Source organism: Molossus molossus, unplaced genomic scaffold, assembly GCF_014108415.1.
Source record: "Molossus molossus isolate mMolMol1 unplaced genomic scaffold, mMolMol1.p scaffold_m16_p_10, whole genome shotgun sequence".
Taxonomy (NCBI): Eukaryota; Metazoa; Chordata; class Mammalia; order Chiroptera; family Molossidae; genus Molossus; species Molossus molossus.
In genome coordinates, this window is record NW_023425345.1 from 40,025,479 (window position 1) to 40,097,567 (window position 72,089).

The window sequence follows — 72,089 nt, forward strand, 5'->3', positions numbered from 1 at the left end:
GCCAAACCAGCCAGGGGAGAGTATTCCAATTTACTGAGGTTATTTTGATCTCTATCTTGTTGATTAAATTGATTACAAAACAGGTTCAGCTAGAGGACACACAGTGACTTTCCCAATTATCAATTATGGAGCTATAAACAAGTCAGCACAATAATTTACCAATCATCAATTATGGGGTTATAACCATGTCAGCACACCCTGACCAAGGATCGAACTCTCAACCTTGGTGTATCAGGATGACCCTCTAACTAACTGAGCTACCTGGCCAAGGCCAGATTATACAAACTTGATCTTGACCAAAGTATGAAGCCATAAGGCCGTCAAATTTGCTCCTCATTTTTCTTTATTGTATAAGACATTGTCAATGTAAGAAACATTCAAACCAGTGAAGAATTTTTATGAGTTTATTTGAGCCAAAACTGTCAACAATTTCTGGGAAAGAAAACCAAGGAATTGGGATAATGCTCCAGAGAATGGCAGTGTTGCACCTTATTTTATACATTGCAATCCAAAGAGAAGATATAAGTGGGTTAAATGAAATCTATTGGTGATAGATTAGGGAGGCAGGAGAAAGCAAAACCAGGAAATCTCTGGGATTGGATAAAAAGTAAAATGATAGACACATGCTTCTTTTACATAGGTGGGCACAGGATAGCTAACAGTCAACAATGAACATGATAATAATAACAATGAAGAAACTGATGGTCTGTGCCATGGTGTATTGGTTGTGCCCTGAGGGGTCTGTAAAAGGGGAAGTTACCCTGACATTTCAAAGGTATGTTATTATAGATGCAAAAAGACAATAGGCTCAATTAAGTGAAAACTGACCTTTGTCAGGAAAGATAACTGCCTAAAATATGACTATCTGCCATAAACTGCTTTTAGTTGAAAAGTTTTAATTTCAGGCCATCCTTTGTAGTTAATTTAGATCTTTGAGTTTGCAAGGCCAGCATGCAGGCCTTCCCTGAGCTGGTCAGGTTAGCATGTGGCCCCTTTCGTCCACAACATTCTGAAGGGGTATTGTCCAATGAGAGGGGTGTGTTTAGGAAGGAGCAGTGAATGAAAGGGAAGAGGATCTAGGGAAGGTATAGAAGAGGATGAGCAGAACAAGGGGGAGGAGGAAGTTGAGTACAGGGGCCCAGGAGTAAAGCCAATCCAAGGTTGGATCAGGAGAGGGAGAAGAAATTTTAAGGTTGGCCCTGGCCGGTTTGGCTCAGCAGTTAGAGCGTCGGCCTGCGGTCCAGAGAGACCCGGGTTTGGTTCCTGCTAAGGGTGTGTACCTCGGTTGCAGTTTGTCCCCGGCCCTGGTTGGTTGTGCAGGTGGCAGCCACTTGATGTGTCCCTTTCACGTCGATGTTTCTCTCTGTCTTCCTCTGTCTCCCTCCTACTGTATCTGAACAAAAAATGTCCTCGGGTAAGGATCAATAAATAAATCCTCCACATTTTTGTTAGCCTTTCCCAAGGTAGCAATTTTAGAATTTTCCATTTAGAGGGCCCTTCATGCCCACTTAAAAATGCTGACTATTGAATATTTGGAGCCTTTCAACCATTTGAGCCTCAGGAGCCAAAAAATGTATTATCTCATTCATATTCCAAATTCTCCAGAATCGTCACTGAAGTTCTAATGTGCCATTGGTAAGATCCTTCCCGAGCCTCCAATGTTTAGTGCTATTTGTCCCCACAATGTTGAGCCATATTCAAATGTAAGAACAAACAAGAAATAAGTAGGCCAGGAAAGCATCTTGGGACTATAAGCCCAGCTCATCTGTGAGAATCCTAAGTAATGAAAACAAATCAAGAGGCTTATACCATGGACAATAAAAAAGAGTAAAGGTTTAGGTGGCATTTTGTCAGCGGCGCTGGGGATCGGCAAGATTAGGTTCTTGCCTCTCAGAGGAAAGAACTCAACACGAAAGACAGAGAGCAGCAGTAAGTGGCAAAGTTTTATTATACATGAAAGTACATACATTTGAGGGAGGCTCAGATGGGCAGTTCGAGTGCCCTGAATGGGTCTAGCTCCTGGCTCTTTATCTCATTCTTGCCCCTCCCATGTTCTAATTCTTTTGTACCATTTGTCCTTTAGCTGGTGGGCTTCCTAGAATTTTCTTTTCCTGCTTGGCTGGTGATCTTCCTAGAATTTTGTTTGCCTGCTTAGCTGGTGGGTTTCCTAGAATTTTGTTTGCCTACAGGTGTTCTTGTAAAATTTGCCCTTTTACCCTGGCCAGTGTGGCTCAGTTGAGCATTGTCCCATGCACCAGAAGGTCTCCGGTTCGATTCCTGGTCAGGGCACCAAACAAATAGAAAACAGATTGCCCTTTTAGTGCTGTGAGTCGTTTTAACTGCATTTCTTTCTCCCTGTTATTGTCTAACTGTGATGATTGTTTTTAACTCCCTACTACCCCCCTGTTTTATTCCATTCCTCTTGCTCTTGTCCTGCTCTTGTCTATCTAACTACCTACTCTAACAGTTTCAACATGAAAAACAGATCAGGAATAGAGCTTACCCAGCCAGCCTGTCCCTGTAATTTGAGGGGATATGTCAAGGGGTCTTGGGAATGTTCTCTTCTTGATGTGGCTGGGGTTGGGCAGCAGAGGGTTCAGCACTGATTCAAACTGAGGCACCACAATTTTAGAAAATGGTCCAGAACACTGTTAGCGTAAACCTTTATTCAAGAATGCTGGGTATGTGCTCGCTTCGGCAGCACATATACTAAAATTGGAACGATACCAAGAAGATTAGCATGGCCCCTGCGCAAGGATGACACGCAAATTTGTGAAGCGTTCCATATTAAAAAAAAAAAAAAAGAATGCTGGGTATGAGAAGGCTTCAGGTGAACAGTCTAACCTGTGAGAGGATGGCATCTTAGCAGGAGCAGTCAGTTGAGGTTTGGCTAATTTGCAGAATGGTTGGTCAAAGATGGATCCTTGGAAAAGAGAGGAGTCATTCTTGTGGATTAGCCATGGTTTAGTGGAGAGGAATGGGGGCACGATAGGTAGGGACTAGGCTGATGTGCCAGGAGGGGTAAGAAGGAACACCTGTGGGGACAAGGACTTGGGAGACCACTGTGGGAAACTCTGTCTTTCAGTGTCTCTCACAACATTATCACCTGGGATATCACCACTGAGAATGAACCTAACACAACTGGGCCAAAGTATAGTCTTCACTGGTTCAGACTGACAAACCTCAGAATAGAGGGGCAGGGGGGTGGATGAAATGAACCAAAGAACTTATATGCATGCATACATAAGTAGTGGACATAGACAACAATGCTAGGGAGTGGGGGACAGGATGGGGAGAAGGAGGGGGGAGGAGAAACATCTGTAACAAAAATAAATAAATAAAAATTGGAGAAAAACAAAAACAAAGTATAGTCTTCACAAACCATTTCCCTGCAGTGGTAGCACTTATTCCCCCTTGACCATAAATCTGAACTGAGTAGTAGATTCAACAGAGAATAAATAGATTAGCTAGTAAATTTTTACATTTACACTCCTGCTCTAAAACTCAAAGCTCCGCCCAGAGCCGTTCCTTTCCAAAGGCCACTGAGTTGTCAGCCGCAGTCAGTCACCTGACTGCTAAGCCCAACTCTTGAAGGTCATAAAGGGATGAAATCACGTTGACTGATACACTCAGAAATTCTAAATTGCTACAAATTCTACATAAGCATTACAGCTGAGGAAGGAAGTCGGTGTGGGAGTCAGAAGGTGGGCAGTGGCCTATCAGAGGACGGCGTTCTCATCCTGGTTTTATCCCTAGCTGGCTGAGTAACTTCATGAAAATCACTTCTCCACTATCAAGAAGGAAAGAGCCCAACACCCAGAACAGGCCAGCCTCACACACACACACACACACACACACAACCCTCAAAGCTTTAAGCACCTGAATTGCTGGGCTATTTTCCTTTCTCATGGCTGAACCCTGTGGCCAAAGCTAAGCATTTTTGTTCTTTGTTTTCCAAATTGGCTTCAAATTTTGTTTTCATCAATTGACCAGATCCTTTTCCTGTTCAATAAACACAACAATGAGATGACGTTGATTGAGTTGATACGCATTGTTAATGATGGGGAACTATTAACCTTCTGGTTGTTAATGAAAGGAACTACTCTGGCAATACTTGTTATGTTGAAGTTCCAGTTCAACCCAGCAATCTACCTCTTGGGAATCCTTTCAATACTTATGCAGTGGCTAAAATTGAAAACAAAGTGAATTTCAGTAGGATGAGGATGAATTTTAAGTAATTATTAAAAATGACTGAGAGCTGTTAGCATAACCTGGAGAGATTACTATGGCCTGTTGAATAAAGCAAGAACAGAGGCATATGTACTATATGCTATTTAATAAAATGGTGACTAAAATACCTCTATATTTATTAATATATGATTAAATGAGCATGGAGAAAATTACCGGAGTATACATGGACTAGTATATTGCTGGCTTAACCTTACACCAGTTCCAGATTTCTTGTTTGTTATATAGTAAGTCTTGAAATTAGGTTGGGAAAGTCCTTCAACTGTTCTTCAGGATTATTTTTGCTGTTGTGGGTGTTACTGTTACCCGACAGGGGACCTGGCCGGAGTGGGTCTGTCTAGGGCAGGCCCAGTAGTGTGTGGATTCTTGACATCATGAAGGAAAAATTTCACTATACGAGTCCAGGTGACTATGAGGGTACGTTTATTAAAACTTGGGACAATGAAACAATGAAGGGCTTAGCATAGGAGCAGCAACAGGAAAGCCTAGGTTGGGCTGCTTCAGCTCACTGGGAAGTCAGAGAAAAGGGGCCCTGGGGACAGGCTCAGGGGGTCAGCCCAGGAGGAGCTGCCACAGCCTATTGCTTCCCTGGCTGCAAGTCTCATGGGTCCCTTGGAATTTAGGAGATGCTTGCCTGTGGGGGAAGAAGAGGGGGAAGAGAAAGTTTCCTGTGTGCTCCTGGGAGGGAGAGTGTGCTGGGACCTTTGGTTTGAGGGGTTTTAAAGGCGGGAGTTTAGGGGAGGCCTTAGGGGAGGATCTCAATAGAATATTCATCAGTTTTATTTTGATGTGCCAAAATGAGATTTATTCCCTTAACTTCATCTGTCTTTGAATGTGGTTGGCAAATGGCACTAATTGGACTTCTGTTATCTATCTCCCTGAGTAGGGTGATTTAAGCTATTTACCCTGTGGTTGGGGAGAAGTGTAAACCATTTACCATTAAAAATTTTTTTCTTTATTGATTTTATTTCTATTTATTTTTTAATTAATTTATTTATTTTTGTTACAGATGTGTCTCCTTTCCCCCCCCACTGATTCTCCCCTCCCCCTCCCTCCCCGCCCTGTCCCCAGCTTTGTTGTCCATGTCCACTGTTCATGCATACATGCATATAAGTTCTGTGGTTTATCTCTCCCCCACCAGCCCCTCTTCTGGGGATTGTCAGTCTGTACCCCACTTCCATATCTTTGGGACTACCCCATTCCTCAGACTGTTATGTTCATTATATTCCACAAATAAGTGAGATCAAATGATACTTGTCTTTCTCTGTTTGGCTTATTTCGCTTTTCTTGTTTTTTTTTTTTTATCCTCACGGAGGACATTTTTCCATTTTTTGTTCAGATAGAGTGGGAGGGAGAGAGAGAGAGAGAAACATTGACGTGAAAGCGACACACCGAGTGGTTGCCACCCACACGACCCAACCAGGGCTGGGGACAAACTGCAACCAAGGTACGTGCCCTTAGCAGGAACCGAACCCGGGTCTCTCCGGACCGCAGGCCGACGCTCTAACCGCTGAGCCAAACCGGCCAGGGCTTGTTTCGCTTTTCTTTATTGATTTAGAAAGAGAGAAAAGGAGAGGGAGAGAGAGATAGAAACATTGATTGGCCGATTCCTGTATGTCCCCCACTGGGGATCGGGCCCACAACCTGGGCATGTGCCCTGACCAGGAATCAAACCAGCAACCTCTTGGTGCATGGGTAAGTGTTCAACCACTGAGCCACACCGGCCAAGCCCACTTACCTTTTGTTTTTAAGTTTTATTTATTGCCCTGGCCTGTGTGCTGATTGGTTGGAGTGTTATTCCTGCACCAAAATGTGGCAGGTTCAATTTCCAGTCAGGGCATATACCCATGTTTCAGGTTCCATCTCCTCAGGGCATGTGTGGTGTGGGGGACACAATCAATCTATGTTTCTCTCTCTCTTTCCCTTCCTCTCTCTAAAATCAATTTAAAATTTTTTTTAATTTGTTGATTTTTAGAGACAGAGGAAAGGGGGGGAGAGAGAGAGAGAGAGAGAGAGAGAGAGAGAGAAACACATTGATTTGTCGTTCCATTTATTTATGCATTCATTGGTTGATTCTTGTATGTGCCCTGAACAGGATCACACCCCAAACCTTGCCCTGACTGGTGTGGCTAAGTGGTCAGAGCATCAGCCACACACCAAAGGGTTGTGGGTTTGATTCTCAGTCAAGGGCACGTACCTGGGTTGCAGGTTCAGTCCCCAGCCCCAGTCAGGTGTGTGCAGGAGGCAACCAATCAATGTGTCTCTCACATCGATGTTTCTCTCTCTCTCCCCCCTCCACCTCCCTCCCTTCCACTCTCTGTAAAAACCAATGCCAAAGATATCCTTGAGTGAGGATTTTTAAAAAGCCAAACACCCCAAACCTTGGTGTATGAGGACAGGGTGCTCTAACCAACTGAGTGACCCTACCAGGGCTAAACCGTTTACTCTTTTTTTTTTTATCCTCACCCGAGGACATTTTTTCCATTTTTTGTTCAGATAGAGTGGGGGGGGGGGGGAGAGAGAGAAAGAGAGAGAGAGAGAGATCAATGTGAAAGGGACACATTGAGTGGCTGCCACCCACATGACCAACCAGGGCTGGGGACAAACTGCAACCAAGGTACGTGCCCTTAGCGGGAACCGAACCCGGGTCTTTCTGGATCGCAGGCCAACACTCCAACCGCTGAGCCAAACTGGCCAGGGCTAAACCGTTTACTCTTAAGTACTCTTGGTTTAGGGAAGATAGGATTTTGTGATTTACTAGATAGCTGTAAACTGCTTGGCGAATTTACTCTCTCAGTTTCCCTATTCTCCTTGTCCTGGCTTACTAGCCTCTTTCATTGCCAAACCCAATTTCTTGTGCCTGATGCTTCAAAAGGTCAAAACTCAAAATATCACCCTGGCCTGTCCGGCTCAGCAGTTGGAGCGTCGGCCTCTGGACCAGAGAGTCTCGGGTTCGGTTCCCACTAAGGGCATGTACCTCGATTGCAGTTTGTCCCCAGTTCTGGTTGGGGTCGTGTGGGTGGCAACCAATAGATGTGTCTGTCTCACATCGATGTTTCTCTCTCTCTCTTCCTCCCTCTCTCCCTCCCGCTCTATCTGAAGATAAATGCAAAAATGTCCTCGGGTAAGGATTAAAAACAAAAACAAAAAACCCACTACATTCCTATATACTAACAATAAAACTTCAGGAAAAAAAACTCAAAATGTCAGAGTTTGGAGTAAGGAAAAGATTTACTGATTGATAAGGCACCATCTGAGAAGATGGGAGACCTACTGGTGCCTCAAATCCATCGTGCTCACTAGACTAGGTTATGGGTTTTTACGGGGTCGGGGGAACAGATATGCAAACTGCTGGTGGGGCACATTTTAATCAGAGGAACTTGGAATTTGGCCATTTATGATAAGGGGCATCAGCACAGGATCTTCCTAGACAATAGACCCCTTCATTTTTGAAAGGGTTCCAGTGTTAAACTTACCAGGTATGTACTGTTTCTTTGGTTTTGTGGAGGGGGAAGGGAAGAGGAGCAAGACTTTGGTGCTGGGTGTAGCTGAAGACCCAAGTTCTCTCCTCTGCATATGGTCTGGCTGTATGACATGCTGTTTTGTTCTGCTGTCTCTGAAAAGCAACTCAATATCTTGTTAAACAGAATACAACCATTTTGAGCTGGTTCTGCAGTTACTTTGGTACTTTGTATTTCCAGGCTCAGGTCTCCAATTATCCCCTTCTAGACAAATCCAAAGGGTGTTTTCCAGTTTACTCTTACTTCATCTTTAACAATGAGACAGTATAGGGGTAACATCTGGACTCCATCTTGACTGAAAGAACTCCATCTTAGAGGTTTGACTATGACTTCTTGTTTTCATTAAAATTCCATAGTTAAAATGAACCTAACCACATTCTTAAAGAAAAGAATGTATGATGATAACATCTTTCTTAACATCATGTTCTGCAAAATAGTTGTTTTGTCAATTAAAAGGTAACAAGAATGTTTGCACAAGCATTATTTTACAGGCCCTTTGGGTGGTCCACTGGAAAACATCTTGTGACTACCCTGGGATCAACCATTGCCAGATGATGATCATGGGACAACTGACCTCATCCTCATTTCCAAGCCCTACACCCTCCTGGGCCCCTATATAAGCCATTCACAAAAACCCTTTGGGAATCTCGACCTCTCTTTTCTGGTCGATTCCCTTGTATGCAAGCTCTTTTCAATAAACTCTGTCTACTTGATTTTGTATTGAGTTCAGTGCTCATTTCTATGACATTGAAACTCAAAAACCTGGCATTTTGGGTCTAGTAACAACAGGGCTGAACATTTTTTATTCATATGATTTGTTCTCTTTCCTTGCCTTCTGTCTTTCTAGTTATTTCCTTGTCTCTTTAAGTCTTATCCTCCCTTGCCATTAATGATTGGAGTTTTTAAAGACTTGGTCCTGTGTCTCTTTTCTCATTCTACACTTTACATTAATAATATTTTCATGTCCAGCTGGTGTTGTTCAGTGGATTGAGCATCATCACATGGACTGAAAGGTTTTGGTTCCATTTCTGGTCAGGGCACATGCCCAGGTTTGGGCTCAATCCCCAGTAGGGGGCGTGCAGGAGGCAGACAATCAATGTGTTTCTCTCACATCAGTATTTCTCTCTCTCTCTCTCTAAAAAAAAAAAAATCAATAAAAACATATTTTTTAAAAAAAGGAAACAAACAAACAAAAGACTTGGAAAGGACCTTTGAACTTCTCCCCTTTCCTGCCCAAGAGATTCAGATAGAAAAACCCGCTTCAGAAAGGAAACCTCAGCCTCGTTTGAATATAAGGGCTTTAGGAAGGGCCTTTTAGCTAGGTACTGCCTGTGTTCTGCTGTTTCTGCCTTGCCTACCAAGCATTTGCTGCCATGAGTGTTCTGCTCTTCCTCTACCTGTAAATTGTCCATATTTTACTTCTGAAATCTAAAACCTCTTACCCCCACTTTTCTCCTTTGTCCAAAATATTATAAATATCTAATGTTGCCTCATTGTTTTTGGAATTTTCATGCTTAAGTGAATTCCCCATGCACATGTATTAAAATTTTGATGTTCTCCTGTGTAATTTGTCTCTGTTAATTTGACTATTAGCACAGCTAGGAAAGCTTAGAATGTGGAAGGAAAAGTATTATTATGACATAATAAATTACCATGAACTGAGCTGCTTACACAACATACACGTATTATCTTGGCAGAGTTCACTTCCAAGCTCATTCAGGTTGTTGGCAGAATTCATTTCCTTCTCATGCTTTCCACGTTCAGGCCAGCACCACTGCGTTGAGTCCTTTTCATGCTTTCAATCTCAGACTTACCTCCCTACCACATCTCTCTGGCCTCCTTTTCTATCTTCCTCTTTTGTTTTTAAGGGCTTGTTCGATTACATTGGTCTGGGACCACCAAGGCTAATCTGCCTATTTTAAGGTCTTGTTCGATTACATTGGTCTGGGACCACCAGGCTAATCTGCCTATTTTAAGGTCAGCTGATTAGTGATCTTAGTTATATCTGCAAATGTTCCTTTTACATGTAAGTAACATAACCATGGAGTAACACCAGGAGATGAAGGTCACAGGAGCCAAAATTCTGCTTACCACATCCATGGACAGAATTCGGGAATACAGTGAACTTGGGTGGCAAAACAATTAACCCTATTTTCACTAACATTTTACTAAAATTTACTATTTTAAAAATTGTTTGTTTATTTGTTTATTTAGAGAGGGTAAGGGAGAGAAAGAAAGAGAGAGCGAGCGAGAGAGAGACATTGATTTGTTGTTTCACTTATTTATGCATTCATTGGTTGATTCTTGTACATGCCCTGGTTTGATTGAACCCGCAAACCTGGTACGTCAGGACGTTCCAACCAACCTTGATCTACCTGGCCAGGGTAAAATGTACTATTTCCTTCAGTTATGAGTATTGGCAACAAAGCCATACAAATATACCAGTATTGATGGTAAATTTTCACCATAATAATCACAGGTATTCTTATATTATTATACTTAATGCAGATAAGCTTGAAATATTTATGTCCATCAATTTCAAAATCACAGTTGTTAGATGTGCTACTAGATCTAATTTTGGTTTGTTTAATTAAAAATTTTTCATTTTTCAATTACAGTTGACATTCAATATTATTTTATATTAGTTTCAAGTGTACAGTGTAGTGGTTAGAGAATCATGTAATTTACAGTGTGATCCCCTTATAATTCAAGTACCCACCTAGCACCATACATAGTTATTACAATATTATTCACTATACTCCTATGCAGTACTTTACATCTTCATGACTATTTTATAACCATCATTTTTTTGTTTTTTTTTTAAACTTTTCACTTTGCTAGATTGATTTTTTATCTTTATTGTACTAGACCTTATTTTTGTGTTATTACAGAAATAGATTTAGCCCGGCTGGTGTGGCTCAGTGGTTGAGTATCGACCCATGCACCAAGAGGTCGCTGGTTCAATTCCAGGTTGGGGCACATGCCCAGGTTGTGGGCCAAATCGCCAGTGGGGGGCATGCAGAAGGCGGCCAATCAATGTTCTTTCTCATTGATGTTTCTCTCTCTCCCTCTCCATTCCTCTCTCTCTCTCAAATCAATAAAGAAAAAAAAATTTTTTTAAATAAAATAATAGATTTATTGTCCAGCCGGTGTGGCTCAGTGGATTGAGCGTCGACCCATGAACTGAGGGGTCCTAGTTTGATTCCTGGTCAGGGCACATGCCCAGGTTTCGGGCTCCATCCCCAGTAGGGGGCATGCAGGAAGCAACTGATTGCTGTTTCTCTCGCACATCGATGTTTCTCTCTCTCCCTTCTCTCTCTTTAAAAAATCAATAAATCATATTTTAAAAAAGAAATAGATTTATTAAAAAATTTTTGATAACTTTCACTTTGAATTAACTTTCTTTGAAAATCTTATGCATTTTATTTAATTAATTAATTTATTTATTTTTATCCTCACCCGAGGACATTTTTCCATTTTTTGTTCAGGTAGAGTGGGAGGGAGAGAGAGGAAGAGAGAGCGAAATATCGATGTGAAAGGGACACACTGAGTGGTTGCCACCCACATGACCCAACCAGGGCCGGGACCAAACTGCAACCAGGGCATGTGCCCTTAGCGGGAATCGAACCTGGGTCTTTCTGGACCACAGGCTGACACGCTAACCGCTGAACCAAACTGGTCAGGGCCAAAAATTATTCTAAGAAGGCATCTATTGGCTCCACCAAACTGCCAAAGAGATTTGTGGCATAAAATAAGAAAAGAATTATCTCAGGAACTATATTTCTTTCTGTGGTTCAAAATAGGTTACGCCATTACTACATTCCACTCCAAGCAAATGAAGACAGATAAAAGAATTTCAGGGTGAGGCATTCCCTTAGGCAGAGGTTGCATACAATATTTCTGCTCATATGTCATTTTGAGAACTGAAGCTTGCAACGTATTAGCTGCAAGGGAGGCTTGGGGAATGTATTCTCCAGGTAAGCCACCTTGTATCCAGCTAAATATTACTAACAGGAAGGAGAAACAGAATACAGGAGATAACCAAGAAAAGAAAAAGAAAACCAATGACCTGATTTACAACTTAAATGAATAACAGGCATCTTTTATAAACCAACATAATTATGTTAACCTAAAAATAAAAGGCCAAAGTGGGAGGCAACAAGCATTTAATTGAATCCAACAGTAGCTGTTTGGAAACCATTGATTCAGGCACAAACCCAAATAGTCTAATGACTAGGGAGTGAAGGAAAGGAGTATTTATGAGAAAAAGAAGGGGAACAATTACATGAATAGAAGAAATTTCTATAGGTGTAGGTAGGCTAACCTAGTGATGCTAAGGCTAAAGAATGTGTTTAATTTTGAGTCTGGTTGTCATGTCCACTTTCCTGTTACCTTTGCAAACAATTGTTTGGACTACAGTGCTGCTTTAGATCCAATCCAAAGGTTATTTATTTTCATTTATTATTTTGTTAATTCTCACTTGAGGATATTTTTCCATTGATTTTTAGAGAGAGTGGAAGGGAGGGAGAAAGGGGATGAGAGAGAGAGAGAGAGAGAGAGAGAGAGAGAGAGAGAGATGGAGAGAAACATCGATGTGAGAGAGACATCAATTGGTTGCCTCTTGCAAGACCCCAACTGGGGCTGGGGATTGAACCTGCAACCCAAGTATGTGCCCTTGCCCAGGAATCGAACCCTTCAGTCTGAGGGCTGATGCTTTAACTGCTGAGCCAAACCAGCCAGGGCCCAAAGGTTATTTTGCCCACTTTTAACATTCCAAAGGAAGAAGACATGCAAAACAGTTCCTCTGGGATGGCAGCTCTGACTCCATTTTGAAGTATCTGCAGTTTTATTATTTTTCAAATTTTTTATTATAGATATACTAATGATGTGATTCACTTTTCTAAACATGTTTTATAAGTTTCAAGTTAACAAGCTTTGAACTAAGTATTATGCTCTTGAAAGACTGAGATAGCACCTAAAGTTGTAATTTGATCTAAGCTCTTTCCTTTTTTTCCTTTAAATCCTCATCCGAGGATATTTTTCTATCTATCCTCAGATAGAGTGGGAGGGAGAGAAAGAGAGAGAGAGAAAAACATTGATGCGAGAGAGACACATTGACAGGCTGCCTCCTGCACGATCCCGACAAGGATTGGAGATGAACCGCAACTGAAGCACATGCCCTTGACCAGAATCAAACCCGAGACTCCTCAGTCCAGAGGCCAACGCTCCAACCACTGAGCCAAACTGGCCTGGGCAAAAGTCTTTCCTTTTGATTGTTGGGAAGCACAAGGAGAGGATCTATAATTTCAATCAGGGACATAGCACAGAGTCATCTAATCTTTTAGGGGAATCTTTCCCCAGCCTGACCAGATGGATAACAAGGTTCATTGTTTGACATACTGAGTTGTAAATATCAGAAAGAGAAGGCAATATAAAGCCCAGCCCTTGATTAAGCTTTGGTTCAGGTCCGGAATAGTGTGTCTTCCCTTTGCAATCCTGGTAATTCAGGGCTGCTATATTGATGGATTTGTTGACACAAGAATGTCCAAACCTGTAGAGGATTTTTTTTTTTCTTTATTGATTTAAGAGAGAGGGAGGGAGGGAGGGATAGTAACACCAATGAGAGAGAACATCGACTGGCCGCACTCTGTATGCCGCTCCCCTGGGGATTTGGCCCACAACCTGGGCATGTGCTCTGACCAGGAATCGAACTGGCGACCTCTTGGTGTATGGGTTGATGCTCAACCACTGAGCCACACCGGCCAGGCCTGTAGAGAATTTTTGTAAGAACTTATTTGAGCCAAACAAATTGAGAAGGCAAGCTTGATACAGACGATCCCCTTATCTCACAGTACAGAGACCCCTGCCCCTGCCGGACACAGACGATCCCCTTATCTTAAGCTAGGCCCCTGAGCTAAGATTACTAAGCGACTCCATTCTTATCTAGGTCCCTTGGCTAAGGCGACTAAGCGACTCCATTTTTATCGTCAGTGGACCTTCCTCAGTATTTTTCGAATAATAGGTTGATTACCCCTTGAAGTAAAGGAACTTTGCCTAAGGTTATGGTTGACCTATGTAAAGGGATGTATCTTGCATAAACTCACCCTGACAGTTTCTGAGTATCAGGAACTGAAAATCATGAGCTCAGTGACTAATGCTTATCTTGGCTTCTGTAATAACCGCTTTTGCAACCACTATTGCACCAGTTCCCTGAGGGGGAGCCAAAAGGGAACGTGGCTTCTGTCTTTAAAAGCAGACTAGAACAAACAATCTGGGCTGCTGATTTGGGTAATGTCTGCCCCTGAAGCCCGCTGGTGAATAAAGCGCTTCTTTTATTCACTTTGTTTTTTTTGTGGTACGTGCCCCTAGCGGGAACCGAACCTGGGACTTTCTGGTCCGAAGGCTGATGCTCAACCGCTGAGCCAAATATGCCAGGGCAGCGCTTCTTTTATTTACAATTTGGTTGTGCATTTCTGATTGTCTTGCTGGCTCGTCAAAACAATCTCACAGTACAGAGACCCCCTGCCCCTGCTGGACACAAACGATTCCCTTATCTCACAGTGCAGAGACCCCAGTGACATGCCAGGAAGCAAGACCTCAATGCTCCAGAGAATGACAGTTTTGCAGTTCTTTTTATATGTTTGGAATTAAGTAGGGAATGTAAATAACATTATATGAAGGTGGAGAAAGTAAGGCAGGAAATCTCTGTGATTGGGTTACAGGATAGTTTACTAGATTCTGTGTTCCCTTAAGGATGGTTACTCTAAGCCTTAGAGTCTAAGGTCTGGAAAAGATTACTTTTGGCATTTCAAAGGTGTGTTAACCTACATGCATAAAAACAATGGATAGGGATTGCTTATGTTGTGGTGCCACAGAGTCAAAGAAAGACCACTAGAAAATTGAAGTCCAAATAAGAGCCGTTTATTAGCCGGCTGGCATCTGATTCCGAACACCCCTGTGACAGTCTTCGGAGATCAGCCTAGATATGCTATATTACATGCCTTTTATACCTTACAGCAAAAGTTTAATAATACAAGAAAATAGGATCTTCTTGATATAATGGCCAGGGCTACAACAATGCTGTATAGAATTAGTTTGCCTTTCAGGTACCAGGCCCACCCAGGAACATCCAGGCCCACCCAGGCCCACCCAGTCTGTTACCTCAGGTATTTCAAGATACATTAGGTCACAGTTAGCCCCGAGCTGCACAAACACAATGCAAGCCTAATTCCTTGAGATTGGGGGGGAGGTCGAGTCTCTGACTCAAGACCTCCAGGCTCCGTGGACTCTATCAGACACGTAGTCGGCTCCCAACAGTTTCTTGGTTCAGGAAATATTCCAATTTATTGAGGTTATTTTTATCTCTATGCTGTTCATTAAATTCTTTACAAAACAGGTTCAGCTAGAGGGCACATAGTGATGTAAGAACGAGGTGGAACGAGACGGTGCAGGGTCTCCAGAAGTGCAGGTTTATTGGGGATTAGCCTGCCGGACTACCTCTAAGGAGAGAGTAGCAACCGGCTTGTACAGACTAAGGATTTTTAAATTTAGGGCTGGGGGCGTGGTCATTCAGCCGAGGAGACGTGGTCGTCTTTGATTGGTTGGGCCTGTGGTCTCCCGAGTTCTTGATTAGTTGGAAGCTGTGGTCTTCTGAAACTTGTTTCAGTGACCGTTTGCAATTTGGGGTGGGTTAGGATGGTTCCATCATTCTGTTCCACCTGACTGGAGTGAGGGTTTTGGTTTCTTGGAATGAGAGGCTTAGGGCAAGTTTAACCGATAAGAGTGATGAGTTTTGGTTTCTTGGAATAAGAGGCTTAGGGCAGTAATATGGAAGTTAAGAGCTAACAAGTGACTTTTCCAATCATCAATTATGAAGCTATAAAGTCAGCACAATAATTTACCAATCATCAATTATGGGGTTATGAACATGTCAGCACACTTAAGGCAAAGATAAACCTTTTATAGACCTGGGGGGGGGGGGCGGCGGTGACTATCCACCTTGACCTTCCCTGTTAGGAATTTATGATCAGATCACCCTTTGAGGTTACTTTCAATCACTGATTTTGTCAGATTTATTACATAGCTCCCTTTCCATTGCACAAATGTCAGTTGTATGTTAGGATTAGTGAAAAGATCATACACTTTTATAAAATCAGACAAGCTTTACATATCTAAAGAAGACAGAAGGAAGCACAAATACAGGAAAGGATAAAAGGCAGAGAGATCAGCAACTTTATCCCAAACAGACTTTAAGTTTCCTAGGCATTAAATCTTGTAGGGCATTATACCTTCCTGAAGCTGTAAAGGAGTGGGGTTTCTATTAGACTTTCTGGCAATAAAACTTCCTCTTACTTGGTTTCATTTCTGCTTGCTGACTCCTATGGCTTAGGTTCTGTAAAAACTCTTATATGAGCCCTGGCCGGTTTCACAGGCATCGGCCTGTGGTCCAGAGAGACCAGAGTTCGGTTCCTGCTAAGGGCATGTACCTCGGTTGAAGTTTGTCCCTGGCCCTGGTTGGGTTGTCCCGGAGGCAGCCACTCAATGTGACCCTTTCACATTGATGCTTCTCTCTCTCTCTCTTTCTCTCCCTCTCTTCCTCTCTCTCTCTCCCTCACACTCTATCTGAACAAAAAATGGAAAAATGTCCTCAGATGAGGGTTAAAAAAAAAGAAAAAAAACCCTCCTATATGAGCCAAGTGCACTAGCCCATGTTCTAGGATCTGCTCTAGGTTGTGTATTAATTTATGTAGCTATCTCAACAATACTATTAAGTAAGTATTGGTGTTATACTTGTTTTACAGATGGAAAAACTGCAGACAGGTTAAATGATTTTCCCAGGGTTGTATGTCTAGTGAGTGGCAGAGCCAAGAATGGAATCTCAAGGGCAAAGGAATATCCTGCTCTCTATATTGGATGAACCTCTGCCCTTTCTCATTCTTAGTCATACAGGATTCCGTTGTTTACTTCCTTCTATAAAAACCCTCCTATAAAAAAGGCCTAACCAAAAAAAAAAAATAATAAAAATAAAATAAAGGTCTACTTCCTTTCTTTAGAGAAGGTTCCTCTGCATTAATGGACGTTCTCCCTACTGCAAGAAGCTAAATAAAAAACAAAAACAAAAACAAAAACAAAAAAACACAACAACAACAAAAACTACTCCTTACGCTCTACTTGGTGCACTTTCCTTTCACAAGCTTTATGGAAAGTTTGCCGACCTCCCAACTCTGATTTCCTGGTTCTGAGACCAGCAGCAACAGCCAGAGAACGTGTTAGAAATCGACATTTTCAACCCCTCTTTAGACCTACTGAATTGGTGATTTTGCAGGTGGTGCTCTTTAATCCCTCTGTAACGAGCCCCCACGGGTGATTCTGATGCAAATTAAAGAACTACCGCAGAAGAAGTTTTCGCCATCCCACCCGTGCGCGTGCTTTGCAAGCAGCCGCGTGACCCACCGGAGGGCGGGGCTGGCCGCCGCGCTGCTTATCCGGGCTGCACTAGGACCGCGGAAGCGCCGGCCTGGCGGCTGCCTCGGTCCCCTCGGGGCGGGGCCCTGTGTTCCCAGAGCCCGGGTTTCGGTGCTGGGCCCGCCCCTGAAGGCGGACCCGAGTTGACTTAAACTCTGGGACCGGGGCGGCCGGCCCGTTCTCCTGTCGTAACCCTGCAGGGTTCCGTGCTGTTGGTAAGTGTGGGACCTGGCACCTGGCTGCCCCTCGCTCGCCTTCTCGCGTCTCCGGCGAGGCAGTGGGCGCGGGGAGCCCGGGTGCCCGCGGGCAGGGGAGGGCGCGCGCCCGTCCGCCCAGCGCTTTTGTTCTGAGGCGGTGACGGAGTCGCGCGGGCTGCGGGCGCTGGGGCGGCTCCCGGCCTTGGGGTTCCCGCCGGCTCGCGCGCCTCGCGGGCCGCCGCCCGAGCCCGGCCGGCCGTGCCCCCGCGGCCCTGCTCGCCGTGCCGAGCGGCCCTGGCCCCCGCCGTCGCCTCGCGGGAGCCCGAGGGCGCCGCCTCGCCGGCTGTGCTCCTTTCACGCCTCGCTGTGCGCCGGGGAGGTCGCGGGAGCGCCCGCGAGGACGCCTTTGGTTAAACTGCAGGGCGATTGTTTCGGTGGGAGGTGTAAGAGCAGCTTCTGTTTTTAATTACCTTCTGTCGCTGGCGTGTGAAAAATTTATTTTTTTGTTTTGCATTTACTATTTATCGAGCGCTCCCGTCCTCCCCACCCCCATTATTATGCTGTTCCTCCCGAAACAAATGCCCCGCAAGTGGCCCTCGGACGCGTCGGTGCCGATGCTTTGGTTCCTCAGCCTGGCTCATGCCCAGAGGCGTTTGTGGATGCTCGGGAGCTGCGGGCGTGGGGTGTTCTTGAGGGGCGTGGGGCGTTCTTGAGGGGCGCGGGTTTCCTCGGCACACGTCCTTCGGTCCCGAGGTCAGCAGCAACCTTTCGGGGAGTCGGTTCACCGCAAACATTTTATTTGTATTCCCAGTGCCTGTCTAAAAGGTAAAGAGAAGAGCAGGTGATGTCGTTGTAGGAGCTTGGGGAGCATTTTAATTGGGCGGGTTGCAGAGCTTAATATATTAGCTGTAAATCATTTAAATTTTACTCAAATATTAACATGCACGAATGTTTAGGTTTTATTGTGGATGTACTTTCCTATACAGTTGGATTCTCTTTTACTAATCTAGTAAAGAAAATTGCTAGAAAATAACTTATTAAAAATAATCCTCACTCGAGGATATGTTTAATTAATTTGTCAGAGAGAGAGAGAGAGAGAGAGGAGAGATGTGAGAGCGAATCATCATCCATCTGTTGCCTCCCGTACCCGAGCTGGGAGATGGAACCCACAATCTAACCGGGAGTGACCCCAGAACCTTTTGGTGTAAGGGAGGAGGACCCTCCAACTAGCTGAGCCACTGGTCAGGGCAAAGTACTTTTTGTTTGGGAATGAAAGGACAGTAGTGGACTGGGAGAAGGGCACATGAATTGGAATTCTAACTTGAAAACTGAATGGTGGTCTAGGCCAGACCTAGTTTTTATTATGTGTTTTTTTTCATACATCAGATTTCAAGAAACTTATTAGTATGCTTTTCACGCACCTCAAACAGAACTTAGTACAGCAGTGTCATAGCAATTAAACAGGTTAGCATACGCTTTTATTATAAATGTAATATAAACGAAAGTGATATATAAATTGTATATTAAGTAATAATTATATAGTTTCTTGCATTTCTAGGACCAGAGAAGTAAATATTGTGGAGGGACACATGTTTGGAGAGAAATGGGAACATAGACAGTAATGATGAAGGAGTAACATCATATTTAAAGGTAAGGACTTCACCTCTAAGTAGCCTAATATATCTGTTATGGAACAAAATTATTATTATTTTTTTATCCTCACCCGAGGACATTTTTCCATTTTTTGTTCAGATAGAGTTGGGAGGGAGGGGCGGAGAGAGAGAGAGAAACATCGAAGTGAAAGGGACACATGGAGTGGTCGCCGCCCACATAACCCAACGAGGGCTGGGGACAAACTGCAACAGAGGTTCATGCCCTTAGCGGGAACCGAACCCGGATCTCTCTGGACCGCAGGCCGACACTCTAACCGCTGAGCCAAACCAGCCAGGGCAGAACAAAATTATTATTGAATCAGTATTGGCTAAAAATCAAACTATGGGGCACAATGGATTTGATGACAAAACTTAGAAATAATATGGTTGGCTTAGTATGGAGTATTCAGTTGTGCATCTTTGTAAGATAATGCAAGCAGTTTTTTATGGTGAGGTGACTGTCCCAGTTACTAAGGCAGAAGTCTACTTAAAATGATCCACAACGTGCTTTGTTTCTTCTTTGATTGTTTTATTTATTATTTCTGTCATATGGTGTTGGTGGAAGACAGCACAGAGCACAACTCTGGGAGGAGTCATTCCATGAGATACCAACCTATAAAGCCAAAGTGATCATCTCCAGGGCTTCCATCTTATAAAAACCAAGTGTTAAGAAACTGTGTGTAATGATTAAGACCATGATGCTTGCAATCAAATTGCTGAACTTCATTCAAATCTTGGCTCTATCACTTATTGTCTGTACAACCTTAGGAAATATTTAACTTCTCTATCTCAGTTATCTGATCTGTAAAAGGGGGATAACAGTAGTACCTACCTCATAAAATTGTTGTCATAATACAGCACATTTGGAACAGCTCCTGGCACATGGTGAGTACTCAATAAATTTTAGCTATTGTCATATTAGAGGAAATGTATTTTATGGCCTAAGACAGTAAGCTCTACATGAGTTCACCAGCTTTGTGTGAAGTTTTCACTGTAGATCCTGTTGTAGGCTCTGTTTTTATAAGGAAGTACTAGACACAACTCTGGTTTTCACCTACAGGTTTATTTGAAATGATAATTACCTCCATTAAATTCTCCATCCAGGGCAACAAATTTGCCCCAAAGCTTTGCTTTGCTTTATTCTGTGATGTGCTGAAAGCTCTCATCCTTTTTTAAAATATGTTTTTAATTGATACTTTTTAGAAAGCGAGGAAGGGAGAGAGATAGAAACAGATGTGAGAGAGAAACATCCATTGACTGCCTCCTGCACACCCCCTACTGGGTGAAACCCAGGCATTTATCTTGACTGGGAATCTGATTCGCAACCAGGACCTCTCAGTCCTTGGGATGAGGCTCAATCCACTGAGCCACACCAGCCAGGCATGAAGCTGTCATCCCTTTTATGTTATCATGGTCTTGGACCCAATAGGAACATAAATGTTTAGGGAATTGATCTGACTTACTATTTCAAAAGACATTTATAAAGGTGAATTTCAAGATTGATTTATTTTTTTGATCTAGCCAGGTCTTTTTCATCCCTCTCCATCTCCCCACTGGACACATACTGTGTGAAATAGACATAGAAAGCATTAAATGAGATAAAGAGACAACAGTTTACCAACCCTGTTTATAGAAATGCAAGTTAAATTTACTTTATGCTAAGCCTTGTAAAGAAAGAAGTAATCATGTGGACCTTGAAGAATTCTAAATGTTTTGTTGGGAGGCAGCTATGTACTTGTTTATTCTTAACTGCCGTAAGTGTGCTTGTAAATTGAAGTGCAATGTTAGCCTGTTGAAGTAAATGTCTTAGACATTTGCTAATAGTTATGATTGCAGGGATTTAATGAGTCACTAAGGTTCTCTTGAGACGTATTAAATTACAAAACTTAATTTGTGTTGGTAAATAAAAATTTTAACTTGGGCTTAAAATTTCAAACTGTAGAAATTGTATTGTATTACCAGATCAACTTTATCTGGTTGTTAGCTAAAAATTTCATTTGATTCCTGCTATAATTTGCATTTTATTGATTTGAAGTAAGTTTGAAGGTCAAAAAATAGTTTTTACCCTTAGTTAGAGGTTAAGGAAGAGGGCAAGAGAGAGATAGAAACATCGATTGAGAGAAAATCAATTGGCTGCCTCCTGCATGCCCCCCACAGGGGATTTGGCCCACAACATGGGCATGTGCCCTGACCTGGAATCCATCTGTCGATATCCTGGTTCAACCTCTGAGCCACACCAGTTGGGCTAGTTTTTTTTTTTTTAAGGAGAATTTTTTTCAATTGAAATTTTTTTTTCTTTTTAGAGAGAGAAGGGAGAGATAGGGACATTTATGTGAGATAGAAACAACTCCCTTTGTTGGGTGGTCCTAGTATCTCTAGGCATATATCTGTTGATAGAATGTCTAAACCTATAGAAAAATTGTATGAATTTATTTGAGCCTAATTGAGGACATACATGGAAGCCGGATCTCAACAGACTGAGAAAATGCTCTGGGAGAATGTTAGTTTTGCAGTTTTTTGTGTGCATTTGGAAAGAAAAAGTTTGCATGAAACTCACTGGCCAATAGATCATGGAAGCTGGAGAAAGCAGGGGTGGAGGGGGGAAATCACTGATTGGATAAAAGTAAAATGGAGATACATACCTTGCTGGGTACAGGATGTTAACATTTACAGTAAATAGGGACAGTGTAGAGACCGAAAGATCATGTGCTCCCTTGAGGGTAGTTATGCCTCCCAGGGGTTTGGAAAAGATTACTCTGGCATTTCAAAGGTGTGTTGCCTTAGGTGCATAAGAACAATGGACAGGGCTTGCTTAAGGGAAAGATAAATCTTTTTTTAAATGTTTTTTAGTGATTTTTTTTAGAGAGGAAGGGAGAGATAGAAACATTGTGACAGAAAAACGTTGATCTGCTGCCTACTACACACACCCCCAGTGGCGATGGAGCCACAACCCAGGCATGTGTCCTGACTGGGAATCGAACCTGACCTCTCAGTCCATGGGGTGACTGAACCACACAGCTAGGCAAGATAAACCTTTTACTAAGGAAGTCATAGGCCTGGGGCAACTACCCACCATTACCTGCCGACTTAGGAATTTATGATGAGATCATCCTGTGAAGTTACCTTGGTCACTGAGCTTGTCCAATTTACTGCATCTGCCTTCTTTTGTTCAGATATCCAATAAGCTTCAACTTGTACAGATCGTGTCTTTTGTCTGCTTGCTCCACCAAAAGTTCAAATTCCATTGGCTCTCATTGGGCCATGTGCATATCTGGGTTAACAGGAAAATGCTGGGATTTTTTTAAAACTAGCTTAGAGATTATAATTCATATACTATATTCATATAATTCAGTTAACCCTTTTACAAGGTGCAGTGGTTTTGAGTATATTCACATAAATGAATATTTGTGTAATCATTACCATGATCAATCTTAGAACATTCTACCCCAAAAAGAATCTTCACATTCATTTTCAGTCACTCCTTATTCCTCAGCTACCCATCCCTAGGCAACTATTAATCTAGTTTCTGGCCCTGGCCAGTTTGGTTCAGCCTTAAGAGTGTTGGCCTGCAGACCAAAGGGTCTCAGGTTCCATTCCTTGTTAAGGCCACTTAACCTGGATTGCAGGTTCGATCTTGGGCCCTGATTGAGGGCCTGCAGGAGGCAATCAATGGATGTGTCTCTCTCACATTGATGTTTCTCTCTTTCTCTTGCCTTCCTTCCCTTCCGCTCTAAGAATTAATGGAAAAATATCTTTGGGTGAGGATTAACAACAATAGAAAATTTAGTTTCTGTCTCTAGCTTTGTGTATTCTGAACATTTCATTTAGATGAAATCATATGTGGTCTTTTTACTCTTCTCTTCACCTAGCACAGAATTTTCTTTTTCTTTCTTTTTTATCCTTACCCAAAGACATTTTTCTATTTTTTCAGGCAGTGGGAGGGAGGGAGGGGGAGAAAAAGGGAAGGAGGGGGAGAGAGAGAGAGAGAGGGAGGGAGGGGGAGAGAGAGAGAGAGAAACAGAAACATGGACATGAAAGGGACACATCAAGTGGCTTCCTCCCGCACAACCCAACCAGGGCGGGGGACAAACTGTAACTGAGGTACGTGCCCTTAGCGGGAACCGAACCCAGGCCTCTCTGGACCGCAGGCTGACGCTCTAACTGCTGAGCCAAACTGGCCAGGGCCTAGCACAGTATTTTCAAGGTTCAGCCATGTTGATGCGTATATGTACATCATTCTTTTTTTTAATATTCCTTATTGATTTTAGAGGAAGGGAGAGGGAGAGAGAGACATAAATATCAGTGAGAAAGAACATCTATTGGCTGCCTCCTGCATGCCCCTCACTGGGGATTTGGCCCACAACCTGGGCATGTGTCCTGACTGGGAATCAAACCAGTGACCTCTTGGTGCATGGGTCGATGCTCAACCACTGAGCCACACCTTCGGGACATCATCCTGTTTATTGCTAAATAATGTTAACATCATGTAGATATATGTGCCACATTTTGTTTTTATCCTTTCATGTTAATAGATGCGTTGTTTCTTCATTTTGGCCACTATGACTAATGCTGCTGTGGGTATTCATGTACAAGTGTTTGTATAGACATTTTCAGTCCTCGGGTATATATACCTAGGCGTGGAATTGCTCTGTCACATGGTGACTCTGTTGGACCTTTTGAGGAAATGTCAGACTTATTCAAAGTAGGTAAACCATTAATATTCTCAACCGCAATGCATGAGTTCAGTTTGTTCCCATAATACCAACACTTGTCTTTTCAGTTATAGCTGTCATAGTGAGCAAGTTGTGATAGCTCATTGTGGTTTTTTTATTGCATTTCCCTGACAATGTTGAGCATCTTTTTGTATACCTATTGTCTGTTTGTATATATGTTTTGGACAAAGGGGCTATTCAAAACCTTTATAGACTGTTTTTTTCTTTCCTTTATAGACTTTAAATTTGAGTTTTCTTTGTATCATTGAGTTGTAAGAGTTTGTGTTCTGGATTCTAGTTCTTTACTGGTGGCCATAAACGTGAAGGTTTTATTTGGTTTCTGTTCCCTTGATTAATGTCTGTCCTATGTCAGTACTAACTATATGGTCTTGTTTACTGTAATTTTGTTACAACAAAAATTAAACTGAATAAATTTGAAGATCTAATTGGCTTTATTGAACAGTCCCATCTAGTAAATAGAAGGGTGCTCCTGGATGTTGTAGAAAATTATTATTAATATTGTATGTCATTATTGAAAATAAAAAGAAGTGGAAATGGAAGGATTTGATAGGAAACTGGGGCAACAAGGTTATTGACAATGTTACGGAAAAGACTCAGACCGAACCCCGGAGGAATCGAAGAGGTTCCTTTATTCACGCATGTGGACCTAGAGGAGGCAGTCTCCAAATTCTGGACCCAAGTTACAGGGCACACCGACATTCTTTAGATGTGAGAGCTGCTTATAGAAAGCAGGAAGCGAAAAGGTCTGGTTATCTCTAGGAAGCAAAAGGGTCTGGTTATCTCCTGGGAAGCAAAAGGGTCTGGTTATGTCCTGGGTGCTTGCTTTTTCTAAAATAGTGGCTTACTTCCTCTATCAACAAAAGAAAAGGAAGGATTGTTTCAGGCCAAGTCACCTGACTTTGGGAGAATGGCTGCAGGGGTCTTTCCAGGCACATTATCTCAGTAATTGTGATCAAGAAATTTCCCTTCTGAGAGGGGCTGAAACTACAGTTAAGTCAATTTGCTGTCTTGGGGGCAAGTGACCTCACATTCATTCAGCCTGTTAATTCTTTTTCTTTAACAGTATGTCTTGAAATTGTGAAGTATGAGTTCTCCAACTTTTTTCTTTTTCAAATTGAATGCTAGGATTCAGGTTCTCAATTTCTGCAAAGAAATCTGGATTTTGATAAGGATAGTTTTTAGATTTCCTACATCTTCTTGAGATGGTTTTTTGGTCAGTATGTCTTTTGGAGGTCTTCTGGGGTTTTGCACATAATTCCTATGTGTGTGAGTGTGTGATTACCCTCACACCAACAAGTTATTCTCTGTGGATAGATTGAGTACTCAGTCCCACAAAACCAGCTTCCTCAGCCTTCAGACACCAGTGTCATTACCTGTGCTTCTGACTCACTGGCTACAGATTGAAGGTTTCCATGACCTCCTGCTTGGACATCACATGCTAGCTGTAAGTCCAGGTTGTTACTTGTACTTACAGCTGACTAACCAGCTATAGATGGTACAGAGGTTTTCAAGACCCCTTTCCTCAGAATCAATTATTTTGCTAGGGGAGCTCACAGAACTCAAACATTTTATCTACTTAATTACTGATTTATTGCAAAGGATATGAATCAACATCTAGATGGAAGAGCTGCGTAGAGTTCGGTGGAAAGGGGCTTGCATGCCCTCTCCTAGCATGCCTCTCCCCAGATTTCCACCTGTTCACCAACTCTGAAGCTCTCTGAATCCTGTTGTGTGTGTGTGTGGGCTTTATGATATAGTCATGATTGATTAAATGAAAAGACACCTTTATTGATCTTATCACTTAGGAAAATCCAAGGGTTTTAGGAGCTCTGTGCCAGAAATGGGGATGAAGACCAAATTTGGTAAAACCAAATTAAATCCAAGCTTAACATTGTTGATGGGTTCTGACTTAAAATGAAATGATTATGCCCTGGCTGGTTTGGCTCAGTGGTAGAAAATCGGCCTGCGTACCATTGAGTCACGGGTTTGATTCGGGCCAGGGTCACATACCTTGGTTGCAGTTTGTCCCAGGCCCTGCCTGGTCGGGGTCGTGTGGGGGCAACCAGTCAGTGTGTCCCTCTCACGCCAATGTTTCTGTCTCTTTTCTCTCTCTCCCATTCTGTCTGAAGATAAATAGAAAAATATCTTCTAGGGTGAGGATTAAAAAATAAATAAAACGAAATGACTATGATAAGCCAATTTTATCGTAGGTTAATTGGTATAAGCAAGAGTTATGTTTCTAAGATAACTCATCAATGTTATAACAAAGCAATGTTATTTGAGGACCTGCTATATATATTTTTTAATGTAAATTTTTTTTTTATCCTCACCCAAGGACATTTTTCCAATTTTTGTTCAGATAGAGTGGGAGGGAGAGAGAGGAAGAGAGAGAAACATTGATGTGAAAGGGACACATCAAGTGGCTGCCACCTACACGACCCAACCAGGGCCGGGGACAAACTGCAACTGAGGTACATGCCCTTAGCAGGAATTGAACCTGGGTCTCCCTGGACCACAGGCCAACGCTCTAACCGCTGAGCCAAACTGGCCAGAGCTATTTTTTAATATAAATTATAATATTACAGAGGGTTTGTCCTTTTCATCCAAATATTATTAAACACATTTGCTTACAGTTACTCATAGTATTTTTTAAAATGGAAGATTGATAGTAATGTCCCTATTTCATTGCTGATTTTAGTAATTTAAGTTCTTTTATTTTCTTAGTCTAGCTAAAGGTTTATCAGTTTCAGTGATTTTTTTTCAAACACCCAACTTGTAGTTTTGAACCTATTCTCTATTTTTTTTTTAATCCTCACCCGAGGCTATTTTTCATTTATCTTCAGATACAGTGAGAGGGAGAGAGCATGGGAGAGCTTGAATGAAAGAGAGAAACATCGATGGGAGAGAGACACATTGACTGGCTACCTCCTGCACAACCCTGACCAGGGCCGGAGACCTAACTGCAACCGAGGTATGTGCCCTTGACCGAAATTGAACCCGCAACTCTGGTCCATGGGCCCATTCTCTAACCACTTAGCAAACCGGCCAGGCCTTATCTCTATTTTTATACCCTGTTGGCAGAACTCCCCCCCCCTTTATTAATTTTAGAGAGAGGAAGGGAGAGGGAGAGAGAGATAGAAACATCGATGAGAGAGAACATGGATTGGCCGCTTCCTGCATGTCCCCCACTGGGGATTGGGCCCAAAACCTGGGCATGTGCCCTGATCTGGGAATCTAACTGGCGACCTTTTGGTGCAGGGTCGATGCTCAATCACTGAGCCACAACAGCCGGACCTGTTGGCAAAACTTTGTGACAACAAAGGATATAATATAGATCAACAGGAAAAAGATATTCATAGACAAATTCCGGAGAGGTCGCTGTGTGCTTCCAGCTTTTTCCTCAGTGAGAATTGAATGGACATGCTTTTTTCTGCAACTGCAAACTGTAGGGACATATGGTCTCAAGAACAATTTATATGCCCGAAAAACTCTTCAGGACCCCAAAGAACATTTGTTTATGTAGGTTGCAACAATATTTACTGTATTAGAACTAAAATTTTATTTTATTTTTATTTATATTTTTAGGTACGTGCCCCTAGTGGGAACTAAACCCAGAACACTCTGGTCCACAGGCCAACTATCCAACTGCTGAGCCAAAATGGCCAGGGCAGAACTAAAATTTTAAATAATTATTTTCTTTAATATATAATAAATCCTTACACGATAATATATCTTCCAAAAACAATAGTGAAAAGAGTAGCATTGTTTTGTATTTTTGCAAATCTCTTTAATGTCTGGCTTAACAGAAAATAGTTGGATTCTCCTCTCTTCACTTTGCCATATGCGGTATTTTTTTTGTTAAAATAAGGGCTCTTTTTATTTTAATATTTTTTTATCCTCACTTGAGGACATTTTTCCACTTTTTATTCAGACAGAGCGGGAGGGAGGGAGAGAGAGAGAGAGAAACATCGACGTGAAAGGGACACATCGAGTGGCTGCCACCCGCACAACCCAACCAGGGCCGGGGACAAACTGCAACCACAGTACATGCCCTTAGCGGGAACTGAACCCAAGTCTCTCTGGACCACAGGCCGACGGCTCTAACTGCTGAGCCAAACTGGCCAGGGCTCAGCAGTTTTAGTTGAAGTAGTGGAAAGGTGTTTGTTGGGTGATAGAAATTTATCTCAGGTAGGTAACTGCTTCGTAATGGCCCTAACGATTCACTGCCACAATTTCTAACAGTTACTACATTTTTACCTACGTGACCCTGTCATTGAACAGTGTGTTGTGGCTAGGGTGGCTTGGAGCATGGGATCAGTCAGTTTCACAACTGAGTGATTATCATCCCTTCTCACCCAGCAAAACTTGCATAGCTCTCCTGTGTTTATTTTACTGGGGAAGGAAGACATAGATTGGGGGGGGAGGGTTGTTAAGTGGCTTTACTCCAGGCTGTTGCTACCATCCTCAACATAACTGCTGGCCAATGGGAGATATTAATGTAAGGACACTTAGAAACTTTCAGCAGTTGCTGACTTTGATAGTGGATGTCCTTGGGAATTGTGTCCTTGGGCAACGGCCTGCATACTTCATCCTATTAGTCATGATTTCCTGATTAAGGGAAAGTAGAATACTTTTGTATTTCCTAGGCTATCATTATGGTTCTGAATTTAATTGATTGTCAGATATGTCATCCCTTCCCTGATCCTGCTGACAAGAAGGTTTCTTCTGATACCTGAGGTCCTTGAATCATTAATCTCAACCTTCAGTTTTATCAACTCTGGATATTAGCCCATTCCAACAAAATGCCTGTATTGAGGTTCTTGCAGCCCTCTCAACAGAACCTGAAACGAACAGAGGTTAAACACTGGAATGTGGTGTATAGTGACAGGGGTAACTAACGGGATAACAATTTTATCAGATTTCTCTTTAGAGGCTTTTCAGCCTATTTAATGGGAAGCCCGTTTTATGGGAACTGATCAGTTTTACTGAAAGAATGGTTCTACCTCAGGAGGCATAAAATTGGCACATTCCCGCCCTGGCCAGTTTGGCTCAGCGGTTAGAGCGTCGACCTGCGGTCCTGAGAGACCCGGGTTCGGTTCCCGCTAAGGGCGCGTACCTCGGTTGCAGTTTGTCCCCGGCCCTGGTCGGTCGTGCGGGTGGCAGCCACTCGATGTGTTCCTTTCACATCGATGTTTTTCTCTCTCTCTCTCTGTTCCTCTCTCTCCCTCCCACTCTACCTGAACAAAAAAATGGGAAAATATCCTCGGGTGAGGATAAAAAAAAAAAAAAAATTGGCACATTCCCCCCTCCTCCCCCTTTTTAAAATATCCTCACCCGAGGATATTTTACGATTTATCTTCACATAGAGTGGGAGGGAGAGAAGAGAGTAACATCGATGATGAGAAGGGCATGTCTACGGTTGCCTCCTGCACAATCCCGACGTGGGCCTGGGACAAACTGCAACTGAGATACATGCCCTTGACCAGAATCAAATCCGCAGCTTTTAGGTCCGCAGGCCTTTGCTCTACCACTGAGCCAAACCAGCCAGGGCACATTCCTATTTTAACAAGTGTTACTTACACACCTAATACAGTTTGTACCCCAACGGAATACTGTATCTTATATAGCTTATATTTGCCTGGTAAACACTAATCATGTATTTGAGGCAGTTGTCAGGTTTTTAGATATTTAAGACCACTGACCATCTGATGGATCATGTTTCCTTGAGGTGGGTACCTAGAGGGCTCTAAAATGAGTTGTTAGGCAGAACGCCAAGGAAGGACAACTGACTTCTTCATGTGTACTCTCTTATCTTTAATTCCCACTTTAGGGAATAACACAACTAGAAAAGGTAGCAAACTACAACTGACCCTTAAACAACATGGATTTAAACTGGGAAGATCCACTTATACATGGATTTATTTTTCAATAAATACATATCGTACTATGTAACTTTGTTGTAAGAGTACCGTATGTTATACATAAACAAAATATGTGTCAATTGTTATTAGTAAGGCTTTTAGTCAACAGTGGACTTGGTAGTTAAAGTTTTGGAGAATCAAATGTTATAATTGGATTTTCAACTGCAAAGTTTGTGGGTGGTAGTCAGTGCACCTAGTCCCTGTGTTATTCAAGGGTTACTTGTAGTTTGGACTTTCTAGCCAGAATGATAGTTGCGTTGCACTGAACTTCCTGCTAGCCAGTCATGATGGGATATAATTGCCAACATCCCATACTATACCTGGATTAATCGGTCAAAAAAAATAGAGCAGTTTATTTCCCACTGTCCTGTTTTTTGTGTGGCTCTCACTGGTGAAGCTTGATGATATTTGGGACATAGCTAACCTCATGCGGAGATCCTGATTGTGACCTGACCTCCACAAGAGGCCTGATCATCCTGCTGGGAGTCACAGTCTACTCACTCTACCTAGTGTTGCCTATGAGAAAGTACAAGAGTATCTGATGGAGTAGCCTAGGAATCTGAAGAGAATTTGTAGCTGGATGCATGACAGATTCGGGAGTAGAGGTATAAATGACCTTTGTCTTCCCATAGGCCACACAGTTAATCTTGGTCTGACGCACATGTTGGCAGGACACTCTGCAAGTTCTCCCAGAACAAATGTTGATACACAGCCTTGTGAGAAATAGCCACAAGGTTGTTTCTTGTGTGCCTCCCTAGTTTCAGTTGAGCATAGTATTATTTTACTACATCCGTTCACCTTTGGGGTACAGCTGCAGGCTCCTCAGCAGCCTGTGTTCTCATCTGCCTCAGTAAAACCTAGGACTGGGTGGGGATACTGATGTTGGTTTTGCTATTTTTTTTTTTTTTTCCTCACCCAAGGACATTTTTCCTTTTTTTTTTTGTTCAGATAGAGTGGGAGGGAAAGAGAAAGAGAGAGAGAACCATCGATGTGAAAGGGACACATCAAGTGTCTGCCACCCACACGATCCAACTAGGGCCGGGGACAAACTGCAACTGAGGTACATGCCCTTAGCAGGAACTGAACCCGGGTCTCAGGACCTCAGGTTGATGCTCTTGGTTTTGCTTTTTGAGTGAGTAATAAACTATGTAAATCCATTTGGTCTTGTCTCTTTTTTATCTGTGTGGAGAAACAGCTTTATAGATATGATAGTAGGACTTCTAACCCTACTTCTAGCTAGGGCCCCACTGCTTAGGGAAGACTGCTTAACGTCATTCATTTATTGTGACAATTAAATGTGAGAATGTATTTAGAACACTCAGGACATTTCTTGGCCTATCTTGAATTCTCAAACATTAGCTATTTATAAAGTTGTTTATAAAAAAAAATGTTATAAGTAATGTGAAGCTTAGAAGAATACTCTTCAAAACCTATTTCAAGAACTTGATAACCATATTTCTCCTGTGACTGAGGACACATTAAGTCAGAGCTAGAAAAGTTTCAATAAATCATAGTACTTTTGGAATTCCTGAAAAGTGGCTTTTACATTAGAGTGTTGGTGTTTGTGCTTTGGTTGATTTTTTTTTTTTTTTTTAAATAGAGGTATTGCCCTGGCTGATTTAGTTCAGCCATTAGAGCATCAGCCCATGGACCAGAGAATCCCAAGTTCGGTTTCCACTAAGGGCACGTACCTTGGTTGCAGTTTGTCCCCGGCCCCAGTTGGGGTCCTGCGGGTGGCAACCAGTCAATGTGTGTCTCTCACATCGACGTTTCTCTCTCACGCGAGCGCTCTCTCTGAAGATAAATGCAAAAATGTCCTTGGGTGAGGATAAAAATAAACAGATAAGTAGAAGTATCTATAGCCCTGGTCGGTTTGGCACAAGCTCAGGTGGTGGGCTCAGTCTCTAGTCAGGGGCGTGCAGGAGGCAGCTGATCGATGTTTCTTTCCCACATCAGTGTTTCTCTCTCTCTCCAAAAAAAAAAAAATCAATAAAAAAATTTTGTGAAAGTTTAGTCTTTTTTATGATCACACATAGGAAAGCACCATGGATTCTCTCTTAGGACAGGAGTATATGAATTATGCTTCCAAATTTTCCCAGTTCAGACCAAGCACTTTATGAATGTCAACTTGCAAGAACTGCTTGCCTTGTAGTGAGGGCTACCATATCTTGTCAGCATTAACATGTTAGTATTACCTATTCTGTTAACTGTAAAACCTTCAGCCAGGTAAGTGGGTTTAGTAGAGCCAAACTTTGTGCACACAATGGCTAGGCTTATTTAAGGTTCACTAATTCACTTATAGCCAGTCAAAGCAAGGATGTTTCTAGAAGAATTCTGCACAACAGATTATTATAAGAATCTAGTGCTTTGATGTCACCTGCCCATGTTACTGGGCTGCTTACTGACCTTTTCACCAGAGTACTTGGACTATTGGATCCAGCCCACAGTAACTGCCAGAGAAGTTAGAACCTTAAACCTACCAGACAACCAACATGCAATTATTCACTGACCTACAATGAGGTACTTGAGGTTTTTTTTTTTTTAACCACCACTGGAAAGGAATGAGGGAGTGTATGATGTATTAAAAACTTGTATCCTAATGCTTTGTTAGGTGCATATATGTTTACAATTGTTACATTTACTTGGTGGTTTGACCCTTGTATGATTATAAAATGTCCCCGATTATCTATAATAACGTTTTTTTGTTTCATTGTATTTTGTCTGATAATACATTCCTCTCCTTTTAATTTCAATATGTTTATCTTTGGATCCCTGAAGTATATCTATTGGACACAGTATGTAATTAGTTTTTGAAAATGTAGTCTGGTCCTGATGGGTGGCTCAGTTGTTTGGAATGTTACCCTGTACACTGATAAGCTGTAGGTTTCATTCCCTTTCAGGGCACGTACCCAGGTTGCAGGTTTGATCCCCAGTCGGGTGCATATGGCAAGCAACCACATGGATGTTTCTCTCCCTCTCTCTGTAAAATCAGTTAAAAAAAAAAAAAAAATATATATATCCTTGGGTAAGGATTTAAAAAAAATAAAATGAAGTCTAACATTCACTGTCTTTTAAAACACTTTTTAAATTAATTTAGAGAGAGAGGAAGGGGACAGAAAGAGATGGAGAAAATAGAAAGAAAGAAAGAAACATTGATTTTTGTACCTATTTGTGTTTATTGGCTGATTCTTGTATGTGTCCTGATTGGGGATGGAACTTGCAACCTTGGCGTATCAGGACGATGCTCTAACCAACTGAGCATCCTGGCCAGGTTAATCACTATGAAATAGAATGTTGAAGCTATTCACATTTAAAGTTATAAATGACCTAGTTGGATTAATATCCACTATTGTTACTTTTTGTTTTTTACTTGTCTTAATTTTATTCCCTTACCTTTTTTTTTTTTTTTTTTTTTACTTAAAACACAAGACACTTTGTGCTTGGTACTCCATTGTATCAAAAGATGCTAATTGTTTTTGTTGATAACCTATACAGTTAGGCATAGTGCTGACAATTTTATTTTTTAATTTTTTAAAAGTTGTTATTTTTTAGATATAGTAGAAGGGAGGGGAGGGAAAGACAAACATTGATGTGAGGGATACATATCAATAGATTGCCTCCGGCACGGCCCTGACTGGGGCCAGGGATCGAACTTGCAACCCAGGTATGTGAGAGCCTTTGGTCCATGGACCAACACTTTAACCACGGAGATGAACTGGCCAGGGAGATTTAAAAAAAAAAAATTTTTTTTCAATTATAGTTGACATATCATATTATATTAGTTTCAGGTGTATGCCCCAGTAATTAGACATTACATAACTTAATAAGTGATTATCCCAATAAATCTTGCCGCCATCTGACACCATACATAGTAGAATATTACTGACCATATTCCTTTCCTATCCTGTGTTTTTTTTTGTTTTTGTTTTTTTTAATCCTCACCCGAGGACATTTTTCCATTTTTTGTACAAGATAGAGTGGGAGCGAGAGAGGAAGAGAGAGAGAGAAACATCGACGTGAAAGGGACACATCGAGTGGCTGCCACCCGCACGACCAACCAGGGCCGGGGACAAACTGCAACCGAGGTACATGCCCTTAGCGGGAACCGAACCCGAGTCTCTCCAGACCGCAGGCCGATGCTCTAACCGCTGAGCCAAACCGGCCAGGGCCTATCCTGTGTTTTATATCCCCATGACTATTCTGCAACTAATTTGTATTTCTTAATCCCTTCACCTTTCCACCCATCCCCCCCACGTACTCCTCATCTGGCAACGAGAAAATGTTCTCTGTATCTGTGTTCCTTTCTGTTCCGCTTGTTCATTTATTTTGTTTTTTAGATTCAATTGTTGATAGATACGTATTTACTGCCATTTTGTTGATGAGAGAGAACATCGAATGGCTGTCTCCTGCATGCCCCCTACTGAGGATCAGGCTCACAATCTGGGCATGTGCCCTGACCGGGAATCGAGCTGGCAACCTCTTGGTGCATGAATTGATGCTCAACCGCTGAGCCATACCAGCCGGACTGTTGTGGTTTTTAATACTGGCAACTATACATACAGTCTGTGTGTATTTGCTTACACCCACATGTGTGAGTGACCTAATTCCATAGGGACAGGTTGATAACTGGGAATAAAGGAAAGGGAAATTGGGTTTTAAATGTACAGATTGATAGAAGGAAGGTCAGCTCTGTCACTCTAAATGCAGATCATAAGGATACATGTTTTTTATAGATTTGATGGTATGCGGATCTTGACAGATGTTCTGAATAAAGGAAGCATGTGTGTAGTTTGGAGTGGCTGGGGACCAGGGAGGTGAGAAAAGGTCTTAGCAATAAAATTATTTTCAATATAAATGAAATTTTAATAAAATGAGGTAGAATTATTGGGCAATGGTGAGTCTGACATTTCTGTTCATGAAGTAAGATTAGTCTGCTGGCTTAAGTGATTGTTTTCTCTCTCACCCCCCCAGAGAACTTCGGGTGTTCCTGTACAGAGGGGATTCTTACATCCAGCCATAGCTGGGGTTTGTCAGGTGAGTGCCACTGTTGTCACAGGTGAGGGTTGATAAAGCAGGTAAGGTGGCAATTTGGGGGCAAAAGGGTTTATTTTCCAAGGGAAATAAAAATGATAGACTGGAAATCTGTCTCTAGTAATCTCCATTATGATATCAAAAGGTCTAATAGTACATTGTATTTATTTATTTTTGTATTTATCTTCAGATAGAGTGGGAGGGGAGGGAAGAAGGAAGAGAGTGAGAATAACATCGATATGATAGAGACACATTGACTGGTTGCCACCCACACGACCACAACCGTGGCTGGGGACAAACTGCAACCGTGGTACATGCCCTTTGTGGGAACCGAACCCGGGACTCTCTGGTCCATTGGGCGATGCTCTAACCGCTGAGCCAAACCGGCCACGGCAGTGCATTGTATTTAAAAGTAGAGACTGTAATTAGAAAAAGTCAGAAAACAGAACTCCCTTCCTTCTAAGTTACGTGGTTCAGGGGTGGTTTTTCAGGCTTCAGTGTCTTCTGTGGCCCCAGAGTGGAGAGAAAATGTTGGAAACAAACCAAAATTACTCATAAAGTTTATTTTTCTTTATATCCATATGCTTTGCATTAGTGTGCTGGAGCTGCCTAAACAAAATAACCACAAATAGGATGGCTTAGACAAATTTATTTCTCACAGACCTAGAGTATTGAAGTCTAAGATCAGGTATTTGGTTTCTCCTCAGGCATCTCTCTTCTCCTTGCAGAAGCTACTTTCTCTGTGTGACCTCATGTCATCTTCCCTTTGTGTGAATACACCTCATGTTTATCCTGTAAGGACAGTGGTCCTGTTGGGTTAGGGACTCTTGATCTCATTTAACCTTAATTACCATTCTAAAGGCCCTTTTATTTTGAATCATACTTCTACCTAGCCAGTTATATAAAGGAGCTTTCCCAGGAGAAGGTATGCTGAGGAATAGATAAGTTTTTCTACTTAGGACTTGTGCATGCCCTCAATCTTGTTTTTCTTGAGTTACTGAGTAAACTGTAACCCATTCTGCCATCCAATCTTGTCCTAATTCTCATGTCTGTACACATTTGTCTTTGTTATTCTTTTTGCATTTCTATGTAAATTTTAGAATCAACTTACGATTTTTCATCGAAATAAATCTCGAAATTTATACTTAGATTGCATTGAATTTATAAATTGTGACATAATTAGTATTCTTAATTGTCTTCAAATATTTGAATATGGCATATATCTTACCGTTAAGTCTTTATACTAATCAGAAGTCAAGTTCATTTTTCATTGCATTTGATTTATGATATTGAAAATGTTTTTTTTTCAATTACTGCTCGTATTTTCTTGTATATTAACCAGTTTTCAGGGATTTTAATAAACAATGAATTTTCAACCAGTGTGCCACAAGAATTTTTGAAACATGGAATACTTTATTTAGTCAGGGACACTGACCACTTTTCCCTTAGGTTGTCAAACTAAAAAATGACAACAGCCAACATAACAATAGCCATCCAGTGTGAATGAATCAAAATTATAACTTTGTCAGATTAGAAAAAATAATGTTTTTGGTGTGCTTCAGAATTTTATTAATCAGTTTTTCATGAGATGAAAAAGATTGAAAATCAATGGTCTAAAAGGTCTATAGAAATGGATAATCAACATAACCTCTATGAGGTAATTAAGGTTAAATGAGGTCACAGAGGGAGGTTCTTCATGCAGTGGGACTTGTAACATTGTAAGTAGTTGAAGAGAAGACACCAGAGACTTGGCCGATTTGGCTCAGCGGTTAGAGCGTTGGCCTTTGGACCAAAGAGTCTCAGGTTTGATTCTGCTCAAGAAACTATACCTCAGATGCTATTCAGTCCCTGGCCCTGGTTGGGGTCCTGTGGGAGGCAGACAGTATATGTGTCTCTCTCACACTGATGTTGCTCGCACTCCCCTCCTCCTTCCCACTTTATCTGATGATCAATGGAAAAATATCCCCGGTGAGGATTAAAAAAAAGACACCAGAGATCTTTCTGCTCAGGTGTATCATGCATTCCTTGTTTCTCAATTATTTTGCTATTTTCTAGTTATCTTTTGTCTATAATTTCTATATTACCCCACTGTGAATTAATCTAAATCATTTTAATCCTTTGAAATTTGAAATTTACTTGTGGCCCAGCCACATGGTCAATATTGGTAAAGATTTATGTGCACTTGGAAAGAATGTATATTCTGAAGTTGTCGGGTATACTATTTTTGAAATTTTTATTTTACTTTATTGTTGACAGTATATTACAGATGTCTTCTATTTAGACCCCACCACCATGGGGTTCACCAGTAATATAAATCAAGTTTGTTTACTTTTACTTTCCCCTGACATGTACTATGGTTATGGATTTGTCCATTGTTGACATGGTGAGAGTGTATCTTCTTTCAGCCTTTTTCTAAGGCAGTGTTTTTACTGTTTATGAAAATCATTTTGGTACTTTGATACTGATTTAAGTTCAAATTATTTCCAGAAACATTTGGCAGAAATATAAAAGCATAAATACAAGAACGCTTAGTGTGATAGTTTATAATTGTAAAAAGTAAGAAAACCAAGTACAGGCATACTACCGCACAAATGTGACTATTGTAATAGTTATAACCTTTTCTGGTGGTGGAGCCTCTTGCCTTCAATTTAAAGCAAAGCAATTTAATAAATTTACGAGGTATGCCTGTATTTGGTCAAAGATGACTGGTTAAATGTTCATATACCCATAAAGTAGAATGTTATGCAGACAATACGTGTAGTGAAATGGTAAGTTATTCTAGGTATAGCAATGAAAATCAGACAAACTGTTGACAGTGTTTGATAGGATTCAATTTATTATTTAAAAGATGAGGCTTCAGTTCTGTATTAGTGTTCTATTTTTTATTTCTTTATTATTATTTTTTATCCTTACCCGAGGACATTTCTCCATTTTTTGTTCAGATAGAGTGGGAGGGAGAGAGAGAGAGAGAAACATAGACATGAAAGGGACATATCGAGTGGTTGCCACCCACGTGACCCAATCAGGGCCAGGGACAAACTGCAACCGAGGAACGTGCCCTTAGTGGGAACCGAACCCGGGTCTCTCTGAACCTCAGGGTGATGCTCTAACCGCTGAGCCAAACTGGCCAGGGCTTTAAAAGTTATTTTTGTTAATCCCCACCCAAGGATATTTTCCCATTAATTCGTAGATAAGAGTGGAAGGGGTAGGGAGAGGGAGAGAAACATCAATTAGTTTGCCTCCTGATTGGGGATTGAACCTACAACATATGTATGTGTCCTTGACCGAGAATTGAACCTATGACCCTTTGGTCCTAGGGCAAATGTTCCAGTTGCTGAGACACACTTGCCAGGGCTTTGGTCATTTATTTATTATTATTTTTATCCTCACCTGAGGACATTTTTCCATTTTTTTGTTCAGATACAGTGGAGGGAGGGAGAGGAAGAGAGAGAGAGAGAGAGAGAAACATCTACGTGAAAGGGACACATCGAGTGGCTGCCACCCACACAACCCAAACAGGGCCGGGGACAAACTGCAACTGAGGCATGCGCCCTTAGCGGGAACCGAACCCAGGTCACTCTGGACCGCAAGCTGACGCTCAAACCACCGAGCCAAACTGGCTAGGGGTTGTCTTTTTTTAAAATAGAGAAAATGATTTACTTAAATTTAAAGAGCTAGTTACAAAAATAAAAGCAGAAACCAATTACCACTAAAATGTAATGAACAAAATGCTAACTGTATTGTATAGAATTCTTGTTAAGCATCTCGGAAATATTGACATTTGCCATATTTATTGTTGCATCTTCCTTTGCTATTCTTCCTTCCAAACTTAAAGATTGGGATTTGTTTACTCTGAGGTGTCAGAAATCATGATAGATGTAGTTGGCACTGGTTTTAAAGTCAAGTAATTTTTTAAAAAGTTTTCTTCAGGAAAAACACCTTAATAATAAAAGGTCTTTATATCTTACAGATTCCTCAAATTCTGACTTTTACTACGCTTCTACTCCATCAAATCAACAATGAATTGGAATGCAAAGCCAGAGAGTGTTACCTTACCACCAGTGTATTCTAAAAACCAGTCATCTTTTTTGGAGCCGAGTTTAATAAATACACCATCTCAAGGTTCTTTAAATTCTCCCGGAAGTAACCAACCTGCATGCATGTTTCTTGGTAATTCAAATTCCATTTCACAGCCACTGCTCAACGTCAGAAATTATAAAACTCCTCAAGTCTCTGTATCTGATATGCATAGTGGGGCAGTTTCTGCCTCACAATCTTCAGTAGAAAGAATAACATATGCAAATATGAAAGGACCCAAACAAGTAAATCACAGTCTGCAAATGTCTTCAGGACTTGCACAAAATGTATGGTTGAACTCGCCAGTGAGGAATTCTATATTTTCTAATACAGGGGCTACTGTATCTCAACAAACTGGTTTTAGAACTCATCTACCCAATGTAAATGCACTACAGAATCAATTTGTAACATCAGATACCTATTCTATGCAAGGACAGATGATCCCTTCTAATATTGTAAGAGATTCTGTAGTTTATCAAGGAAACCAGAGACTTACCTCATCTTTATCAGAGCAACACGGTGACTGGGCACAACAGCATACATCCAATGGATTGACTTATCCAGATTACAGACCACTTCAAGAGCAATACAGTTATCCCCCACAAAGCTTTTTGAAAAATCCTACTCTTCAGAAACAAAATCCTATGCCACTTACATCATTTCAAGTTAAAAATCGTCATCCTCCAAATTCTGCATTGACATTACCGTCAAAGCAGACTGCATCCATACCATCCTATCAACATGCAGTTCCTCACATTGACAAAAGACATCCTCCTATTCCTCCTCCTTACGACTATAGATATGTGAGCCAGCTTTTGCAAAATACGCAGCATGTTAACAAACAGTCTAATACAGACATTCCTCAGAGTCAAGAAGCACACTTATCTGAAGTGAGGAAAGACTTTTGCAGAGGCTTTCAACAGCAAAACCTCAATGAAAATGTCAACACAATTGGAAATTTCTGTAACTTGAAAGTAAATGCTAACATCAGCCAGCCTTTTAATGACCCCATTACATCTTCCGTGGCTGGTGTTCAGATTCTTGCTCAGAATAATCAAATGGAAAGAGTAGATTCTTGTAATCTAACTTCAAATCAAGTACTGGACACAAGTTTCTCAAAAGAAAAGTTAGTCAGAGATATTAAAAAATTAGTAGACATGAAAAAGAAGTTTTCTGAACTCGCAAGGAAAATTAAAATTAGTAAAGATGTTTTAATGGCAGCAGGTTGTATTAAAACAACTGAAAATTCCTATTGTAAATCAGCTCACAATTCCCAACTGTCTTTGAAACAAACCGCCAAAATCCAGTCTCGACCACAGGTTACCCGAGTTACTCCAGAGACTGCAGAGGATCAACCATCAGCAGTAGTAGAAACTGCAGAAGCAGCAAATAGAACACACAGTACTTTGAAATCTACTATTCAGGACACCAATTGTAGACATCTTAACCAGGTCAGTTCCATTTTACTAAATTCTGTGTGTTCAGAAAAGGTAACAGTACCAGACCAGTTAAATGATTTGAAAGTTACAACCTCTTTAAAGACATCAACTGTTGGGAGTACCCATGCAACGTTAAGTAACACCCAGTTTTCATCTGGAAATTTAGTCAATGTTGAAGAAAATGTGCAAACAAATTCTGAAACAATTTTTGTTCCACAGTCAGCCTTTGAGGAATATGCTTCAAAATATCTGAATAAAAATAGGCTACTTCTCAATCTCCTTGCACATGGAGAAAAAGCTGAGGCAAACATATTAAAAGATGGTTGTGAAACTATTCAGGATTCGAAACCACTCGGTTTTGAAATGAATGCCAATAGCCAAATCACTGGTAACCAGCTGAACTTGCAATCCATGGAAACTCTAAGTACTTGTGATATAAATGCCAAGATTTCAGAAAATCCTTTTTGCCATGACCATAAATCGTCATCAAATGGATCAACTTTGAAGAGTGACAGTCACTGTTCTTTGGAATTGCTAACAACATGTCTTTCTCTCTGGAAAAAACAACCTTCGGAACCTACAGGTAAAAAACAGTGTAGTGAGTTAACTAACAGAACAGCAGTTGGAATCTCAAAGCCTGGTGAATCCTCTGATAAGGGTCCTTTATCAGTTGTAGGAAGTTCTCAGAATAAGATGATAAATTGCTCACACGTAACAGCTCTGCCAATGGTAGTGCAGAACTATCAGATTTCAGGGTCAACTGTTACAAAGGGACCGGAACTTCAAATTGCTGTAGTGTCACCCTTAATTCTTTCAGATATCAAAACATTGCCTGTCAAAAGTATAACATCTGAATCGCTACCTGAAACAATGTATCCAGTTATTAAAGAAGGCAGTGTTTGTAGCTTACAGAATCCATCAGTAGATAATACAAAAGTTACTGCTTTGAAAGTTAATGAACCAGTTACAAGTACATCAACAAACAAGATTTTCCCACTAATTCAGAAGGAAAAGCAAAATGTGTTAACTAATGAAGATACACGGAATACCAATCAAGGAAATGATATAAATTCAGAACCAGGTAGTCACTATTCTTTGAGTGATCAGCAAGCCTCTTCTAAATCAATGGACAGTGATATTATGAGTGGTGATTTGTTACAGATTGACAATATATGTTCTCTTGTTGAAGGCGATACATCTTATAATTCCCAAATAGCAAAGATATTTGACCTACCTGTGAAAAAGGTTGAGACACAGAACCCTTCTCTTTCTCTACCCAATCTCCAAGTGATTAGTAGTACACAGCAAAAAGAACAATTAGATAACATCACTGAAAATAAAGAGTTTAGTTTTCAAGCAGGTAATTTGGTACAGTGTACAGATGTTTCACATAAAAGACCAGATCAGTCACAGTCATCATTTTTGAAGAATGTTGAAGTACAAAATGAAATTCCAATGGAAGTGGATTTGAAGCGTATTACTGAAAGAGAAAGTTCAGCTAAAGATAAGTCTTCATCAGCTGCTATTCTGCAGGACAATAACCCCCAAGAAATTGATGTCTTATGCAATTACACTGCTCAGAATCCTGCAGGAAATGAGATTCTTGATAACACATCTGCCTTATATCCACATGATCAACTGTCTGAACTTTTAAAAGAGTTTCCCTATGGTATTGAAGCAGTGAACACAAGTGAAGGTTCTGCGGCACAACAAATAACAGACCAAGTCTCAAAAGATGAGTCTTGTGATAAAACTAGTTGTGATTCCAAAGACTCAACAGACCAAATAAAAATTACAATACTAAACTCAGAGCAAATGAAAGAATTATTTCCTGAACAGAATGATCAACTCTGTGGAGTAGACAAATTGACAGAACCTGAGAAAGAAAGCTCTGCCACAAAAGATGGGAGCCAGTGTGACCCACAAGTATGTGACGACGGAGAGAGTTGCAATTCTGTAACGGATTTGGAGAAAGATGATGTCCGTTGCTGTGCATTAGGGTGGCTCTCTATGGAGTATAAAGGAGTACCCCAATGCCAGTGTAATTCCGTCAAGGACTCAACTTCGAAGGTAGAAAAAGGGATAGATCAGTCTTCTTTGGAAAACGACAATTGTAAGCAAGAAGAAAGAACTGCTGATAGAGATGATTCCACAGTATTTAATAGTCCTCCAAATAGCAATCAAACTATTACTTTGACTTTTCCAGATGGAAAAGAACATTTTCCTGAAATAGAACAATCCAAGAATATAAAAGATACATCCAAGACAAAAAACAGCTCACTAAGGACGGAACAAGAATTATCTGGTCAATCTTTATCTAAAAGTAATAAAAAGTTAGATTCCTTGAAAAGTCACAGAAGGAAAAGAAAACTGAAATTTCATGAAGTAACGTTTCACTCTAGTAGTAAAATGAAATATTCTCAAGAGAGCTTGCAGAGAAAGCTTGTAGCACAAAACTCACATCAACTAAAAGCAAAGACAAGCTTCTTGACAAACAAAAATAAAGATCTGCATATGAAGAATGGTTCTTTGGTACAGCTAACATTGCCAGACAAGAGAAAATTGGAAGTAGGTGACTCTGAACAAAAAGTTCCAGAAAAAAGGAAGTTAGCTAAAGGGAGCATGCATAATTTGGAAATAAAGCGGATGAAACATGATAAACAAGAGCAGAATAAAAATGGTGGTGGTACATTTAAAATAAGTAATTTTTTGTCAAACCCAGATGAAAGAGCCAAGGTTAAAGAAAAGACAGTATCAAATATTAAGTCTTCAGGCTCTAAGGATGGTTCAACTAAAATTAATAGAGTTCTATCACTGAAGGAGTATTTACAAAGGCAGAAGAATAAAGAAACAGTGGGTATGAAAGCATCAAAGAAAAACTATGGGAAAAATATACCATGTGATTCTCAATACATAAGGTCCAATAAACTTTCTATGAAAATAGAGAGTTGTGGGAAATCAAACGAGAGACCCAGTAGCAGTGTGCAGTCCTCTAATGATTCATCAAATACTTGTACAAACCATGGTAAAAACCTCAAAATCCACCATTCTGAGGTATCTAAAACATACCTTTCAGGGAATGTTAAAGAAACAGTTGGTGGAAAGCAAGTTGATAAAATGTGGATTGATAAAACCAAATTCAACAAAAACTTAAAGACTATTAATGATGGATTTGAAGGCAGCCAGATGTCTGCCCAAGCAAAGGAGCAAAGGAAACAATATCTGAACAGAGTTGCATTTAAGTGTACTGAACATGAGAGTATTTGTCTCACAAAATTTGAAAGTTTACCCAAGAAGTTTAATAAAGATGAAGAGAAGAGACTGGAAAACAAACGTAAGAGTCCTTTACCTACGAAAGATAGCACAGAAAAACAAAGCATGCTGGAGTTTAAATTGTGTCCAGAAGGACTGATTAATAAGAGTACAGACTCCATTAAGGAACAGAAGAATCTGCAACCTTGTCCTAGGAAGGAGCAAGCCCCTTTGCAAGGTCCAGTATGATTTTTTTGATGGTATCTACAGCAATGTAAAGCATTAGTTCAAAAAGTGGCTTCTCATGCCATCTGGGTGGCTAGGAGTGAGTGCATTTTTGTCATTTGTGTTTCTCATTAAATCAGCGGTCCATTGGATAATAGTTGCTTTAAGTTTATCTCCTTCACTTTATTGTAAATTGTACTAAACTTGTACTAATGATGAGGCATATAAAATTGTAGTTTGTCAAATCCAGATTTGCTTTTGTAGCAAGGATCCTATATTGTGGAAAAATATTTATTTTGGTAAGTTAGGAATGCATATGTTATTTTGAGAGTCGTCTTGATCCCCTTTGGACTTGAAATTTCATAGTTCTCTGAACTAGAGTTTTGGTCTGCAAATTAGGAGATATATAATGATTATTGATAATCTTATTCTATGTATAAATGTTTTAATAACATCTTTGAAGAATTTGTTGACTGCTCTCTCACTATAGTTAAAAGGTTAATGTCTAGCGTACAAATAAAAGGGAGTTTTGTGGAAGGAGTATTGTCCAATGTTAAGTCACCAAACCTAAAGTGACAAACATTATTGGTTGGCTGAATGATAATATTCTCAATGTATTATAGTTGAAAGGAGAAAGTAGATGACCAATTATTTGTGGTACTATGGAAACACTTAAGAGTTTTCTAAAACATTGTGATGGATAACTCAGATTGAAAAACTCAGATTTGAATGGTAATCTGTTTCTCCTGTGCTTTCTAGACAGTATCTGTTAAGGTGCATAAAGTTATAGCATAGATAAGGTACATGTTCTTCAAAGGTGAAAGGTATTTATGATTAAAAAGTAGAAAGGTTATTTTGTAAAGTATTAGTGGTTTCACTTCATCACTTTTAACTATAGGGTTTGAGGCATGGATGTAATGAGAACATTGGAAATATGTGGGGGCAATGTGAAGGACATTTCCTGTCATGTGCCCTTAAATACCTTGAAATGTATTGGTGATCAGTGCAAGTGGGACAAACATTGTTAAATAGTCACGATTAACTTTTAAAGCAACTTGTTTTTTAAATGTGAGAGAATTAGGCACATCAAATGGGAGAAAGCGTTTTCTTGGGCCCTTTTTAGAATTGTATGGATATATTGAAACCTTCTAAAATCATTTAAGACTTACTTGATTTTCGTTATAGTATTGAAAGTGGTGAATTAGCAATATATTTAGATATCTGAAAATGAATATTTAAATAGTTACAGGAATAAAAAGTACAAAGGAAGACTGGATAAAAGGTGCACTTGAGGAGAAAAGGATTCCAGAAGCCAACCAAGGAATAGGTAAAATCTATTTAATTTTTTTCTTTATTTCTGTTACTCTGTCATATAAGTTGGATTATACTTATAAAACTATTATGAAGTTTGATTTTCTTATTCATATTCATTTAAAAATGATTCAGGAGTCTTTAACTCGGGACCATTGTGTCGGTTCCATCACCTCCAATCTGGCCCCCGAGAGTCTCTTCTGTGTGCAGTGGACGACACTGTCCCAGACACAGCAATTGGTACAAAGCGGGAATCTGATGAGCTCTTCTCTGCCTGCATTACAGACAGACTTAACTCAGATTCCACAACAAACGGAAACAACAGCAAGAAGTTCAAAGGTGACAAGAGATGTGCAGGTGTGCCTTCCAGAGTGATCCATATCGGGAAGCTCCCCATAGATGTCACCATGCTTGAGATCATTTTTCTGGGACTGCCCTTTGGGAAGGTCACCAACCTCCTGATGCTGAAAAGTAAACAACAGGCTTTGATCGAGATGAACACACAGGAGGCAGCCAACACCATGATGGAGTACTACACCTCAATGACACCCATCCTTCGTGGCCAGCCTATCTCCATCCATTTCTCCACCTACAAGGGACTTAATACTGACAACTCACACAATCAGGCACAGGTCCAGGCATCCTTGAAGGCTGTGAACTCTGTTCAATTGGGGAACCAGGTGCTGGCTGCCTCTTCTGCTGCTGTGGATGAAGGGATGGCAATGATCGGCCCAACCCCAGTTCTCAGGATCATGGTAGAGAACCATTTCTACCCTGTCACCCTGGATGTGCTTCACCAGATCTTTTCCCAGTTTGGCACAGTACTGAAAATCATCATTTTCACCAAGAACAACAAGTTCCAGGCACTGCTGCAGTATGCCGAACCTGTGAGTGCCCAGCATGCAAAGCTGTCGCTGGATGGGCTGAATATCTACAATGTTTGTTGCACACTCCACATCGACTTTTCCAAGCACACCAATCTCACTGTCAAGTACAACAATAACAGGAGCCGAGACTATACATCTCTGGAACTGCCCACTTGTGACAGTCAGTTATCTCTGGAACAAACCATGACTGGGACATTCAGTGCATCTGCGATAATGTCAACCTCTCTGAATGCAGGAGCTGGTTCCCCTCCCACCTTTGCCATGCCTCAAGCTGCAGGCCTCTCTGTTCCCAATGTGCATGGGACCCTGGCCCCACTGGTTATCCCATCAGCAGGAATGGCAGCACCAGTGGGCCAGATTGCTATCCCAGGCCTGGCAGGGGCAGGAAATTCTGTCCTGCTGCTCAGCAATCTCAACCCTGAGATGGTCACACCCCAAAGCCTCTTTATTCTTTTTGGTGTGTATGGTAATGTACAGAGGGTGAAGATTTTGTTAAGTAAGGAGAATGCCCTGGTACAGATGGCAGATGGGAGCCAGGCCCAGCTGGCTATGAGCTACCTCAGTGGGCACAAGCTGCACGGGAAGCCATTGACTATCACTTTGTCCAAGCGCAAGGATGTGAAGCTGCCATGCGAGGGCCAGGAGATTCAGGGACTCACCAAGTACTATGGGAACTCACCCCTGCACCGCTTCAAGAAGCCAGGCTCTAAGAACTCCCAGAACATCTTCCCGCCCTCAGCCACCCTGCACGTCTCCAACATTTCACTCTCCATATCCGAAGACTACCTCAAGACCCTTTTCTCCAGCAAAGGCAGAAATGTCAAAGCATTCAAGTTCAAGAAGAACAGGCAGATGGCGCTGATTCAGATGGGTTCAGTGGAGGAAGCCATCCAAGCGCTCATTGACCTGCACAATCACCCTGTGGACAAGAAATACTACCTGTGGGTGTCTTTTTCCAAGTCCACTGTCTAGCACCACCACCAAGGACCATCCTGTCAGGCAGTCCTGGTGATAGCTTCTGTCATTCCAGAAGAGAGCCACAAAAACAGTCACTTTTATAGCGGCTGAAGTGACCTTGAAAGACCAGAGACTTTTATCATTTATCTTGTGGAGATGGGATAATAGACTCACGCCCTTGATGACATGTTGGCAGTATGTCCGTTCCTCCTCGGCCCCTTCTTCAACCTGTGGGGTGGGTGTTCCCAAACCTCCACTAGACTTGCTTGTGCCTTAATACCCACTGCTCTGGCATGGCTTTCTTATGGTATCAAATGCTTAGAGGTTGGAAACTGAATTGGCTGCCTCTGGCAGGGATCCTGTACCTGATATACAGGAGGTTGCCAGTTCCAGGGATTGTTGACATCCGAATCCTGTTATTCAAGTGTGTGTTTAATCAAGTGTCTTCATTTATATTCAAAATGAATAAAGTCCAACCTTTTATATAACATGATAAAAATGTATGAGTGTAATTTAAATTTCCTTCTGAAATGACCTTGAGTAATGTTGATACATGTATGTTGTGATATCAGCAATTAGAGGATCAATATTGTTAATGTGGAAGAACACGGCACATACCGCTGCCTGCCTGATCGCTTGTAATGTGGAGATAACTGAATTAAAGTGATTTTTAGCACAGCTCTGCCTTTTTTGCAGGCTTTCTGATCATGTTGTAGAAGGCAGTTTGGCCTGTCTGTACTGAACTTTGGACAAACTCTGTATTCTGCAAAAAAAAAAAAAAGATTCAGTGCTCATGTGTATCAATGATAGGAAGATATGGGGAGGGGATGCAGCGATCTATTTTCTAAGTGTAATTGAGTTATTTGGATGAGAGACTGATTATGCTAAATGTTTTTTTTGGGGGGGGGGGTTGCTTGGGAGGGATTTGGGCTGGAGGCCAATCATAAATCCAGAACTTCTCATATCCAGTTTAATTAGTGAGTTTAGTTTTAGTGTTTTGCATTGAGAACTAGAAGCTAGGGTTCTGGAGTTTTATCTTGGTTTTGATATACTGAACATGTCAAGGTAAGAGTCGCTCTAATGTAGGAAAAGAATTTCACCATAAGCAATAAGAAAGGGAAGCACATTTTCAAAGGAGGAATGACAAGTTGAGAAGATGGTTGAAAGCACTAATACATATAGAAATTGAGTCATACACACTAAAGGTTCATAAAGGAAAAAATTAAGTGGAATCAGAGGATGAGAAATGCACTCTTAATTAGAACAGGAAAATGAGAAGAGAAGTGGATTCAAGATTTTAAAAACTTCTCAAGTTGAAACACAGGAAGTCAAAAGTAAGGTGTAATTGGGCATGTCGATGGAAGCAAGGAAGGTCCATAGAAACAGAGAAAAATAATTCAAAGAGGTTATAGGCATACATGGACTCTGAATATGAAAACACTCAGAAGATAGAAGCATGCACCAGCGATGCTTAAGACACAAGGCATGAAAACCAACAGGAAGAGCAATAGTGAAGCTGAAATATCAATACTAAAATTCATGATGAAAAAGACCTAATCAAGGCACAATGAGATTTGCAGGTGTACAGATGAATGGACATTCTCTGCCATTTTTTTGGTCATGATATGGACAGGGAAGCAAGTGATATATTTCCTTTTAACAAAATCAGTGAGAGGAGGCCCAGTTACACAAGTTATATTTATTTTTAAATATATTTTTATTGATTGTTTTAGATAGAGGGTGTACGAGAGAGAAACATCGATTGGCTACCTCCTGCCTGCCCCATACTGGGGATTGGCCCACAACCTGGGTATGTGCCCTGCCTGGGAATTGAACCAACGACTTCTCAGTGTATGGGATGATGCTCAGTTGACTGAGCCATGCGAGCTGGACTGTTGTAGACATCTTTAAAAGCTCAATACGCCCTGGCCAGTTTGGCTCAGCAGTTGGAGCATCGGCCTGTGGACCAGAGTCCTAGTTTTGGTTCCTGCTATGGGCACGTACCAAAAAAATAAGTCTGATGAGACTTGGAAATTGGAAGATGAAACAAGATGAAGAGACTGGAGAATGAAACCTTTGTGATGTGAGACAATAACAAACGTCACAACTCTGAAACAGCTATAAAGAAACAAGTGTATTTTTAAATTTGGTATGAGAAATCTTCAGAGTGGATGGAGCAACTTATGAAACTTTCTGTACCGGGTACTATAGAAGAAGAAGTAACAACTCAATGGAAAGCAACATAGAGACCCACCTCAGACATCAGCATTACTAATGTCATGGTAAAAGGAATGAGGGTGTAGAAGAATTTGAAGCAGCTAAAGAAGGTAGAATATTTTCCCATCCAGGCAGAAAGGTAAAACAATTCATCCAGAAAGGAATGGCGAGAGCAAGAATGAAAAGTATTGGAATTCTGAATCTGAGGAATAGTCAGTGAAACAAAGCACATCTAGAAATGCACAAAATTAAGGAAAGTTGGACCCATGAGAAAAAGGAATAGTGAGGCTAATATAGCATTGAAACAGTTTAAACAAAATACAGACATGTCTTGAATTACCAAATGCCTAACTAGACCAGAATTTTAAAACCATGTATTCACTGTTCTGGCTGGTGTTTGTGCTGTTGAGATTGCATGTTCAGGTTGCTTTTAAGGAGGCCATGTAATAGTGTTCAAATGATAGATTATATTTTTATTGATCAAGGAGAAAGGTAGAACAGAGCACCCTGGGTAGTTAAAACATCCCCCAAAGGACAGGCAAGCCGTCCCCTGTGTAATATATAATTTGAAAAAAAGCCATTGTATATCAAGCACAGTGAGACTTGAACTTGTCCCAATTTTTATCCCAGAGAAGAAGGTGCGTTTCCTCTAGTTATTTTGATCACTGACATTAAGAGAATAATAAAGTAAGTAAATGGAATTTCTGTTTCCTTAGATGATGATTATTTGGCTAATTCAAGAATCGCCAAGAGAACCTTCAGTGCAGATCGATTTGAGACACTACAAAACCCAGTAAAGGATTCAAAAGCAATGTTTGAAACCTACAAAAAGATGTTCCTGGAGAAGAGAAGCAGAAGCCTTGGTAGCAGTCCTTTAAAATAATTTTGAGACTTCAATTCAGATGATTCTGTAATTGCTGTGAGAACATTTTTGTCTTTCTGTTCAAAATATTTTGCTGGAATTACACAGAATTTCTTTGATAAAATTTCTTAGAGTTTGGTTACCATTAAGGTGATGTATATCATTCAAATTACTTAAAATGGCTTGAGAATGTTATGAGTTGCAGACAAAAGGAGATGGTAGTTTTCAGGGAAATCATAAAGTAATCGAATTTCAAAATTATTGAGCCAAGCGTACCATTATTCTAAAAGGAATTATTATACAAATCTTATTTTGAAATGCTAACCTATTCTGCAGGAGAACTGTTCTTCAGTTAAGGACTTGTTTCTTTTACCTGGAACTGCAAGTATGTTTTTGTTTCTAAAACTTATTACCAAAACTTAGTATTCAAAAGTGCTCACTGTGAATGTCAAAGCATATTCCTAAGTATTTTGTATCTAATTGTAAACTTTTGTCAGAAGTTGTGTTTTATACTTGCTAAACTGAACAGAATTTTGGATAATATTGAAACCTTAGTTTTCATACTTGAAATAAACATTTATTTTAAAAATGCATATTTGAAGTAAAACTGGAGTGTGTTTGATTTCTTCCCTTCAGGACAGGACACATTTTAGAAAGGCATTTTTATTTTTTAAGTTAAAGTTATTGAAGTAACATAAATTTTAGATTTAATACATTTGTATTGTGTGCTCAATACCCAGAATGTAGTTTCTTTTCATTAACATATATTTCATCCCTTTTACTCACTTTGCTTCCCTTCTGGTGGATGCCATTTTATTATGTGTATTCTTAATTATTATTGAATTTTTTTTTTGTTGAGAGGGAGTGAGATACATTGATGTGAGAGAAAAACATCAATCCACATGTTCTCCACTGGGGATCCAACCCACAAACCCAGGCATGTGCTCCGACTGGGAATTGAATCAACACCTCTCAGTCCATGGGAGGATGCACAATCCACTAAGCCACACCAGCTCGGCTATTATGTGTATGCATTTTTGAATTTGTTTTTTGTTTTGTTAGTTCATTTGTTAGTTTTTGTTTTCTATTTCACATTTGGTGAAATAGTTTTTTTAGGTCTTTTTTCATCTCGTTTATTTCACCCGAGATAATACTCAAGCTCCGTCCACGTTGTCACAAATGGCAATATTTAATCTTTATTATAGCTAAGTCATATTCCATTGTGTGTGTATATGCATGTCTCACATGGTTTTTTTTCCCCAGTCATCCATCCATGGACACTTGGGTAGTTTCCATAACTTGGCTATTGTAAATAATGCTGCAATGACCAGAGGGGTGCATGTTTTATTTTTATTTTTTACTAATTGTTCTTTATATTCATCAGGTAAATAACCAGAGGAAGAATTGCTGGATCATATGGTAGTTATCTTTTGGATTACTAGGAAAACCTCTATTCTATTTTCCAAGTGTATGAGAATTCACTTTTTTCTACATCCTCTCAAACACTTGTTAACGTCTTTTTGATCATCAAACTGATGTGAGGTGATATCTCATTGTGGTTTTAATTTCCATTTCCCTAATAAATGATGTTGAACATCTTTTCACACCTCTTGGCCACCTGTAGTCTTTCTTTTAAAAATGTGTAGCCCCGCCCAGTTTTGCTCAGTGGTTAGAGAATTGGCCCATGGACCAGAGTCCTGGGTTTGGTTTCCACTAAGGTCACATACCTCAGTTGCAGTTTTCTCCCATCCCCAGTTGGGGTCTTTCGGGTGGCATCCAGTCAGTATGTCTCTCACATCAATGTTTCTCTCTCTCCCTCCCACTCTACCTGAAGATAAATGGGGAAAAAAAGTCCATCCTGGGTAGTTTTGTTCAGTGGTTAGAGTGTAAGTCTGCAGACTGAAGGGTCGTTTGTTCTATTCTAGATCAACAGCATGTATCTGAGTTAAAGCTTCCATCCACTGCTCTGGCTGAAGTCATGCTGAAGGCAACCGATCAGTGTGTCTCACTCACACTGATGCTTCTGTCTCCCCCATCCCCGTCCCCACTATATCTTAAAAAGAGAAACATCAAAGGAAAAATATCCTTGCATGAGGATTAACAACAACAAAAAAGTCTAAAATTGTTTTCTCTTTTTAATTGTTGAGTTATTTATCCATTTTGGATATTAGCTCCTTACTGGAAATGTTTTTTGCAAAGTCTCCCACTTATTAGGTTGCCTTTTTTGTTGATGGTTTCTCTTGCTATGCAGAAGCTTTATGTAGTCTATTTCTTTAAATTTTTCTTTTCTTGCTTTATGTATTTCACAAAAACACCTCTTAGACCTATATCCAGTAGCTCAATGCCTGTTTTCTTGTATGTACTTCATTGTTTCAGGTCTTCCATTCAAATCTTGAATTCACTTTGAGTTAGTTTTTGTGTAAAGTGTAAGATAGTTGTCTCATTTTATTGTTTTGCATCTGGCTGTCAAGATTCCCAACACAAATTATTGAAGAGATTTTCTGTTCTTCATGTTATTCTTGGTTTCTTCATTGAAGATTAGTTGCGAGTGTATGTGTAGGTTTATTTCTGGGCCTTTAATTCTGTTCCATTGTTCTTTGTGTCTGTTTTTGTGCCAATACCATACCATTTTGACTACTATAGCTTTGTAGTATAGTTTTTGTGCAAAGTCTTGGAGTGTGATACCTTGGCTTTTTTTTTTTCCTCAGAATTTCATTGGCTATTCAGGGAAGTCTGCAGTTTCATATGAGGATTTTTTTGTTCTATTTTTATGAAAACTGCCATTGGAATATTGATAGGGGTTATATTGATTTGTAGGTTGTTGTAGAAAAAACAGATATTTTAATGATACTGATTCTTCCAGTTCATGAACATAGAATATTTTTTCATTTCCTTGCATCTTCAACTTCTTTTAATAACATCTTGTACTTTTCAGTGTACAGGTCCTTTATTTCTTTTTTTAAAAACTGAGTTTTCCCTGGCTGGTGTAGCTCAATGATTAGAGCAAAAAATCAATAAAAAAATTTTTTTAATGCCATTGATTTCTGGATATTAATTTTGTATTCTGCTACTTTGCCAAATTAATTTATTAAATATAGTAGATTTTTGATGGAGACTTTAGGGTTTTCTAAGTACAATATCATGTCATCTACAAATCATGAGTTTCACTTCCTTTCCCATTTGGATCCCTTTTATTTTTTCTTGTGTGATTATTGTGGCCAAGACTTCCAGTACTATGTTGAATAAGAGTGGCGAAAGCAGACATTCCCTGTCTTGTTCCTGTTCTTAAGGGAAATCCTTTTAGTTTTTGCCCATTGAATATGATGGTGTCTGTAGGTTTGTCATATATAGTCTTTATTATGTTGAGGTCTGGTCCTTCTATTCCCACTTGGCTGAGAGTATTTATCAAAAATGGGTGCTGGATTTTGTCCAAAGCTTTTTCAGCATCTATTGATATGATCATATGATTTTTATCTTTTGTTTATGTGATATGTCACACTTACTGACTTACTAATATTATATCAGCCTTGCATTCCTGGGATAAATCCCACTTGGTTGTGGTGTACAATTTTAAAAAATACATTGCTGGATTTAATTTGCTAAGGTTTTGTTGAGGATTTTTGCATCTATATTCATCATAGTATATTGGTCTGTAATTTTCTTTCTTTGTGGTGTCTTTATCTGATTTTGAAGTTAGGATTATGCTGACCTCATAAAAAGAGCTTGGGAGTCTTCCTTCCTCTTGGTTATTTTGGAGTAGTTTGAGGAGAATAGGTGATATTTTGAATGTTTGGTAGAACTCCTCCATGAAGCTGTCCTGACCAGGGCTTTTATATGATGGTTATTTAATGATTACTGCTTCTATTTCCTCAATTGCAATTGGTTTGTTCAGGTCTTCTGACTCTTCCCAGTTGAGTTGTGGGAGACTGTGTGATTGTAGAAATTTGTCCATTTCATCTAGGTTGTGCAGTTTGCTGGTATATAATTGTTCATAGTATTTTCTAACAATCCTTTGTATTTCTGTAGTGTCAGTTGTTACTTCACCTCTTTTGTTTCTGAGTTTATTTTTGTCCTCTTTGTTTCTTGATGAGTCTGGTTAAAGGTTGATCAATCTTGTTTATCTTTTCAAAGAACCAGCTCTTGGTTTAAATAAATGGAATTTGTTGGGCTTGTATTGGTTAATAAAATTATATATGTTCCAAATGTAAAATTCTAGAATACCTCATCTGTACATTGTGTGTTTAACATTCTAAGTGTAGTCTGTCCATCACCTTTTATCCTCTATTTACCATCTTCTATTTACCCTCACCTGCCTTGTCCTCAGAATCACATATTGTTGTCTGTGTCCATGAGTGTTTCTTTTCTTAATCCCTTTATCTATTTCACCCAGTCCCCCACCCAAGCCCCCTTCCCCTCTGACAGCTGTCAGTCTGTTCTCTGTATCTATGAGTGTTTCTATCTTGATAGTTTATTTTATTCATTAGATTCCACATGTAAGTGAAATCATATTGTATTTGTCTTTTCTGACAGGCTTATTTCACTTGGCATAATACCTTCTATGTTCATCCATGCAGTTGCAAAAGACAAGATTTCCTTCCCTTTTACAGCCACATAGTATTACGTTATGCAAATATACCACAGCTTAAGAAAAATCCTCTTAATTTTTAGAGTGAGAGGAAGAGAGGGAGAGAGGAAGAGACACATCAATGTGAGAGCGGAACATTGATTGGTTGCCTCCTGCTTGCCCTCTGCCGGGAATTGAAACAGCAATCTTTTTGGTGCACATGACAACTCCCAAGCAACTGAGCCATACCAGCCAGGGATTCACAGCTTTTTCATCCACTTATCTACTTATTGGCAGTTCATTTGGGCTGCTTCCAAATCTTGGCTATTGTAAATGGTGCAATTGTAAATGAGGGTTTCATTTCTCTTTGTTGTTTTGTTCTTAGTATTGTAAAAATGCAATGGAATGTTGTATGTTCATCCAAATATCATTCAACATTACTGTATTTGTTTATTTGTTTATCCTTACCTGAGGATATTTTGCATTTATCTTCAGATACAGCAGGAGGGAAAGGGAGGATGAGAGAGAGAGAAACATCAATGTAAGAGAGACGCATTGAGTGGTTGCCACCCACATGACCCCAACTGGGGCAGGGGACAAACTGCAACCAAGGTGTGTGCCCTTAGCAGGAACCGATTCCGGGACTCTGTGGTTTGCAGGCCGATGCTCTAACCGCTTAACCAAACGGGCCAGGGCTGTATTTGTTTATTTTAGTAATCTGGTGGAGACTTTAGGGTTTTTTATATATAAAATCTGGTAATTTGTAAATAGCAGCCATTTTACTTTTTTCCTTTCCAAATTGGATGCCTTTTATTTTTATTGCCTGATTGCTCTGGCTGTGACTTCAGTACTATATTGAATAACAGCATCTAGAGTGGGCATCCTGTCTTAAAGGGAAAGCTTTCTATTTCTTGTCATTGAATGTGATGTTACTTGAAATTTGTCATACATAGCCTTTATTATGTAATGGTATTTTCTCTTATACCCAGTTTATTCCGAGTTCTTATCATAAACAAATGTTTTATCTTGTTAAAGGCTTTTTGTGTTTCTATTGATTATTTTATGATTTTTATCATTTGTTAATGGGTTGTATCACATTGATTTGTAGGTATTGAGCCATTCTGCATTCCTGGAATGAATCACTTGATTGTGATGTGTGATCATTTTAATGTAATGTTAAATTTGATTTGCTACTATTTTGTTGAGGATTATAAAAATATATATATTTTAAAGTATTACAGATGTCCCCCTTTTTCCTCCATTGACCCTCTCCTCCCAATTACCACCCCTTCCCCCTGCCTTTACCACAATATTGTCTGTGACTATTGGTCATACATATATGAATATAAGTTCTTTGGTTTATGTATTTCTGCTCCCCTTCTCCCTTGCCAAAGATTTTTACATGTAAGTTCATCAGAGATACTGGCCTGTATTTTTGTGTGTGTGTGTGATGTACTTACGTGGTTGGTATCAAGGTAATGCTGGTCTTGTAAAATGAGTTCCAATCTATTCCTTTCTCTTTCGTTTTTTGCATGAGTATGAAAAGACTAGGCAGTATACCTTTTTTTCTTTTATAATTTTTTTTTCCTTTATTGATTTTAGAGAGATAGGAATTGAGAAGGAGAGAGAGATAGAAAATCGATGAGAGTGAACATCGATTGGCTGCCTCCTGCATGTCCCCCACAACCTGGGCATGTGTCCTGCCTGGGTATTGAACCTGCGACCTCTTGGTGCATGGGTCAACACTCAACCACTGAGCTCCACTGGCCAGACTAGGCATTATATCTTTGAAGTTGATAGAATTTACCACTGAGTCCTGGCCAGTTTTGCTCAGCGGTTAGAGCGTTGGCCCATGGACAGAGAGTCCTTGGTTCAGTTCTCGCTAAGAGCATCTACCTTAGTTGGGGTCATGTGGGTGGTGACCACATGATGTGTCTCACATTGATGTTTCTCTCTCTTTCTCCCTTTCTCCCTCCCGCTCTATCTGAAGATAAATGCAAACATGTCCTTGGGTGAGGATTTAAAAAAAAAAAGGAATTTTCCACTGAAGCCATTTGGTACTGGCCTTCTGTTTTTTGAGGGAAGTTTTTGATTACTGCTTCAATTTCCCACCTAGTGATCAGTCAACTTAGATTTTCCATTTCTTCATGATTCAGTCTAGTAGAGTTGTACATGCTTCTAAGATTTGTCCATGTCTTCTAGGTTGTCCAATTTGGTGGCATATAGCTCTTCATCGTATTCTTATATGTTCCTTTGTGTTTTTGTGGTGTTCATTGTAACTTTCATTTGAGTTTTCTCTTTTTTCCTTAATGAGTCTAGCTAGAGTTTTGTCAAATGTTTTTCTTTTTAAGGAATTTCATTAATTTTTTTCCTATTGTCTTCTGTTTATTTCCACTCGAATTTTTATTCTTTATTTCCTTCTGACTTTTTTGTTCTCATTCCATTTTTTTATGGTGTACTGTTAGGTTGCTTATTTGAGGTTTTTGTTAATTTCTTGAAGTAGGCCTGCGTTGCTATAAACTTCTCCCTTAGTACTATTATTGCATCTTAAAATTTTGGGTACGTTGTATTTTTATTTCTATTTCTTTCTATATGTTTCTTTTTTTTAACCTAACTTGAGGATATGTTTATTGATTTTAGACAGAGGAAGGGAGAGAAAGAGAGAAACATTAGTGTGAGAGAGAAACACCAATTGGCTGCCTTTTATATGTGCCCCTCCTGGGAAACGAACCCACCACCTAGTTATATGCTCTGATTGGAAATTGAACCTGTGACCTTTCAGTGTACAGAACATTGCTCCGGTCAACTGAGCCACACTGGCCAAGGCTATTTGTCTCTCTCTTTTGATTTTATTTCTTCTTTAACCTAATAGTTGTACAATAACATGTTGCTTAGTCTCTACATATTTTGTATGTTTTTTTCTGCTTTCTTCTTGTTGATTTTTTTTCTTTTTTTTAAATTTTTTTATTTTAGAGAAATGAGAAGGAGAGAGACATGGAAATATCAATGAGAGAGAACATCGATTGGCTGTCTCCTACATGCTCCCCACTGGGGATTTGGCCCACAACCTGGGCATGTGTCCTGACTGGAAATTGAACTGGTGACTTCTTGGTGCATGGGTCGATGCTCAACCACTGAGCCACACCAGCCAGACCTTGTCGTCGATATTCAATTTCATACCATTATGCTTAATAAGTATGTCTGGAAAGTGTTCCAACTTGCTGAGATTTGTTTTGTGGTCCAACAAATGGTCTGTTCCTGAGACTGTTCCTTGTGCACATGAGAAAAATGGGTAGACTGTCATTTTGTGATGGAAGGTTCTCTAAAGATAAATCCATCTGGTCTAATGCATTATTTAAGGTTGATAAATTTCTTGATGAGTTTCTGTTTGGATGATTTATCTGTTGCTGTAAGTAGGGTGTTAATGACCCCTACTATTATTGTATAATTGTTAATATCTCCCCTTAGGTGTGTTAATAATTGCTTTACATTTTTTGGTGTTCCCTAGTTGAGCTCATATATAATAAGTGTTATGTCTTCTTGATGATTTGTCTTTATCATTATACAATTTCCATCTTTGTCTGTCCTTCCCACTGAAATCTTGAAATCTATTCTGTGTGATATGTCTAGCTATAGTCACTTTTCTCTGCATGCCATTTGTTTGGAGTATCATTTTCTACCCCTTCACTTTGGGCCTGTCTTTGTCTTTAGAGCTGAAATGGGTCTCCTGAAAGGAATATATAGTTGGGTGTTGTTTTTAAATCCGTCTTGCTACTTTGCCTTTTCATAGGTGAATTTAGCACATATCCATTTAGGGTGATTAGTGATGTATGAGGACTTTTTATCTGAAATACAGTTCCAGTTTCCTGCCTTTTTTTGTTGTTTTTTTTTGCCCTTCCTGTGGTTACTTCCATTTTCTGGCCCTTTGTGCTTTTTTAGACCTTTTATTATTTATACTTTCTATTAAATTAGCCTATCTGTCCTTTCAGTTCTATAGCATGTCTTCCTGTATGACTTGCTCCCTTCCAATCTGTTTAAAAAAAAATGAAACTGAACGTATTTTGTAACACCTCACCTTGACTAAGTTTTTCTTTATCCCCTTTGAAAAGAAAGACAAAGAAGGCTCTCCTTCAGTGTTTCTTTAATGATGTGAAATCCGCAGTCTTCCCGGCTCCCGAAATAGGAGCTCTCAAGTCAACTTTGATATCACCTCGGTATCAAATTTGTCACCAAGTCCTGACATTTTTTTTTTTAAATTTTATTTATTCTTACAAATTTTATTTTTGTTACAGATGTTTCTCCTGTTTTACCCCATTGACACCCTCCTTCCCATCTCCCCTGACCCATCCCCGGGTTTGTTGTCCATGTTCATTGGTTATGCATACATGCATATAAATTCTGTGGTTTACCTCTTCCTCCCCCACCCCAACCCCCTGTTCTGAGGGTTGTCATTTTGTACCCTACTTCCACGTTTCTGGGTCTACCTTGTTCCTCAGACTGTTATGTTCATTATATTCCATAAATAAGTGGGATCATGTGGTATTTGTCTTTTTCTGCTTGGCTTGTTTCACTTGTTTACTTTCCAGGTCTCTCCATATCATCTCAAAGGATAAGAGATCTTTCTTTCTTACAGCTGCATAGTACTCTATTGTGTATATGTACCGCAGCTTTTTATCCATTCGTCGACTGATGGACACTTGGGCTGTTTCCAGATCTTAGCTATTGTAAATAGTGCTGCTAAGAACATGGGGGTACATATATTCTTTCTAATTGGTGTTTCAAGCTTCTTCGCATATTTTCCTAGAAGTGGGATCACTGAGTCAAATAGAAGTTCAATTTTTAATTTTTTGAGATAACACCATATTGTTTTCCATAGTGGCTGCACCAGTCTGCATTCCCACCAGCAGGGTACTAGAGTCTCCTTTTCTCCACACCCTGGCCAACACTTGTTGTTTGATGATTTGTTGATGGCGGCCATTCTGACAGGTATGAGGTGATACCTCATTGTTTTAATTTGCATCTCTCTGATGATTAGTGATGTTGAGCATTTCTTCATATGTCTCTTGGCCATTTGTATGTCCTGTTTGGAGAGGTGTCTATTCATCTCCTCTGCCCATTTTTTAATTGGGTTCTTTGTCTTCCTTTTGTTGAGTTGTATAAGTACTCTATATATTTTGGAAATTTACACCTTGGCAATGATGTTCTCCCATACAGTGGGTTGCCTTTATATTTTGATGGTTGGTTCTTTTGCTGTATAGAAGGGTTTTAGTTTGATATAGTCCCATGTGTTCATTTTCTCCTTTGTTTCTGTTGCCTTAGGTGATGTATCAGTGAAAATTCTGCTGCGTATGATGTCCGAAATTTTGTTGCCTACATTTTCTTCTAGAATTTTTATGGATTCACACGTCACATTTAAGTCTTACCCATTTTGAGTTTATTTTCGTGTATGGTGTAAGTTGATGGTCTAATTTAATTTTTTTGCAGGTGGCTGCAATTTTCCCAACACCATTTATTAAAGAGGCTGTCTTTACTCCACTGTATGCTCTTGCCACCTTTGTCAAATATTAATTGAGCATATTGCCTTGGGTCCATTTCTGGGTTCTCTATTCTGTTCCACTGGTCTATATGCCTGTTCTTGTGCCAGTACCAGGCTGTATTGGTTACAGTCGCTTTGTAGCATAACCTGATATCTGGTATTGTGATCCCACCTGCTTTGTCCTTCTTTTTGAAGATTGCTCTGGCTATTTGGGGTCTTTTTTTGTTCCATATGAACTTTTGAAGTATTTGTTCTAGTTCTGTGAAATATGTCGTTGGCATTTTGATGGGGATTGCATTGATTCTATAGATTGCTTTGGGTAATATGGACATCTTAATAATGTTAATTCTTCCAATCCATGAACAAGGTATGTGCTTCCTCTTTTTTATATCTTCCTCTATTTCCTTTTTCAATGTCCTGTAGTTTTCTGCAAATAGGTGCTTTACTTCTTTGGTTAAGTTTATTCCTAGGTATCTTAATTTTTTTGCTTCTATGGTAAATGGGATTGTTTTTTCAGCTTCTCTTTCTGTGAGTTCATCACTTGTGTATAAGAATGCCGTTGATTTCTTGATGTTAATTTTGTATCCTGATACTTTGCGAAATTCATTTATTAAGTCTAGTAGGTTTTTGATGGAGTCTTTAGGGTTTTCTATGTATAATATCATGTCATCTGCAAATACTGACAGTTTCACTTCCTCCTTTCCAATTTGGATCCCTTTTATTTTTTCTTCCTGTCTGATTGCTGTGGCTAAGACTTCCAGTACTATGATAAATAAGAGTGTCGAAAGTGGACATCCCTATCATGTTTCTGTTCTTAAGGGAAATGTTTTTAGTTTCTGCCCACTGAGTATGATGTTGGCTGTAGGTCTTTCATATATGGTCTTTATTATGTCGAGATGTGATCCCTCTATTCCCACATTGCTGAGCGTTTTTATCAGAAATGGATGCTGGATATTGTCGAATGCTTTTTCAGCATCTTGTACCAGCCTGGCATCCCTGGGATGAATCCCACTTGGTCATGGTGAATACTTTTTTTGATGTATTGCTGGATTTGATTTGCTAGTATTTTGTTCAGGATTTTGGCATCTATGTTCATCAGGGATATTGGCCTGTAGTTTTCTTTCTTTGTAGTGTCTTTTTCTGGTTTTGGAATTAGAATTATGTTGGCCTCGTAAAATGAGTTTGGAAGTCTTCCTTCTTGAATTTTTTGAAATAGTTTGAGGAGAATGGGTGTTAGTTCTTTTTTGAATGTTCAGTAAAACTCCTCTGTGAAGCCATCTGGGCCTGGGCTCTTGTTTGATGGGAGAGTCTTGATTCCCTCTTCAATTTTGGTGCTCCTATATTGGGTGCATATATGTTTATCAAGGTTATATCTTCCTGTTGGATAGATCCTTTCAATATTATGTAGTGGCCGTCTTTGTCTCTAGTTATGGTCTTCATTTTGAAATCTGTTTTATCAGATATGAGAATTGCTACCCCAGCTTTTTTTTTGCTTTCCATTTGCTTGGAAAATTTTTTTCAATCCCTTCACTTTCAACCTATGTGAGTCTTTTGTTGAGAGGTGGGTCTCTTGTAAACAACATATAGATGAGTCATGCTTTCTTATCCAATCAGCTACTCTGTGTCTCTTTATGGGAGCATTCAAGCCATTTACGTTTAAGGTGATTATTGATATGTACTTATTTATTGCCATTTTTGTTTAGTGTGGTTCTATTTTTCTTACCATTTCTACTGCTAATTACAGCAGTCCTTTTAACATTTCTTGCAGTGCTGGTTTGGTGCTAATGTATTCCCTTAGCCTTTTTTTTGTCTGGGAAGCTCTTTATTTGATCTTCTATTTTGAATGATAGCCTTGCTGGGTAGAGTAGTCTTGGATTCAGATTCTTGTTTTTCATGACTTTGATTACTTCATGCCATTCTCTTCTGGCCTGTAGTGTTTCTTGTGAGAAGTCAGCTGAGAGCCTTATGGGGTTCCCTTTGTAGGTAACCTGTTGCTTATCTCTTGCTGCTTTTAGGATTCTCTCTTTGTCTTTAATTTGTGGCATTTTAATTACTATGTGTCTTGGTGTGGGCCTGTTTGGGTTCTTCTTACTTCGGACTCTCTGTGCTTCTTGAACTTGAATGTCTTCTTCCTTCACCAAATTAGGGAAGTTTTCTGTCACTATTTCTTCCAATATATTCTCTATCCCTTGCTCATTTTCTTCTTCTTTGGGGACTCCTGTGATGCGCATATTATTACATTTCCAGTTGTCTTCCTGTTTTTTAATCATTTTTTTCCTTTTCTGATTGGTTGATTTTTTTTTACCCTGTCTTCTCATTCACTGATCAGTCCTCTACTTCCTCTACTCTGCTGTTTAGACCTTTCAATGTGTTCTTTATTTCTGATATGTCATTCTTGATTTCTTCTTAGTGGTTTTTAATTTCCAGTTGCTTGATTTTCAATATCTCTATGTCCTTACTCGTGCTGTTGAGCTTCCTCAAGATCATGGCTCTGAATTCTAGCTCTGTTAACTTGCCTAACTGCTCCACATTGATCTCATCTTTGGTGGAGGCCTCTTCTTCTTTCATTTGGCTTCTGTTTCTGTGTTTCACCATTTTGGCTATCACAGTGTGCTTTGTAGCCTGTCAAGTTTTCTCTGTGAGTGTTGGTGTTCTGCTGTTTGTGGCTCCCTATCCTGGGTTTGGATGCGCAAGGGAGGACCCACATTAAACACCACTGTCAAGTCTTACTTTCCTGGTTAGAGTTGCTAGCCTAGGAATGGTACAGTTATCCTCCAGCTTTTGCCTGGAGGCTATCAGTAGAAGTTACTTGAAGAGTTTTGGGTTGTCATTTGAATGAAAAACTCTCTCAGGTGCTCAGAGTAAGTAAGGGGTTTTCCCGAGTTTGGGGCAGTTGTTGGTTGTTAGTGAACCGCAGTTTGCATTTCAGTGGCCCACAGGGTGGGGTTGAATCTCCAAGGGAGGGGCTGCTGCCTCTCCCCAGAGCCCTGGGAAGGAGCAAGATGGCCACCGTCCTGTGGCTGCAAGTCAGCAAAAGATCTGAGCCCCCTCCAAATCCCAAGTGTCCCCATACATTCCCGTCCAGTCCACCCTCTGTTGGAGCCCAAGGTAAGTGGCTGTGGCTATTTTAGCATCTGTCCCGGTTCTGTGCTGTGGATCCGCTTGGGAGTTTAACAGGAGGGCGCTGTTCACAGCTAAGGTGGCTGCTCTCTGTGGGCTCCCAGCCCCTCTCTTGCGCCTCTGCAATCCTACCAGGATTGAGTCAGTGTCCCTGGTTATATGATCCTCGCAAGCTGCTTTTCTGTTGCTTTTTTCTGTCGATTTGTCGGTGTTTTAGTTGTAATTCCAGTTTGGTCCTGGGAAATGGTCTGTGTAACTTCCGTTCACTCTGCTGCCATTTTGGAATCTTCTTGCCTGTCTTCTTATTCCAAGTGTTGTATAGCTTCGTCTTTTTGTTTCAGGTAGAAATGTACTTTTCAACATTTGAAATGCAGGTCTTCTGATAAATTCCTTCAGGTTTTGTTTGGTAAAGCCTTTATTTTCTCCTTCATAATCTAGAAGATAACTTTGCAGGACATATTGTTCTTGGCTATTGCTTTTCCTTTTTTAATATATTGAATATATCATTCTACCCTCTCCTGTCTTGGAGGGTTTTTACTGAAAAATCTGAGAATAATCTGGTGGGGTTTACTTTGAAGTTTACTCCCATTGCCCCTTCCCCTTCTCCTGATTCCTTGAAAATTTGTGGTCATTAACTTAAATATTTTGTTGTTTTTTTTAGAGTATGTTTATTAAAGCTCGGGACAGTGAAACATGGAAGGCTAAGGACCGAAGAAGGAACAGGAGACAACTTAGGTGGGGCTGTTGGACTCACTGAGAAGTTGGGGAAAAAGAGGCCGTGGGGACAGATTCAAGGGATTAGTTGCCCCGGGACCAGCTGTCACTGCCCAGTGTTCCCCTGGTTGGACGTCTCGTGGGCCTTTTTAGAGTTTAGGATATGCATGACTCTGGGGGAAGAAAAAGGGGAAGGAAAAGGTGTGGTTGTGCTCCCAGGAGGGAGAGCATGCCTGTCATAATATTTTTTGACCATTTTAATATAATGTGTCTTGGAGAAAGTGTTTTTCTGTTAAGACAATTAGGTGGTTGTTAGGTTGTATTTGAATGTCTAGGTCCTTGCAGAGGTTTCGGAAGTTCTGATCAGTTTTCTTCTCCCTCTTTTCTGGTATGCCCATTATCTTTATATTGCTTTTTCTAATGGGATCAAATTGTTCTCATAGGTTTTTGTTATTTTTTAGATAGATTAAAGGACAGAAATGTTGATTTATTCTTCCACTTATCTATGCATTCACTAATTGCCTCCTTTATGTGCCCTGACCAGGAATCACATCCCCAACTTTTGCATATAGGGATGATGCCCTAACCAACCTAGCCGCCAGGGCTGTTGTAGAGTTCTCTAATTTTTTTAAAAAACTCTTTAGTTTTCTTTCCACCTAGGTTTTCTGTCTTAGACCTTGCGAATTCTCTCTTCCATCTGGTCTGCTTATTTTCAGTGCTCTTTAATGCATTCTTCCTCTCCAGGAGTTCTGTTTGTTTCTTCTCTATAGTTTTAATATCTTTGATAAAGTACTCCTTATGTACTGTAATTTTTTATTTTTTATTTATTTATTTATTTATTTATTTATTTATTTATTTTCCATTTTTTGTACAGATAGAGTGGGAGGGAGAGAGAGAGAGAAACATCGACGTGAAGGGACACATCGAGTGGCTGCCACCCGCACGACCAACCAGGGCCGGGGACAAACTGCAACCGAAGTATGTGCCCTTAGCGGGAACCGAACCCGGGTCTCTCCGGACCGCAGGCCGACGCTCTAACCGCTGAGCCAAACTGGCCAGGGCTGTACTGTAATTTTATTCTTGGGCTGATGAAACTGCTTGAGTTTTTTTGTTTTGTTTTGTTTTTGTTTTTGTTTTTTGAGTCTTGTGGGCTTTCTAAATAATTGTAATCTTGAAGTCTCTGTCATTTAAATCATAGCCTTCCATGACTTTGAGTTTGGTTTCTGGAGACTTCATTTTCTTTCTGTGCTGCCATCTTCTTTTGTAGGTATTTGATGGGTTGTTTCTCTCTGCACATTTGAGGTAGTGAAATCTTTTCTTGTTTAAATAATGTTTTGCTCCTGATTCCTGAAGATGATGAATAGATCACTCTTGTTTTCCAGTAGATGGTACTATGGTGCAAGTTTTTGTTTTTTCTTACCTTCACTACTTTTAGGATAGTTGTGGGGCTGTGTTGCTTTGATCATGGAAATTGCCACATACCCACTGGGTTGGTGGGTGTCCTCTCTGTGTTTAGGTTGCCTTGGTCTTTGGGCAACACCATGGGTGTGGGAACATGTAACTGGGTGGAGGTGGTGGGTAATCAGATTTCTAAGCTTCTAGCACTGCTTCCTTGTTACTAATGGCAGCTGACCCCACTGTACTGTTAGGCACATTTCTGTTGCCTCTCTTGTGTTTTGCTAAGATGGTGTGGCAGGGCAGGGGGAAGTCTGTTTGCTAGTCTGTAGTACTGCCTCCTTTTTAGTAATTGTCACTGGAACAACTGTCCTATTTAACATCTCTCAGCTATTGCTACCAGGTTCCGTGGCAATGGATAGGGAAGGAAGCCAGCTTCTTAGGCAGGGAGTCTGGTTTTGTGCCTCGTAACCCTGCTGGTCCTATCTGTCTGCAGCAGTTCAGCTCCTCTACCGCTATTGTGCTTTAATGGTATGATATAAGTGCCCTACTGCATATTTGGCCACTGTCCCAATCCTTTCCTTAACCCTCTCGCCTATTCATTCTAATATGTCCTCCTTCAGTTGTACCAATGTATGGATCTCTCAGGCATGTTTGTGTGTTGCAAAGGAATTTTTTGAATTTTAGATGTCTGATTTACAGTAGTTTTAAGGAGAGATATAAGGGGGATTTTCTTTCGCTCCATAATACTGATGTCATTCAGATGATTTTAAAAGGAGAATGTTAACCCTGGCCATTGTGGCTCAGTTGGTTGGAGCATCAAAACGTGGTGGGTTTGATTCCTCCTGAACAGGGCACATACCCAGGTTGTGAGTTTGATCCCCTTTTAGGTCTCATGCAGGAGGAAATAACAATTTTTCTCTCTTATATCAATGCTTATCACTCTCTGTCTCTCTCTCTTCCTCTCTTTAAAATCAGTACTTTTTAAAAAGGAGAAATGTTAAACTGTCACTAAATATTTTTAGGTTTCATTTAGAATAACAAAAATTATACTTGGTTCAGGAAATTGCAAGAAAGCATGGAAGGTCAAATATAACTTCAAATGTTTCTGTATTTCAGTTTATAATGACTAGAAAAGTGTTGGTATTTTTACAAAATCTTAATTATATATGTAGTTTATTCCTTTAAAAACTAAATTTCTGCGAGTAGGGGAAAACAGAGTTGTTTAATGGGTATATCGTTTCAGTTTTCCACGTGAATACTCTTAGTACTTCTGAACAATATACACTTAAAAATCTATATGATGCTAACTTTTATGTGTGTTTTGTCACACTTTAGAATATATGTTCTGAATATTTAAGAAAGCTAAGCTTCCCACAGTATGTTTTCATAGGAAGAGCAGCTGTGTTCATCTTGAATATTTGAGGATTTTAATATCAATAAAAAGATTCAGTTAGTAAAGGTTGGTAAAATTGCTAGCACCACAGGACCAGACAAGGCAAAAACTGCATTAGGCATTATATTGGTCATTGTATTCTTTACTGCTGAGAACTCTCAGAATTAAAACAAACAAACAAACAAAAAACCCTCTCACTTAATGTCTTTGATAAAGCATTGAAAGTTGTTAATGTTATTAAATCTCAGCTCTTGAGTACATCTTTTAAATATCCTATTATGAAATAGCAAGTACAGACTTCCGGTCAAGATGGCGGCGTAGGTAAACACGGTATTGCGTCCTCCCACAACCACATCAAAGTTACAACTAAACTACAGAACAACCCTCATTCAAAACCGCCTGAAATCAAGCTGAATGGAAGTCCTACAACTACGAAATTAAAGCAAGCAGCCACATCGAGACTGGTAGGAGAGGTGGAGGCCGGACAGGCTGGTCCCACACCCACGTGTGGCAGATAAAAATCAGGAGGACACCTCGGCTGGGAGGGTCCTCCCTGAGGACTGAGGGGTCCCCATCCCACAGCAGGTGCCCCGCTCAGGGTTCCAGTGCCAAGAAGAGAAGTCCCCATAACTTCTGGCTGGAAAAACCAGCGGGAACTGAGGCTCAGGGAAGCTGACGCGGCTGGAGCCCCAGGCAGCTCCCTAAAAGGCCGGTGCATGAACTTATCGGACTCACTCCCTGTAAGCTCAGAGGGGAGGCAGCTGGAGAGGCACCAGAGACATGCAGGGAAGAACTGAGCTGTTTGGCACTGGAGTGAGGGTTGGAGATGGGACAAATGTGCTGTCAGAGGCCTTTGTTCCTTTGGTGAGCCCTTCCCTGGGGCGGCAGACAGCTGCCATATCTGGGACTACAGCAACCTGGCTCACATTGGTAGCCCTTCCCTGGTGATAACCTGAGGCCCCGCCCCATCCACCTTTCAGGCCCACTCAAGCTGTTACCAGTTGCTTTACCATAGGATTGGCCTGTCTTGAACCCTGCTTCAGGTTTCCTAAAGTCTTTCAAACAAGCAGCATCTGGTCTCAGATAGCTCCATACTTCTCGTTAAATACACAGAAACAAATACAGGGAGGCAGCCAAAGTGAGGAGACAAAGAAACAGGTCCCAAATGAAAGAACAGAACAAAACCCCAGGAAAAGAACTAAGCAAAATGGAGATAAGCAACCTAACAGGTACTGAGTTCAAAATAGTTATAAGGATGCTCAATGAACTTAGTGAGAACCTCAGTGAACTTAATGAGGGCCTCAAGAGCATAAGAAAGGACCAGTGATAAATGATGGATGCACAGTTAGAAATGAAGGAGACATTAACTGAAATAAAGAATAATTTACACAGATTCAATAGTACAATATGTAAATCCAAGAAGGAAACTATTGATTTGGAATATAAGGGAGCAAAAAACAGCCAATCAGAACAGCAAAAAGAAAAAGGAATTTAAAAAAATGAGGATAGTATAAGGAACCTCTGGGACAACTTCAAGAGTGCTAACATTTGCATCTTGGGGGTGCCAGAAGGAGAAGAGAGAGAATAAGAAATTGAAAGCCTGTTTGCAAAAATAATGGCAGAAAACTTTTTTAACTTGGTGAAGGAAACAGGCATGTAAGTCCAGGAAGCACAGAGAGTCCCAAACAAGATGAACCCCAAGAGGCCCACACCAAGACACATCATCATCAAAATGCAAAAGGTTCAAGACAAAGAGAAAAATCTTAAAAGCAGCAAGAGAAAAGGAGCTAGTTACCTACAAGGGAGTTCCCATAAGGCTGTCAGCTGATTTCTCAAAAGAAACTGCAGGCCAGAGGGAGTGGCAAAGAACTATTCGGAGTGATGAAAAGCAAGAACCTACAACCAAGATTACTTTATTCTGCAAAACTGTCATTTATGATCCATGGCCTTATAGAGTTTCCCAGACAAGAAAAAGTTAAAGGAGTTCATCACCATGAAACCGTTATTATATGAAATGTTGAAGGGTCTTTTTGAAGAAAAAGATAAAAAATATGAACAAACAAAATGGCAATGAATACATATCTATTGACAATGGAATCTACAAACAAAATGAACAGGCCGAATAGAAACATCCTCATAGATGCAGAGAACATTTTGTTGGTTGCCAGATGGGAGGGGGCTGGGGGGAATGGGTGAAAAAGGTGAAGGGATTAAGAAGTACAAATTCATTGCTAGACTGACAAACCTCAAAGGGAAAGCAGTTGGGGTGTGGGAAGAAATAAACCAAAGAACTTATATGTATAACCAATGGACACAGACAACAGTGTGGGAAAAGGCGGGAGTGGGGGGGAGGGGGTCAATGGGGGAAAAATGAGGAACATCTGTAATACATTCAACAAGAAAGATTTAAATATCTTAAAAAAAAAAAAAAAGAAAGAGCAAGTACACATACAAACTACATGCATTCTAGCCTAATTTGAAGCAGAGATACAGAGGCAATGATGTGTAATGGTGTTTGAGGAAAAACACATAGAAATGTTTGAACTGCAAACTGAATTAGTTTCATGAAACATCATTTTACCTGAAGCAATTATTTTTATTTATTTATTTATTTTATCCTCACCCGAGGACATTTTTTCTATTTTTTGTTCAGATAGAGTGTGGGAGAGAGAGAGAGAGAGAGAAACGACGTGAAAGGGACACGTCGAGTGGTTGCCACCCACATGACCCAACCAGGGCCGGGGACAAACTGCAACCGAGGTACGCGCCCTTAGCGGGAACCAAACCCGGGTCTCTCAGGACCGCAGGCCGACGCTCTTACCGCTGAGCCAAACCGGCCAGGGCCCTGAAGCAATTATTAATGGATCTTTTTCTCAAACTGCATCCTGACATTTCAATGAAAATAAAAGGATTGTTGCCAATGATAAAGTTTGATCTTTCTAAGAAGAGGTAGGATTTTAGAAAACTTGTATCTGGAGACCTTGAACTTGATAGCTTTTTGCTATGAGGGGACATGTGCTAAAATGTGTCAATATTTGGAAGATCAGCCCAGCTGGTGTTGCTTAGTGGTTGAGCATTGACCCATGCACCATGAGGTCGCTGGTTTGATTCCCTGTCAGGGCACATGCCCAGGTTGTGGACCAAATACCTAGTGGGGTGGTATGCAGGAGGTGGCCAGTCGATGTTCTCTCTCATTGATGTTTCTATCTCCCTTTCCCTCTCTCTAAAATCAATAAAAATAAATTAAGTAAAGTAAAAGCATGGTGAGAGTGACAGCTATAAACAAATTTTGGATGATCTACATAACTTAGATAACCAATATTTTATTATGACCAGTGCAAAGTGATAAGATATCCATTCAAAAAGCCAAGTAGACAAATGGGTTTTAATAGGACAGTGGCTTCCATGTTTCAACTAACCTTTAGGAAAATCTTGTCAGCTTTTGGTACAGTATCAAAGAAGAATATGTATGATTATCTTAAAGGCTATTAAGAGCACTTGCTTTGTCCACATAAAAAGCTATGTATGTATCTGAGATCGGATTTTCTTGACATATTTCAAGCAAGAAAGTGTAGCTCAACACTAGAGAGAATACCCAAGTAGATATGAGAATTCAGCTGTCCTTTATAAAGTCAGACGTTAAAGAGATGTATGAAAATTAAATAACAGATTTTTCAAATTCTTTTGATAAATCCTATATTTTTCCTAAAAATGTTTATATAACCATGTGATAGATTCATTTTTGAAAGAACAGTGCTTTAACATTTGTTTCACTTTCTCATGGAATAAAAATCTCTGGATCCCTGGCTGGTTTTGTTCAGCGGTTAGAGTGTTGGCCCTCAGACCAAAGGGTCTTGGGTTTGATTCCAGTCAAGGGTTAGTACCTCAGTTGCAGTTCGGTCCCTGGCCCTGGTCCAGGTCTTGCGGAGACAACCAGTTGATGTTTCTCACATCAGTGTTTCTCTCTTTCTCCACCCCCCCCCCTTCCCCACTCTATCTGAAGATGAATGGAAAAATATCCTCCAGTGAGGATTTAAAAAATCTTTGGAAATTTCTCAGTTGTTAATATTGTTAAAAACAAATATGTTAGAGTAGTTACGGTGTTGATTCAGGAAGAAGTCCAAGTAAGTGAATATGATCAGTCTTGCATGAATGCCTAAAGGTCAACAATTAACTTTCAAATACTTTAATGTAAGTACTTAATAATGTTGAATTGTCTGCTATCATTATTCTTTAATTGTTTAATAATTAATATTTTTACAGTAGGTGTTGTTTTTGCATGTTTTTGTTTACAACCTTAGAGGTACTGATAAATATGACATTTTAATTTGAAAGTTGATTTCAGGAAAAAATGAGCGAAGGCCCTACATCCATCTAAAGAGTTAACTACAGAAAACAATATTAAAAATCTATCTGAATGGTGACATTGACCAGTATCTTATATATGCCCGATTTCCTGGAATTAAATTTGCAAATATTAAATACCTATAATATATGAAGTTTGTAAAAAGCATTGTACTAGTATAGAAGATGCAAGATATGTAAAAACAAGTTAATTTTTTAGGAATCTCCAGTCTAGAATTGTGAAAAAGCAAGTATCTAGATGTCAATTTGGGAGAGTAAATGAGAGATGAAAAACAATTACTTTAGAAGTTTTCTTATTGACTTTGGAATACCTTATATTACCTTATCATAGCAAGCTTAATGTCTTTTTCTGACCTATCTTTATTTAGATGAAAATGATCATGACTAAATCTTCAAGAGAAGAATCCAGGGATAGAAACACAAATAATGTTGTCTCAAGGAAGACATTGAGGGTTGATTTCCTTGTAACTCTAGATATTTAAAGTAGAACTTTGAGAAGTTTTTTTTTTTTTTTTTATCCTCACCCGAGGACATTTTTCCATTTTTTTGTTCAGATAGAGTGGGAGGGAGGGAGAGGAAGAGAGAGAGAGAGAGAAACATCAATGTGAAAGGGACACATCAAGTGGCTGCCACCCGCACGACCAACCAGGGCCGGGGACAAACTGCAACCGAGGTACGTGCCCTTAGCGGGAACCGAACCCAGGTCTCTCTGGGCCGCAGGCTGATGCTCTAACCGCTGAGCCAAACTGGCCAGGGCCTTTGAGAAGTTTTTAAAGCTTCTCTATATTATGTTTAGACTACAGAGTAGAGATTTGGAAGATGAAGCAGGATATCACCTGAACTGTATACTTAATGAAAACTTATATCAAAACAGTCACAAGGCTCTCAGGACCCAAAAATCCTCAGGTACATGATGATAGCTTGGGACTGAACATTATATTTGGATTTCAAGATGTAAATGTGCCCTATAAAGAAAATAGGTACACCTTTAAGAAAGTATTTCT

At 40.2% G+C, this 72,089-nt stretch overlaps 1 protein-coding gene and 1 non-coding gene across 11 annotated transcripts; both read left to right on the top strand.

Moving 5' to 3' along the window:
* Positions 1-2,685: 2,685 nt before the first annotated feature.
* Positions 2,686-2,792, top strand: LOC118624769. The gene has a single exon (XR_004958441.1). It is a non-coding gene; the product is annotated as a U6 spliceosomal RNA (small nuclear RNA).
* Positions 2,793-17,327: 14,535 nt separating this feature from the next.
* RESF1 (retroelement silencing factor 1) lies at positions 17,328-50,924 on the top strand. Of its 10 annotated transcripts, XR_004958359.1 has the most exons (7): positions 17,329-17,449; positions 18,990-19,081; positions 34,709-34,771; positions 38,739-43,774; positions 45,005-45,088; positions 45,208-47,151; positions 49,850-49,960. XR_004958359.1 is itself a non-coding variant. In XM_036252612.1 (6 exons), the coding sequence occupies exons 4-6, from the start codon at positions 38,788-38,790 to the stop codon at positions 46,929-46,931; spliced, it is 1,761 nt and encodes a 586-aa protein (XP_036108505.1). In that variant the 5' UTR covers positions 17,328-17,449; positions 18,990-19,081; positions 34,709-34,771; positions 38,739-38,787; the 3' UTR covers positions 46,932-47,809. The 10 variants fall into 10 exon arrangements, 9 of the variants coding, with proteins under 9 accessions (XP_036108505.1, XP_036108497.1, XP_036108501.1 ...); XM_036252612.1 differs by lacking the exon at positions 49,850-49,960 and having other exon boundaries at positions 17,328-17,449; positions 38,739-38,890; positions 45,358-47,809; XM_036252604.1 differs by lacking the exon at positions 49,850-49,960 and having other exon boundaries at positions 45,208-47,809.
* The last annotated feature ends 21,165 nt before the right edge of the window (positions 50,925-72,089 follow it).

What these genes read in the sequence shown, in the direction of transcription:
- RESF1 (XM_036252604.1), top strand. Translation starts at nt 38,788, where the DNA reads ATGAATTGGAATGCAAAGCCAGAGAGTGTTACCTTACCACCAGTGTAT. An exon ending in GGAGCAAGCCCCTTTGCAAG is followed by an intron (nt 43,775 to 45,004) that starts GTCCAGTATGAT and finishes ATATTTAAATAG; the next exon opens with TTACAGGAATAAAAAGTACA. An exon ending in AGAAGCCAACCAAGGAATAG is followed by an intron (nt 45,089 to 45,207) that starts GTAAAATCTATT and finishes AAAATGATTCAG; the next exon opens with GAGTCTTTAACTCGGGACCA.